The following is a 72,089-nucleotide window of genomic DNA, read 5'->3' as shown; positions in this document are numbered from 1 at the left end:
TGGATTAAAAAAACACTACACAGAGAGGCCCATAAAGATCTTTGCTGAGTTCTCTCCAAGTTTTTACAATGAGATCATATTCTTTCTGTCCATTTGTATTTCTTCATGATTGTCCATTCATTGTTGAACTTAAGCATAAACATAGAGAGTTTTCCCTGGTCATCAGGCCTTTGTTTTTGAAGGCCCCTATGTCACATAAAATGTTAATAAATTTGTTATTTTTTTTCTTTTTAACCTCTCTTTTGTTATAGGGGTTCCAGCCATGTCCCTTGTGATGAGTGAGGAAACGGTATTACTTTTCCTCTCCTAAACTTCGTATGATACATTCACTACTCTACATCATAAATGCTGTATAAGAAATAAGTATAAGATCCTAGGAGACTCAAAGAAGACACTTCATTATTTCTGCCAATAATGAGAGTTTGGGAAAAGATTTGGTGGAGAAGAAGTAATAGTAAGCCTCCATGATGCCAAATTTTGTTGGGCAAAACATTTTACCTCGAGAAACTGAGGCAGCAATCGCAGCAAAAACACAGAGATGAGAAAGTGTATGGTGTGTTTAGAAAATGTTGATGGGTGTTAACGGAGTATAAGATTTTAAGAGAACAACAAATTAATCAGATAATAGATGGAGAGGAAAATTCCATGAGTTGGTACAGCTCAATTTGAGAGAAACTAGATAGCATTTGTTAAAAAGAAAAATTGCATAGACTATAAAAATTGAGTTAATTTCTTGGCATTTATCCTAGTGAGACACTCAAAGGTATACACATGAAGGCTTGTGCAGGAATGTTTATTTCAGTGCTGGTTTTGATGACAAATGACAGGAAAGAACTTACATGTGAATGAATCAATCAATAGTGAGAAATACTATACCAGTTAAAAATAATATCTATCGCCATGTGTCATTATGGAAGGAAATTCAACATGTGTTTTGGAGTAAAAAAATTAAGTTACAGAAAAATATTATAGTATAATATTACTTAGGCTGAAAACATACAATGGTTTAGATTTCCAAGTATATGTGGTACATTTATACATATTAAGTAAATAGAAAATGGACTGGAAGTAAAAATAAACGGGTATCTAAAATACTCAAGATAAAATCTATGGTGGGTGATGAGGGTGGTCAGCAGGGACTGTTGCTTTATTTGCAATTTTTGATATTTAATGTGATGTACATAATATTTTTTTAAGATTCTGAATAGAGATGATTTCTGTAGAATCTTAAACTAAGAAATTTAGCCTTCATTCCAGAGGCAGAAAATAACATAGGTTTTGAAGAAGGATCTTGGTAAAATATACACAAGTATTGTACTTTAGAAATATATTGTGTTTAATACCATTAAGTGACTGTGATTTTTTTGGACAGTTTAACTTTTGAAAGAGTTTTTCTATATTCATTATTATAATACATCTTGCATTGATGTCAATTAAAATAGATGTTTAATTCTTCAGACTCATTAGACAAGCATTTGTTGACCATCATATTTGAAGGTCTGTGCTACTCAGAGAAAACTGGAGAAAAAAAAAAAACGACAGTTTGAGGCACTTCTCTATGCTCCTAAAGAGGTACATGCTCACATTATTTGAATGGAATGGGTGGGCCCTGGGATGAGGTGAAGTAAAATCCTGAGGTAGTCTTTAAAATGTGGTTACATTATTTTACCTGAAGGGACCCACCAGGTTCCTTTAGATATTCATATTAAAATGGAAGGATAAATCCAACTTCAAAAGCCAAATAAAAATAATATTAGGTCATCTATATTTTGCTTGCTTACTTCTACATAGTTAAATTCATAATTATACAATTAGAAATTGTAATTCTACCATTAATTAAAATCATACGAATTTTAAAATACAAGCAATTACTTCCTTCAAAAAATGTCTGTTACACCTGTAAATAATGACCATCTCATGGTTTCAAAATCACCTTGGCTGTTCCTATTTTTTATTGCTGGTTTTAACCAAACTGATATATACATATACATATATATATGTATATATATGTATATATGTGTATATATGTATATATATGTATGTGTATATATGTGTATATATGTATATACATAACCAAACTGATATATATACACATATGTATATATGATATATATATCACATATATGTGTAAATATACATATATTATATGATATATATATCACTTATATGTATATATCATATATTATGATATATACATATATATACGTATATATGTGTATATATGTATATATGTGTATATATGTGTATATATGTATCTATATAACCAAACTGATATATACATATACATATATGTATATATGATATATATATCACATATACGTGTATATACATCATATATTATATGATATATATACGTATATACACGTATACGTGTATATATGTATATATACACACATACACACATATATATGTGTGTATATATATACACACATATGTATGTGTATATATATACACACATAGCCACATATATATGTGTGTGTGTATATATATGTGTGTGTGTGTGTATATATATATATATATATATATATATATATATATATATAAAATGTTGTGACCAATTCCCTTTCGGAACTACAGTCAGCATCAATTGGTAATCAGTAAGTGAGAAAGAGGTCACTCAGAAGAGCTGTTTCAACCACAGATGGAGGAAGAGTGAAAACCTCATTTGATAAGATTCTCAAGGTAATTGAATAATTTACATTTTAAATTGAATTAGATGACTCACTCTTCTAAAACTATTTTTTGGGATCTTGTTGATTTTTGTTTTATTCAATTATATTATTCCTTCTATGAACAAAATAATTTCATGCTTTTAGGAACCACAAAAATTCATAAATGTTCATAATCAAGTGATTACTTTTTACAAGAGCAAAACTCAGGTGCTTTTCCAGACAAATACACAATTAACATAGAAATCTTGTTTTCAAAAAAAATAACAGTAGCAAAAAATGAATATGAATCCAAGAGAAAATAGAGATATAGTAAGAAGGAGTAGAGAGTAGTAGGAATATATTAATTTTTGAAGAATGATGATGGTATCAATAATAAGAGCAGCAGCCACCTTTTATTTAGCACTTACTATATGCCAGTCACATTCACTTGTTTTAATCCTGTGAAGATGATGCTATTTTCGTCTTATTTTAAGGTGAAAGAAACAGAAGATTAGAGAATAGAAGTAATTGGTTGAATGTCACATGTCAAGTAAGAAAAATATGTAAGCTGAGCCATTAATGATTATACTATCCTGCATCTCTCTAATGAAATAAAGAGATAACTGGGCTTTAGTGGATGCTGCAGAATAGGGCTGTCTGGAGAAACAAGATTTCATGCAGCTCTAGATTAAGCAGGCCAAGGACACAGCAACTTTACGGAGACCCGATCACCTTTTACTTTTGTGTTATGAATCTTACCCTTCACTGAATCGTCAAATAATGTCAGGAAATTGTTATTGATTTATATCATTGACTCCGATAAGGAGAGAACATGGTATCCATCATTGTGTGAAATTTCACAAAAGGTTCATTTCAAAATGAAATCTAAAATAATATACAATTACATTTTAATGGGAAGCTCGAAGAAAGTAGAGCAACTTGAAATCAATGGACTACTCAGAAAAAGTGCCACCTTGAGATACTAAAACAGCACAACAGTTGGGGGGAAAAGAAATATTAAAAGAATCTATTTGTGTGAAAAGCTGAACATAGCAAGTGAGCAGGCCAAGTTAAAACAGATTTGAAAAATACTATTAACTCTTTGACCTAAATTTTTCCAATAAACTCTCACAAGAAATAGAGGGAATATTGAAATGTCATTAATTTGCTGTTCTTACAGAGAAAACAGTAAACCTAATTCTTTGCCAGCAGGAAGAGCATATGCCCTACCTAACTAGGGGTGCTTATTTGCTATGAAACCCAAAGCAATCTGTATTCTGTTATACTGTCTACAATTGACATCAAAAGAACCACACTGAATCAGAATTTCATGGCTAAAAGGGAACACAGAGGTCACGTGATTTGATGTCTTTCTTCTTTCCAATATTTGGACTGGATTACACTGTACTGTATAAATATGTTCAGAGCTTAGTCACGTAGAACTGAAAGCTAGACAATGACTAAGGTCACACTTAAATGATTCAGGCTACTAATCTTAAATCCTAGCCTATATCCAAGAAGACAAACTTTAAATATTTGAATATTTAAAAAGCTAGATTAACTATTTGTAGGTAGAAATACTTTTTTCATTTGTCGTCGATAAAAGAACAAAGTAGAACTGTACTTAGCTAGAATCCTCATGTATATTTTCATATCTTTAAAAATACACTCAGAGAAATCAGGTTAAAGCCAGCATAATATTAGCATCTTTTTTTTTCTGCAGAGGATAAGAAATGGGATGGAGAGAGATACAAGAAAGACAAAAGTTGCATCTTCATAAGCAAACAAACTTTAACATTATAAGCAAACAAAATGTTAACATTAGTTAATCCTGAGCTGTATTTAGGTATTTGTTTCTCTCTGTTTTAACTACTAGTTAGAAATATTTAATAGTAAATATATGCAATACTCATGGATTAAATATTACCATGTATGTATCTGTGCAAGTGTATCTATTTTTATATATTGTGTATGTATAAAATCCAGACTGATTCACAGCAGAACATCAATGCAAGTCCACAGTTCCTTATCTAAAGTCTTTGGGGCCAGATGAGTTTTGAAATGTGAATAGCTCAGAGCTGAGAATGGTAACATAACACCGAGAGTGTTTATTACATGACACCCTCTGGGAGATTGGGGGCAGCACTGTTTAATCAAACCTATCATGAAATCAGCTGCCTAAAGGCCTCACAGTGGTTCAGGGCAGCTTGGGTTTTGCCTATAAACTCATTTTTAAAAAGCTTATTGCTTTCCAAACTTAATTTTCTAAATTGCTGATTGGATATTATAGGGCTGTCATGGGCTTCTTGAGAGTGAAATGTGAGGGGATGTTTTTTTCTTATCTTTCTTTTACTCATCTGTAGTTTCCAAAATAAATGTGTGCTGTAGCCAACTCATAGGCAGATTAAGTGGGGAGGCACAGAGGAAAAGTCTTAGCTTCTCTGGGGTGAATTCAATGTGACCGAGGCCTCGAAAGAACTCAGCATTGAGGCTGATTGGAGAGAAAAAGCAACACAAGGTGCTGAGCCACCAGCAGGGAGATGAAGGGAGAGGAAGGAGCAGGGCTGGGTTAGAAACCCTCACACATCCATTGCAGCCAAATCACAGAATCTAACCAAACCACTGCCCATCTACAAACTAGTTAATATGCCCCCAGATAATAAGGGATAGTCTCCATTTGCACTGCAAAGCAAAACCATTACTATATCCAAAAAGGAGAACATTAAAGAGAAAACAAAAATTGCATTCACTGAAACTCTTCAGTAATGCTGATGGGTCCATGAGAGCTTCCAGCTGTAGACAGAAATGGCATGTGTTTCAACTCATATTTCTAAATTACTTACTGCTAGAAAGAACATTCTATTTTCTTCTCAATATGTCAATTAATGACAAACTCTGAACGATCTTCTTGGTGAGTTTCATTCTAACTAAAAGCAAACCGAATGAAAACATTTTTCTATAGAATATAAATGCAGGAGGCAAAAGATCAAATTGTTCTGATTTCATTGCCCTGCTCCTTGCAATGGAGATTGACACCAAAATGATTCCATGACCAGCCTTTGTGTCAAATGCTTCCCAATTAAGAGCTGCTAGTATTCATGATGTCTTTGTCCATTAAATATGAGAATAGAATAAATTGATCTTTGAGAAGGGACGTTGGGGACCTTCACTGAGTAAATAAGCCTTTAATGATCAAGCCTAGAGTTCTGATCAAGCGGGAATTCCCTTTATAAAACAGAGAACACTAAGATTTATTGAGTGTCTACTATTTCCAGACAATATCCAAGGAATAACTACAGCAATAAAAACAGCTGAATTCTGTGTTTGTGCCAGATTTGCTTCCATGTGCTTTACAAGTATACACCATATAATCCTCACAATAACTGTATAAAGTAGAGAACAGTAATTGATTACAGTTGATGCTTATGCCCTAGTCTTCCTGCTTTCATGGGGAGGTGGTTCACTGTAGTAACATTGCTGTTACTTACCCCTCACTCCGTGGGAGGAGGAAGATTTACCTGACTGTGAAGTTAGAAGAGTAACCTGGGGGAGCTCGATTCATCCTCTTCTCCCATTCAACACCCACTATTGGGAGCCAGCCTGTCCTCAGGAGGCATGCACACTGATATTATCTCTGGCTAAAGGTAAGAGACTTCACCTAGAGTATGAGCTCCATATTTCTCCAGCACAGTCAATTGTCCTCTGGGTAGTTCTATTTATTCTAAGATCAAGCATTATTTTAAATAAGTGACTCTACATTCTAAAGCCATCTGCTCCAAAATATGTATTCTCTACCTGTTTAACCTCTATATTTATCTCAATTTGTTCAGAAATGAGGATGAGATGACCTTAAATCCCCAACTATTACCCTCACACCCCACTAATGAAAGAGGCATAGAGGGCTTCGGTAACTTCCCTATAATCATACACTTTTTTGTTTTTGTTTTTTAAGATGGAGTCTCACTCTGTTGCTCAGGCTGCAGTGCAGTGGCGCCATGTCGGCTCACTGCAACTTCCACCTCCCAGGTTCAAGTGCTTCTCCTGCCTCAGCCTCCAGAGTAGCTGGGACTACAAGCACGTGCCACCATGCCCGGCTAATTTTTTGTATTTTTTGTAGAGGTGGGGTTTCACCGTGTTACTCAGGATGGTCTCGATCTCCTGATCTCGTGATCCACCCGCCTCAGCCTCCCAAAGCGCTGGGATTACAGGCATGAGCCACCACCCCCAACCCTTTAACTTGAACCCAAGTTTCCAGAGCCCATGTTCATGGCTGCCATTTTAGCTATATTATCTTTAATATTCAGACTCCCCTGGAGTATTGCTTTTATCATCACTGGTTTTCACACATTAGGAAATTTGATGCACAAAGACAATATTTACACAGTCACTTAGCAACCAATGAGCAGAGCAGAGACTAAAACTCAGACCACTGACTCCAAAACAGTGTGCTTTCCACCATATTCCACTCCATCCAATCTAGATTCCAAAATAGCTCTTTTCAAATGTCATCCAGAAGACTTATATACAGGAAGGTAGAAATTAGAACACCCATTTGACAAGATACAATTGCCTTCTTTTATTATTATATTTTATTAATACATAGTAGTTCTACATATTTATGGGGTGAAAGTGATATTTTGATACATGCATATAATGTGTCACTATCAAATAAAGGTAATTGGGATACCATCTCCTCACACACTTCTCATTTCTTTGTGTTGGGAATGCTCCAAATCTTATCCCCTAAATATTTTGAAATACAGAATAACTTGTTATAATTGCCCTACTGTGCTATCAAACACTACAGCTTATTTCTTCTATCTAACTAACTACATTTTTTAACCATTAACAAACCTCCCTTCCTAACCTCCTCCTCCCCACCTTTCTCAGCCTCTAGTAACCACCATTCTCCTCTCTACCTCCATGAGATCAACTTTTTAGTTCCCACACATGAGTGAGAACCTGCCATATTTGTCCTTCTGTGCCTGGCTTATTTCACTTTGTATAATGTCCTCCAGTTCCCAAAGGTGGATAACATTCTCAATGTTACCAGGCAGCAGAAAGTGAGGCAATAGAATTAAAATATTACAGCCCACGTCAGACTTTTTTTCACTACATCATATAATCCAATGTCTTCACTTAGAAATGATTTTAAGTTGAGAGACCAATGGCTGCGGCCGCAGCTGCGGTGCTGGAATCCTGGCAGGCGGCGCTCCGCGGAAGAGGCGCTCTGCGGCTCGACGGCCGCGGCGGAGGGAGGCTGCACCCCGGGGCCCCGAGGCGGAGTTCGAGTCTGACAGCGGAGTCGTGCTTCGTCGCATCTGGGAGGCTGACTCACTGCAACCTCCCTGCCTGATTCTCCTGCCTCAGCCTGCCGAGTGCCTGCGATTGCAGACGCGCGCCGCCACGCCTGACTGGTTTTCGTATTTTTTTGGTGGAGACGGGGTTTCGATGTGTCGGCCGGGCTGGTCTCCAGCTCCTAACCGCGAGTGATCTGCCAGCCTCAGCCTCCCGAGGTGCCGGGATTGCAGACGGAGTCTCATTAACTCAGTGCTCAATGGCGCCCAGGCTGGAGTGCAGTGGCGTGAACTCGGCTGGCTACAACCACCTCCTAGCCGCCTGCCTTGGCCTCCCTAAGTGCCGAGATTGCAGCCTCTGCCTGGCAGACACCCCGTCTGGGAAGTGAGGAGCATCTCCGCCTGACCGCCCATCGTCTGGGATGTGAGGAGCCCCTCTGCCTGGCTGCCCAGTCTGGAAAGTGAGGAGCGTCTCTGCCCGGCCGCCATCCCATCTAGGAAGTGAGGAGCGCCTCTTCCCAGCCACCATCACATCTGGGAAGTGAGGAGCGTCTCTGCCCGGCCGCCCATCTTCTGAGATGTGGGGAGCACCTCTGCCCTGCCGCCCCGTCTGGGATGTGAGGAGCGTCTCTGCCCGGCCGCCCCATCTGAGAAGTGAGGAGACCCTCTGCCTGGCAACTGCCCCGTCTGAGAAGTGAGGAGCCCCTCCGCCCGGCAGCCACCCCGTCTGAGAAGTGAGGAGCATCCTCCCTCCTCGTCCAGGAGGGAGGTGGGGGGGTCAGCCCCCCGCCCGGCCAGCCGCCCTTTCCGGGAGGTGAGGGGCGCCTCTGCCCGGCCGCCCCTACTGGGAAGTGAGGAGCCCCTCTGCCCGGCCATCCGCTCCATCCGGGAGGGAGGAGCGGGGGTCAGACCCCGCCCAGCCAGCCGCCCCATCCGGGAGGTGAGGGGTGCCTCTGCCCGGCTGCCCCTACTGGGAAGTGAGGAGCCCCTCCGCCCGGCAGCCACCCCGTCTGAGAAGTGAGGAGCGTCCTCCTTCCTCGTCCGGGAGGGAGGTGGGGGGTCAGCCCCCCGCCCGGCCAGCCGCCCTGTCCGGGAGGTGAGGGGCGCCTCTGCCTGGCCGCCCCTACTGGGAAGTGAGGAGCCCCTCTGCCCGGCCAGCCGCTCCGTCCGGGAGGGAGGTGTGGGGGTCAGCCCCCCGCCCGGCCAGCCGCCCCATTCGGGAGTTGAGGGGCGCCTCTGCCCGGCCAGCCGCCCCGTCTGGGAGGGAGGTGGGGTGTCAGCCCCCCACCCGGCCAGCCGCCCCATCCAGTAGGGAGGTGGGGGGGCCAGCCCCCCACCCGGCCAGCCGCCCCGTCCGGGAGGGAGGTGGGGGGATCAGCCCCCCGCCTGGCCAGCCACCCCGTCCGGGAGGTAGGAGGGGGGTCAGCCCCCCGCCCGGCCAGCCGCCCTGTCCGGGAGGTGGGGGGCGCCTCTGCCCAGCCACCCCTACTGGGAAGTGAGGAGCCCCTCTGCCCGGCCAGCCGCCCTGTCCGGGAGGGAGGTGGGGGGTCAGCCCCCCACCCAGCCAGCCGCCCCGTCCGGGAGGTGAGGGGCGCTTCTGCCCGGCCGCCCCTACTGGGAAGTGAGGAGCTCCTCTGCCCGGCCACCACCCCATCTGGGAGGTGTACTCAACAGCTCATTGAGAACGGGCCATGAAGACAATGGCGGTTTTGTGGAATAGAAAGGGGGGAAAGGTGGGGAAAAGATTGAGAAATCGGATGGTTGCCGTGTCTGTGTAGAAAGAGGTAGACATGGGAGACTTTTCATTTTGTTCTGTACTAAGAAAAATTCTTCTGCCTTGGGATCCTGTTGATCTGTGACCTTACCCCCAACCCTGTGCTCTCTGAAACATGTGCTGTATCCACTCAGGGTTGAATGGATTAAGGGCGGTGCAAGATGTGCTTTGTTAAACAGATGATTGAAGGCAGCATGTTCGTTAAGAGTCATCACCACTCCCTAATCTCAAGTACCCAGGGACACAAACACTGCGGAAGGCTGCAGGGTCCTCTGCCTAGGAAAACCAGAGAACTTTGTTCACTTGTTTATCTGCTGACCTTCCCTCCACTATTGTCCTGTGACCCTGCCAAATCCCCCTCTGCGAGAAACACCCAAGAATGATCAATAAAAAATAAAAATAAAAAATAAAAAAATAAAAAATAAAAAATAATAAAAATAAAAAAGAAATGATTTTGAGTTACTCTTCTCTCTGCCATCTTATTCATTTCTTTTCTCCATTTTTGCTACTATTCTACACATGTCTTAAGTGCATAGTCAAAACAACCTCTCTACTCATCACAGATCATGTGTTTGATCTCTGAATGTGTTTGCTTCATTAATGTTGAATAAATTCATGAGCTGCGTGTGTTAGTTTGTTATCTGAAAGGATTAGCATTAAATAAGTGTCTTCTGTTGCATTGTATTAATTTCATATGTGCTCACCTGAAAAGGTATGAGCTATGTGTGTTATATTGTTATCTGAAAGGATTAGCATTAAATAAGTGTCTTCTGTTGAGTTGTATTAATTTCGTATGTGCTTACCTGAAAAGGTAGAGTAGATTCTCCCGCTTCTGCAATGAGATCAATTTTTGCGTGGCTCCACTGAGATTCAGAGAATCTGATTATTTTGCCTTGCTTTTGCAAGTTTCCATCTAGAGACGTTCTTGTAAAAACTGAGAGATTTGAATGTTGAGACAAATGATACCAAAACTGCACTTGTTGAAAACATGTTTTCAATGATATAAATATTCCATTGACCTGTCTCTGGTAGTTTTTCCTATAATTTGAAATATTCCTGACCTCAGGTGATCTGCCTGCCTCGGCCTCCCAAAGTGCTGGGATTACAGGCATGAAACACCGTCTCTACTAATAATACAAAAAAATTAGCCGGGTGTGGTAGTGCATGCGTGTAATCCCAGCTATTCGGAAGGCTGAGGTAGAAGAATCGCTTGAACCCTGAAGGCGGGGAGGTTGCAGTGAGCTGAGATCACGCCATTGCACTCCAGCCTGGGCAACAAGAGCGAGACTCCATCTCAAAAAACAAAACAAAACAACAACAACAAACAACAACAACAACAACAAAATATATATATATATACATATATATAAATATATATATATATGTATATTCCAAACAACTTCTGTGTTAAATATAATCTTCTCAATTCTCCTTTCCGCCAGATGTGTAACCCAGTCATGGGCAGTACCACTGTTTCCATGGAAGTTTCCAGAATCCTTCTCTCTGGCTTCTTACAAATATGAGAGGTACACGTTGAGACTCAACGTTACAAAATCAAGTATTACTATACAAACTTGATGTTTCAAACAAGAAAAACTTTCCTTAAAAATTATTTTCTTAGGTTAATTTTAAAAACTGTAATTAATACTTTATATCAGTTTAGTCTCTGTGGTAGCATTAACAAATAACAGGGAAGCTCACAGGATAATGTTCATCAATAATTGAGCCAAGTAAGACAACATTCTTTGAGGGTAGGGAGGCTTAATCATTTCACTTCCTATTCACCATCAGTAATGACACAATCTAAAGGTTTGATGGCTTAACTACATAGTGAAGAGAATAGAGAGGATTATGCCAGGTGCTGATAGCAGTAGCCCTAACATGAAATTGCGTACTGTTATTGATTCAACCAAAATTTACTGACCACTTTCTAAGTGCCTGGAGCTGTGTGAGGCAAAAATTAATTCCCTCAATGTTGTCTGGATGATTCATTCTGTAAAATATGCCCACAAAACCTCCATTAAAACAAGTTCAGGTACGCTGCAGTCAAATTTTTTTGCTTCTTCTCATTATCATATAACAGGTCCTAAGGCTGTATGTTTTAAAGAAAAACCCAACATTTAAAGATGAGGTCCCACAAAAGTGGAATACTTCTCTTTAGATTCAGTGACATTTTTTCAGGTTCATTATATTTTAAATTCTTTTTTAAAAATGTTTTCCCATTCATCATTGTGCTTTTATACTGATACATGGACAGATACTAGTGTATATATAGGCAAGCCATGTATTTCACTGTTGGGACCCAATTCCAGTGATGAATGTTGACCAAAAAAAATGTTTTAAATGCTTTTTTAAAAAAATTGTGGTAGATAGAGCTCCCTCTCCCCTCTCCCCTCTCCCCTCCACCCTCTCCCCTCTCCCCTCTCCCCTCTCCCCTCTCCCCTCTCCCCTCTCCTCTTTCCATGGTCTCCCTCTGATGCCGAGCCGAAGCTGGACGGTACTGTTGCCATCTCAGCTCACTGCAACCTCCCTGCCCAATTCTCCTGCCTCAGCCTGCCGAGTGCCTGCGATTGCAGGCGCGCGCCGCCACGCCTGACTGGTTTTCGTATTTTTATGGTGGAGATGGGGTTTCAATGTGTTGGCTGGGCTGGTCTCCAGCTCCTAACCGCGAGTGATCCGCCAGCCTCGGCCTCCCGAGGTGCCGGGATTGCAGACGGAGTCTCGTTAACTCAGTGCTCAATGGCGCCCAGGCTGGAGTGCAGTGGCGTGATCTCGGCTCGCTACAACCACCTCCCAGCCGCCTGCCTTGGCCTCCCTAAGTGCCAAGATTGCAGTCTCTGCCTGGCAGCCACCCCGTCTGGGAAGTGAGGAGCGTCTCTGCCTGACCGCCCATCGTCTGGGATGAGAGGAGCCCCTCTGCCTGGCTGCCCAGTCTGGAAAGTGAGGAGCGTCTCTGCCCGGCCGCCATCCCATCTAGGAAGTGAGGAGCGCCTCTTCCTGGCCGCCATCACATCTGGGAAGTGAGGAGCGTCTCTGCCCGGCCGCCCATCGTCTGAGATGTGGGGAGCACCTCTGCCCTGCCGCCCCGTCTGGGATGTGAGGAGCGTCTCTGCCCGGCCGCCCCATCTGAGAAGTGAGGAGACCCTCTGCCTGGCAACCGCCCCGTCTGAGAAGTGAGGAGCCCCTCCACCCAGCAGCCACCCCGTCTGAGAAGTGAGGAGCATCCTCCCTCGTCGTCCGGGAGGGAGGTTGGGGGGTCAGCCCCCCGCCCGGCCAGCCACCCCGTCCGGGAGGTGAGGGGCGCCTCTGCCCGGCCGACCCTACCGGGAAGTGAGGAGCCCCTCTGCCCAGCCAGCCGCCCCGTCCGGGACGGAGGTGGGGGGGTCAGCCCACCGCCCGGCCAGCCGCCCCATCCTGGAGGGAGGTGGGGGGGTCAGCCCCCCGCCCGGCCAGCCGCCCCGTCTGGGAGGGAGGTGGGGGGATCAGCCCCCCGCCTGGCCAGCCGCCCCATCCGGGAGGGAGGTGGGGGGATCAGCCCCCCGCCCGGCCAGCTGCCCTTTCCAGGAGGTGGGGGGCGCCTGTGCCCGGCCGCCCCTGCTGGGAAGTGAGGAGCCCCTCTGCCCGGCCAGCCGCTCTGTCTGGGAGGGAGGTGGGGGGGTCAGCCCCCCGCCCGGCCAGCCGCCCCGTCCGGGAGGGAGGTGGGGGGGTCAGCCCCCCGCCCGGCCAGCCGCCCCGTCCGGGAGGGAGGTGGGGGGGTCAGCCCCCGCCCGGCCAGCCGCCCCGTCCAGGAGGGAGGTGGGGGTGTCAGCCCCCCACCTGGCCAGCTGCCGCGTCCGGGAGGAAGGTGGGGGGATCAGCCCCCCGCCCGGCCAGGCGCCCTGTCCAGGAGGTGAGGGGCGCCTCTGCCCGGCCGCCCCTACCGGGAAGTGAGGAGCCCCTCTGCCCGGCCAGCCGTCCCGTCCGGGAGGGAGGTGGGGGGGTCAGCCCCCCACCGGGCCAGCCACCCCGTCGGGGAAGTGAGGGGCGCCTCTGCCCGGCCGCCCCTACTGGGAAGTGAGGGGCCCCTCTGCCCGGCCAGCTGCCCTGTCTGGGAGGGAGGTGGGGGGTCAGCCCCCCGCCCGGCCAGCCGCCCTGTCCGGGAGGGAGGTGGGGGGGGTCGGCCCCCACCCAGCCAGCCGCCCCGTCCGGGAGGTGAGGGCCGCTTCTGCCCGGCCGCCCCTACTGGGAAGTGAGGAGGTCCTCTGCCCGGCCACCACCCCATCTGGGAGGTGTACTCAACAGCTCATTGAGAAAGGGCCATGAAGACAATGGCGGTTTTGTGGAAAAGAAAGGGGGGAAAGGTGGGGAAAAGATTGAGAAATCGGATGGTTGCCGTGTCTGTGTAGAAAGAGGTAGACATGGGAGACTTTTCATTTTGTTCTGTACTAAGAAAAATTCTTCTGCCTTGGGATCCTGTTGATCTGTGACCTTACACCCAACCCTGTGCTCTCTGAAACATGTGCTGTATCCACTCAGGTTTGAATGGAAAAAAAAAATTGTTCATTTTAAAACACCAAGCATCTATTTGGTACACATTTTTATCAATGTCTACTTAATTGTGACCACCTGATTTAAAAATTCTGATTGTTTATTTCATTTCAGATTTTATTACTGTGCTTACCTTAATTCACACCTTGACAGGTGAGTTAGAAACAAAAATAATGGAAATGTTTAATTAAATTCCATGGAATGAGAGGATTCATGTTTCTCAACTGTGATTACATTTTAGATCCCTGCTGTAAGTTTCACTATGTCCCAAGCTTGTAAATATGCAAAACAGAGCTTTAAACCTAGTTGTACAAGAGATGTGCATGTCCCATCAGAATTTTGAGCTGTCAAACTGTCACTCAGTACATCACCAGTGTGAAGTTATTTTAATAGTGTATTAAGTATAAATGCCAACGGGATCCATAGTCAATGGGATAAGAGCTCAGAACTTATATTTAATTTACTTTTTTATAGAATTTGCATTATGCAGACTTAAATTCTTAAGTTATTAAATACCAAGGAATGTTCCATTATCTTTTGAATTTTTGAGGGTGAAATCACTGAACAAAAGTTATTGATACAGCCCACAAATTTTTTTAATTCATTGTTTTTCCTTTTTACTTTTATTTTAGGTTCGGGGTACATGTGAAGATTTGTTACATCGGCAAACACGTGTCACGGGGACTTGTACAGATTATTTCGTCACGCAGGTACTAAGCATTGTACCCAATAGTTATGTTTTCTGCTCCTCTCCCTCCTCCACCCTCCCCCCTAAAGTAGACCCCCGTGTCTGTTGTTTCCTTCTTTGTGTTCATTGTTTTCATTATTTAGCTCCCAACTTGTAAGTGAGAACGTGCGGTATTTGGTTTCCTTTTCCTGTGTTAGTTTGCTAAGGATAATGGCCTCCAGCTCCATCCATGTTCCCACAAAAGACATGATCTTGTTCTTTTTTTATGGCTGCATATTCCGCAGTACATGTGTACCACTCTTTCTTTATCCAATCTGTCATTGATGGGCATCTAGGTTGATTCCATATCCTTGCTATTGTAAATAGCGCTGCAATGACCATTCACATACATGTGAATGTATCTTTATGATAGAATGATGTCTTTTTTTTTTTTTTTTTTTTTTTTTTTTAGACAGGGTTTCACTCCAGTTGTTCAGGCTGGAGTGCAGTGGCATGATCACGGCTCACTGCAGCCTCAAACTCCTGAGCTCAGGTAATTCTCCCACCTCAGCCTTCTCAGTAATTGGGACTACAGGCTTGCACCACCACACCCAGCTAATTTTTTTTTTAAATTTTTAGTAGAGATGAGGTTTCACCATGTTACCCAGACTGGTCTTAAACTCCTGGACTCAAGCACTCCACCCACCTCAGCTGCCCAAAGTACTGGGATTACAGGCGTGAGCCACTGCACCTGACCTACAGTAGAAAAATTTCTAGTACTGTAGGTATATGTACCCACTAAGGGGATTGCTGGGTGGAACAGTAGCTCTGCTTTTAGCTCTTTGCGGAGTTGCCATACTGCTTTCTGCAATGGTTGAACTAATCTACACTCCTATCAACAGCGTATAAGCATACTTTTTTCTCCACAACCTTGCCGGCATGTTATTTTTTGACATTTTAATAATGGCCATTCTGACTGGTGTGAGATGATATCTCATTGTGGTTTTGATTTGAATTTCTCTAATGATCAATTTTAAGTTATTGATACAAGCTGTGACTTCACATAAGTAGTACTCAAGTATGGAAACTCTGTGCCTCTCAACCTGGTACAAGCCAGTAGCAGAACACTAAACCTTAAACTCCAAATCATGAAACGTGTCATAAATTCCTCACAGAACTTATTATAGTAATTTGTATTTTCTAAGTATTCAGTTAATTGCATTAAAAAAAAGAAGAAAGAAATGAGAAGACTGTCAGTAAATGCTTGTAAACATTCAGAAATATATATAGAGAAAGTAACAGAGAGAGAGAGAGAGGAAAGAGAGGAAGAAAGATAATCTATTCTATGTCACAAAAAATGTATAAGGCATTACAGGTCCTTAGGGACCTTTGAGTCTTTTGGAGGAAGAGTGGCAAAAGAAAATGAACATTTAATTATAATGAGCATAACTACAAAATTGTGAAAATAGTGTGGCTGTTAAATTTAAATTAATTAAAATTAAACAAAGTGAAAAATTCATTTTCTCAGTTATGGTTTTGTTTTTGTTTTTGTTGTTGTTGTTCTTGAGACAGAGTTTCACTCTGTTGCCCAGGCTGGAGTGCAGTGGCGTGATCACGGCTCACTGCAGCCTCCACTTCCTGGGTTCAAGTGATTCTCCTGCCTCAGCCTCCAGAGTAGCTGGGACTACAGGCACGTGCCACCACACCCAGCTAATTTTTGTATTTTAAGTAGCGATGGGGTTTTACCATGTTGGCCAGGATGATCTCGATCTCCTGACCTTGTGATCCGCCTGCCTCAGCCTCCCAAAGTGCTGGGATTACAGGCCAGAGCCACTGTGACCGGCCTCTCAGTTGTTTTAAATGCTCAGTAGCTCTATGTAGCTAGTAGCTACTATACTTAACATAGGGAACATTGTCCATCATCCCAGAATGTTGCATGAAACAGGTCTGCAAAGCATGTAAGTGAAAATTACACCAAACATTCAAATTTTATTTACTACTTGATCATTTTTAAAGGAAATTTTCTTGATGCATGCCTGCTTCATTCCAAACAAGTTAAGTAAAATGTTAATAAAAAGGGCTTGCTTTTATTTTTATTGGGTCTCCACTAAGGCAGATTTTATATATAGTATGACTATTCAAGACTTTGAATCACTGCATTCAAGAGAATTTCATGTGGTTAAAAAAGTTTCCAACAAACAGTTCTTTCTGAATATTGAAGATAAAAATGGAAGCTCCAATTATTTCATTTTTAATTGTATCCTTATGATTTAAAATTATTTCTATTTTTAAAAAATATATATGTATACATTAAATCATATATTTTACTACCAAAGGAAAGAACATCTGGTGATTTACACCAGTTACTGCATATGGATGAGTACCTAAGCTGGAGAGGGGTGATAGTCTTAGTTCCATTGGCTCTCGTGTCTGTACAGTGCCTCTAGGACCTTGGGCTCTCTGATACTTCAGTCCGGGACACCCAAGATCATGATTCAGAGGTTCAAAATGAATTCTTCCTTATTTTTCTGTTTTCTTTCTTTCTTTTTTTTTAATTTTGATCATCTCCTGTTGAAACCCTCCTCTTCAAATTTTCTGCCAATTTTCTCAACTTCCCTATGGACTTTGTTCTAATTCCTTCTCAATCTCAGAGCTCCTTGGTCAGATCTTCATGGCCATTCTCGATTTTACTCCAAACCCTCAGCCACCTCTGCCTTCTCTGCTTCACATCAGACCCTTTATGCCTTCCTCAGTCTGCTTATTGCCACACTTGCTGCACCTTCATAAGATCTAGAATACGAAGATACAGAAGGACAAGAATAGCCAAAAAAGCAAAATAAATAAATGGGAGAAAAGAAAAAAAACAAGCTAAGATATCTATAGCTCCTAAAAATTCAGCTGGGAATAAGTATATATTGAAAGAGGGGCTCATTCATCACATACATAAACACACAGACACACACACACATCCCTCACCATTACCATAGTGATTTTTATGGCTCCTAGTCAGTTATGCTTTTTCCTGGGCATTCTTTTCCTGAACAAGCTTACGTTGAGGTTTAGAATCTTCAATAAAACAGAATCTGTTTTTCCCATTTAAATGATTAATCTTTATGTGCTTTGATATACAGATTGGAGAGAGCACCTGCTCGCCCTTTCCTCTGTAGACTGTTGCTTCCTCTAGAATCCATCAGCTATTCTAACATTGATCTTTGGATTAAACACAATGACCAGGGAATAGAGCACAACTGCACCATTGCAGGACATGATCCAAAATTACTTTTTTTCTAAATTGTTCTTTGACTCCAGCTCATTGTCCTACTTTGGGGACATTGTAAGACATGGCCTTTTAAAACTCTTTGAGAGAGATTTGTAGAGTGTTATTATTATACTGGACTCACCCTCTTGTAGTTTGCAGCATTTTACACTGAATTCTGTCAGTATCCCCCACTAAACAACATTTTGTTAGAGCAAGCATGTGTTTAGGTTGTTGTCATTATATTCCCTGCATCGAGGACTGTGATCAACACACAGTAGATAAGCAATATGTATGTGTTGAATCGTAGGTATAATGTTTACTTTGGTAATATAGCAAGCACTCGGGAGAAGTCTCAGAAGAACTATTTTCAGTTTTGTTTATTTCTCTTTACTTCCTTGAATCTGAACCACATGTGGCCCTCTCTGCATTGGCAGACTCAAATGTGTAGGCTGGCCCTCATAAACTTTACTTTGGGACCCAACCTATCTCTGGTTTCAACTACCTTTGTCCTGACTTTCTCATTCATATTTGTAAAACAATCTATGAATTATCTTTTACTGAAGGAATATTAATGTACTTGCAAAACAAGTTGGAGAACTAAAAACAAAAGAAAGATCAATAGATGAACATACAAACTAACTTTGAAAGCAAAAGCTTCATATTATCCATCTTCCTGTATTTAATTGTGAAGTCCTAAAAGTAAGAGATTATGTTACTTACACAGTAACTCAAATATGAAAACTCAGAACATATTAGTACCCACATTAATCCCCTTCATACTTTACATTTCCTAGTTAATTGTAAACAGTAGCAGCATTTCAACAGCAGTAAGATAGAATAGCTTTGGGCTCCCTCGTGTTCTGTTTGTCCTATCTTGTATTTCAAAGAAAAATGCCAATTTTCCACTAGTGGCTGAAAGGACTTTTGAAGCATAAATTAAAGTCCGCATCTTGAACAATGATTAGCTGCAAGAACAATTGTCCATGCTGATGGCACGTGTTGGCCACATATAAAGTACAAGGTAATCCATGCAAAATGGCCCTAAAATCGTGCTGTTAGAAATGGCAACTCACGAGAAAGCTCAAGTTGCTTTAAATTCCTTTCAAAAAAAGAAAAAAATCTTAACTGTATTAGTCTGCTAGGATTATGTAGGAAAAGAAAAACCATATAATTTCTGAAAATGAAGGCTTTAATCATATCAAAGTACCCCACACTGGTTATCTCACTGCTTGACTCTACTACCTTATAATGAAGAACATTGGTTCCATGAAAGCACTATTATTAATACGTTCCAATTCAGAGGATTGGCTAGATTTTCCAGTTACCCAAGAAGGTAAGAATTTGTTTTGTTTGCTTATTCTGTAACTTTTATGTAAGAAAATATCGACCGGGTGCGGTGGCTCACGCCTGTAATCCCAGCACTTTGGGAGGCCAAGGCGGGTGAATCACGAGGTCAGGAGATCGAGACCATCCTGGCTAACATGGTGAAACCCCGACTCTACTAAAAATACAAAAAAATAGCCAGGAGTGGTGGTGGGCACCTGTAGTCCCAGCTACTCAGGAGGCTGAGGCAAGAGATTGCAGTGAGCCCAGATTGCGCCACTGCACTCCAGCCTGGGCGACAGAGTGAGACTCTGTCTCAGGAAAAAAAAAAAAAAAAGAAGAAGAAGAAAGAAAGAAAAAGAAAATATCACATATTGCCACAAACTTATTTAAAAAATTCATATTATAGTCTTAGAAAAATCCTGAGAACCTTAGCTATGTGTATCTCAGACTATCAATAACATTCTCCTACAGTCTACTCCTACTTCCTAAACTGGAAAGCATTACAAAGTAACTCAAATATCCTTCCTGCTCACTCAAAGACTCCTAAAATTCAAGCACATAGAGAAAAGCGTGAAAAACAAATATCTATTCTGGCAGTCTGCAGTGGTGCCTTGAAACAGTCTCAGTTTTTCAAAAACCAAGGCAAACCATTAAGTCCGTATCCATAGCCTTTAGAGATCGAAGCCTTGGTTTTGAAATAAACTACCAAGCACCCAAAATGTCCATGACAGCATTTTCACTGAGACCCCACCTAAATAACACCCCAACCCCAACTAAGTTACCAATTTAAGCAAAAATTAAGTGTCCTCAAGTGGAAACAATGATAAACTGAAACTCAATCCCAGTGACCACAAATCAATGGCTATCGGGAAGCATACAATGATGGGAAAGGTAGATTACATTTTAAAATCATATACATGCATATGATTTCTCAGTGACTCTAGGTGAGTCATAGGAATTTCTAATACACTCTTAATATCTTCAAATTTCTGTAAAGCAGGCAGAATTAACACATCATATTCCTTTACATTCAATTTTTTCTATATATCTAACATTTGTGATCTCATCACTTTAATGTATGACCTTGAATTAAATCTAAGTTAGCTTGTACTTTCAAAGAAGAAGTGCTTCTGGAGTTTCCCCTCAAAAAAAAAAAAACACTCTATATCTATCTTTCTCTTTTTCTGTCTATCTTATAGGATTTAATTAAAATAAAGAGGTGGGAATGGGTAAAAGGCATTTGGATAAAATGGAAATGGAGACCAGGCATTTGCTTTAATTCTTATTCTCACAAAGAAATGGGAAGAAAAAAAACAAAAGAATGGAAAAGAAAGTATCTTTAGGACTTTAAAAGAAAGTATCTATGGACACCACTATTAAGAACTCAGGGCACTCCCACTTAGACTTATACCAAACTGAAAGTATAATTAGGTTTATACCTCGGAATAATATGTCATTTATCACCAGGAATGCCCAAGTAAACTGCTCTAACACTACACTTATAGGCAATGAATTTACTGTGTGGCACTATTGATCTCTTCATTATTTTCTGATAAGTAAAGACGAAAAAATTAGCTGAAATCCTAAGGGCCGAGAGGCATGTTGGAGCTCTCAAAAGGACTGAAAATAAGACAAGCTGAATACAGACCTCTGATTTAGGTGTTACTTTTATGGAAAGCAAAGGAATTATGTTTACTGAATTAACATTATATTTGGTACATTTATACCAATGTTTGGTACAAACATTGTTTACCTACTATGTACCAAATATTTTGCCAGGTGCTTTATTTAATCACATTTTAATCCTTGACATTATTCCATATAATCGTGTATGCTTCCAATGTAAACGCTGACATTTAATCCATACAATCATGTATGTTTCTAGTGTAGACACTGAGTCTCAAAAGGAATATACAATTTGTCTGAGCCACAGTTAGAAAGTGGCAAAAGAGACTTGAACCAAGTCTAACTAGTCCATCCTCTCTAATATGCTGCTGAAATAAAATGGGTATTTCACTCCTTAGTTTGTGTTTGCCTGGCACCAGAGGACTCATTTAAAAAACTCAAATTTCAGTAAATATAATCATTTCCATTTGTCTTTCTTTCAACAAACACTTATTTAACTGACTTTATTTTTCTCAATGTACACTGTTGGCCAAAAATTTTGGCAACAAAATTTTAGCTTAGATTATTTAGCAGCTTTAGATTATTGAAATGACTGTGTGAAAGGAATATAAAATAACAGAAAGCTTTAATAGCCCTCAAAAGAATGGTGCCAGTTATGTGTTACAAATGGTCTTCTAGAAGGACATAGCATTTTGTGTTGAAATAGCGCATGTAAATCTCTTAATTCATTATTAAAGTGCTAGTAAAACATGGCGGGCATTTACTAGCAGAGTAACCCAAGCTCAGCGATTTACAACCACAGAATGGCCAGTGGAAATTCAGAACAGTTGATTACCTGACATGGGGTAGAGGCAGTGAGCAATTTTGTAAGAACAGGACTTCCAAGCTTGGCCACCCCGAGGGAGCGCTGTGCCTCCAAATAAATAAACGATCCTGCAAAAACAAAGGGAAAGTCATACGGATGCAAGTTCTCTTACACACTTAGCTGTTCTTTGCTCCACAATCTTATCCTTGCACATGCTAAACTATCAATTAGATAAAGAAAAGTACATTTTTTACATATTTACTATTATGGTTTGTAGATAACAAATAGCATTTATACCGGTATAACATTAAATACCTAAAATAACATTTAATCAATTAAAACAAGCTCTTGATCCAAATCACCTAAACAAACATTTCTGTTGGCTTCATTTATGTCATAGAGTTTGACATCAAATTAAATGAAGCTTCTAAGCTGACAATTAGATATTCAACACGCCCTTATGAAATACCCACAAGAGCTTTATTTTTTAGTTTCTTCACAAAGTACCGAAGGATATGAGCTTATGGAATGAATTTTAGTTTCTCCCCAGTCTTACGTGTTTGACATTGTTGTCTGTGCTAGAGGGGATCAAAGCTTAATTAAAGATCTAATCTGAACATTAACAAAATCACCACTTTTAGATTTTAACTACGACGGATGTGCTCATGGCAAATGTGCAGGGGATAACATCTCTCAGCAGCTTAAAAGATCACAGGTTCAGAGCTGCTGTCTGGGGTAGTTTCATTGAATATTGAAGACTTACAAGGAAGGCTATACCCAACAATGTCAAGGTCTGATACTGCCCTTTGATAATCACAGTGATAGGCAATTTGGAAAACCAACTATTTTCATTGGAAAATACCGTATTCAGAGAGTGATTTTCCTAGATACAAGTCAATGCCGACTGCACACAAAGGAAAGGATTTAGAATTAGAATGTATTATTTTATAGACTCCATCACATGTTTAACCAAACAACCAAGGATGTGAGTCAGCAGTGTCATCTTTGAGTGGGAAAAATAGAACCCAGTTTATATTGTTTTTAAATCTCAAAACCTACTTGGAAAGATAAAGTTTACTGTCCCCAAATTCCAAATTACAGGTAATGGAAACAGTGCATGCGAGCAAGTTCATTAAATTCTCTATGCTTCACCTAAAAAGGAAAAGAATGGGAAAAGTTGATTTTGAAAAATTCTTCCACCTAAAAATGCTCAGGTTTAGGTAAAATTCAAATGAATATTTTTAAAAAGATGATCAAAATTCTAAAAACAAATGAACCGATATTCAAAGACCTTACTCCTCCAGTCATTCAAAAGAATATACACAATTTCAAACAAGCTGGTTAATGAAGGTGAGAACATGTACACATTAAGACGCCAAAATCTAAATGAAGCAAAAGGCCTGAATAAATCGTTTAAACAACAAAAGTAACTGAAAAAGTAATGAAAAGAAAATCTAGAGAGAAATGTATGGTCCCAAATCTGAGTTAAATTTAATTTTCTTTTCTTTTTTTTTTTTCCTGAGACAGGGTCTGGCTCTGTCATCTAGGCTAGAGTGCAGTAGCATGATTGTGGCTCACTGCTGCCTGGAACTGCTCACTGCTGCCATTGATTTGGAAGCTAAATGTTATCCTATGATAATTTTAACCAAATATTTATAAAGTTGACAATATTGCGTTAAAATTAATATGTGCAGGTAAGGGGTATAGAGAGTCTAAACTCTGACCACAGGCCCAGGGACTTCTAGGAACACGTCCCTTGATTTATCTTCCTATCAGCCTGCTCTAAACAATGAGCCAAGTTAGAGAAATGTGGAATTTACCAGTTTTATTCCTGGTCATGGCAAGGAGTTTACTTCTGGTAATCAGAATTGTTTATTGTAAAACTCTTACACACCCACATACCCCAGAGTGGCTATGTGACCAGCACAGTATAAAAATTAAAGGACAGAGTGAATAGTCTCCCTGGGTTAAAGTGTTCACATCTGGCTCGACCTCACCTTCTGCAAAACAGGTACCTTGTTAATGCACTGGCCTAGAAGTAACACCTTACATGTCTTAAGAACGTTAGAGGCCAGTCTCTATAACTTTCACAAATGCAAAAGTTATAAACAAGCATTACCATATAGAATAAAGAAATGAATAATAAATAAAATTACTCCAGTTAGGTTTGGTTCAGGAGTGCAAGAGGGGTTTAATATTTAAAAAATCAATTTACCTTATAGACAAAAAAGATAATCTGACAATCATACCGTAATAGATGCTGAAAAATACTGAAAACTTTCAACATACATTCAATTTCTTAATTTTTTTAAAAAGCACACTCTTGAATAGAAGGGAACATTTTTATCTGATAAAGAATACAATTTTTCAGTAAGCATGGCACTTAAGGTTCAACTATTGACAGCTTTTCCTCTGAGAGAGAAATAAGACAAGTCTAGCAGCTACCACCAGTTCTATTCAACACATTCTAGAAATTCTGTCCAGTACATAAAACAACAAAAGGAAGATAGAACTGTTAATATTTAGAAAAAAGGAAATAAAATTGCCATTATTTGCAGACAAAATAACTGTGATCCTAGAAAATAAAAGATATATGTATAAGTTCCTAGCTATGATAAATAAAATTAGCAAGGCCACTGGATACAAGGTCAATATTTTCTATAAAAATGCATTTCTATATGTCAGCAATAATCAAAATCAGAAGTTCTTTAAAAGTAACACAAAAACCTAGGAAAATACTAGCAAAAGATTTTCAAAATCTCTACCCCGAAAGCTGTAAAATATTACTTAGTAAAATTAAAGAACCCAAATAAATTGAGACATTGGAAACATTTGAAAAAAAATTTTTCAGTGAAATGCAAATAAATATTACATATGAGAAATCATTGTACACCCATTAATTGGAAATTTTTATAGAGAATTATAATGCCTCTTGCTGGTAGGAAAATAGGAAAAAGTAGTCCCATTTTGTCACTAAAAATTGAAGTACTAAAGTTTTAGGGTAAATGAATCTATAAATGTTTATTGAAAATATAAATATATATCTTGCTTAAAAAATATAGAAGTCTCACTCCTAGTTATTATCTATTGCATAAAATCGAAAGTATCCTACAGGAGGAAATGTGTACAAGAATAAATTTGAAACATCGTCATGATATTGATGTCACTGGATAGGGGAATAGCTAGATACATTATGGTATATCCAAATCAAATAAATTTAGCTAAATAAACAAACATGAATCCAGTATCACAGACTGGATTTTATCTTCTGTCTTAAACGAGCAAAAGAAAAATATTAGAAAAAAAGCATATTTAGCATGGACTGTCAAATATAGGACAATGGGAATGTAAGATAGTGATAGATCACAGGATAGTGATCTCTGAGAGAGGGGAAACAAATGAGTTAAGTCCTGTAATTCCCACAGCTTACTGCCTAGACAGAGTTTCCAGGTGCCTGTGCAGAGGGGAAACACAGGAGTGTGGTAGTCTCCTCAAGTTGAAACAGATAGAGTCGGTGCTTTGGGGAGACCCACATGGGTAGAATTCATAAGACAGAGTGCCAGCTGCCCCTTTCAGGTACTGGAGCTTTGAAAAGACAGCAAGCTCCCGAGATCTGCAGACAACCCCCCCTAAATTGCCATGTAAGGACCGATCGTGTGCATGGATTGGAGAAAACTACCTGAGTCTGGGGGTAAAAACACCTGAAATGTATAGCTGGAACATTTCCCGAAGGTCACAGAAAGTCAGGAATGGTAGAGTTCTCTCACCAACCAGAGTGCAAAAAAAACAAAAACAAAAACAAAAACAGACATAGGCATTGGATAGAGAACTCAAACCAAATAAACACTTATGTCCAGACAAAAACACGTATGCAAATTTAATGGTGTTTTTACTCATATTTGACAATATTTGGAAACAATCTAAGTGTCCTTCAGCTGGTTAGTGGATAAATGAAGTGTGGCTCATCCACACAATGGACCCAACTATTCAGCAGTGAAAAAGGAAGGAATTGTGGCTGAAGCCAGCGACATGGATGAGTCTCAAGTCCTTTATGCTAATTGAAAGAAGGCAGAATCAAAATGCTACATATGATATGATTCAATTTTCAAGACATTCTGGAACAGGCATACACTAGGGCTAGAAATCAGATCATTGGTGTCAGTGGTGGGAGGTGGGAGAATTATTGAGTACATAATGGCACAGAACAATGTGTTGGGCAGGAATAGAATTGTTTCATATCTTCATTTTTGTGATGGTTACACAATTGTGTATGTATGTCAGAACTCAGTGAACTGTACACTAAAATGGTTGAATTTTACATTTAACCAATACTTTATCACAAAAAATGAAAAAAAATAGATAGTATTTGATGACTTGGAGCAACTGCCATAAGCTATCTATAGTAAGAAGATAGGGACAATAGTTACAAGATAATATATTTCTTAAAAAACAAACAATCACAGAAACACATATAATTTTGAATATGTATGTATCTACTATATATATATCTGTGTGTGACTATATGAACATAGATAAAAGTGGAACATAATTAACATGAGTTGCCTATTTCGATGGACATTTAACAGAGTAGGAATAGGAAGGTAGAAACGAAGCAAAAAAGGCAGGAAGGAAATTCGAGGCTTAATTACACACATACACACCAAAACTACATAGTATCAACATATCCAGCCTGGTCAACACGGTGAAACCTCTGGCTCTACTAAAAATACAAACACAAAAAACCAGCTGGGCGTGGTGGTGTGCACCTGTAGTCCCAGCTACTTGGGAGGAAAAGGCAGGAGAATTACTTGAACCTGGGAGGTGGAGTTTGCAGTGAGCATGGATCACACCACTGCACTCCAGCCTGAGCAACTAAGTGAGACTCTGTCTCAGCTAGTTATAGATAGATAGATAGATAGATAGATAGATAGATAGATAGATAGATAGACAGATAGACAGATTTAAAAGCTGCAATCTATATGTTTAAGGCTCTAAGAACAAAATGAACCAGAACTCCACTTTCTTAGATATCGGAACTATTAGGCTGCCTCTGACTCTACCAGAAATTTCCATTTCACTTTCCTTTCCCTTCCTGGTCCTTTTTCATTTTTTTTAATTCTCCTCCTCACTTGCAATTTAAAACCACTACTGATTCTCTTTAAAGTTTGATCATGGCAATCATGGGTAAAGAGATGTTGACTCCGTGATCCAGATATATATATATATTTTTTAATTGGCCCTTTCTAAAATGAGAAAGACTGCGTTTTTGTCCCTCACACTCTGGGTGAGACCAGCTGCCCCTAGTTTTATCAGTCATATTGTTATCTTTCACTATTCTTCAACTCACCGGAAAAGAATGGGTCTTTCAACATCTAACACAGGGGCTCTATTAGAATCTTTTTAATGCAAATCATAGTTATGTAGTAATTATAAGATGGCAAAAGACTAAAGGTGAATAACAAACATATTTTCTAATTGTCTTATCTGGTGTTTTTCCTAGTCTTCTTATTAGAATGGACAACAAATATCTATTAATGTTTATGGAGCTCTTACTACATGGAAAAACCTTCACAGGTGTTATTTCATTTAATCCTCATGACAACTCCACAGGGAAGCTACTTTTCTTTTCTCTATTTTCTATCTAATAAAACTGAAGCACCCTAATATTTAGACATGGGTGCAGTGTCAACATCGTGTCGGAACCCTGGGCAGCCCGTGCTCTTCCCTAACTGGTTATGGTATGCTCACATCAGACCACCATGACACACTGCCCGCACAGCTTCCCTTTGAGAACCACTGCCCTGGCTTAGGCCTTCATCATCTCTCACTGATATTTCTTCAGCACATCCATGTTTTTTTGACTCCAGCCTTTCACCCTCTCCATTCTTCTCATCTCAGACAGAACAGCCCTTTAGAGTAAATTTGATTGGTCACATGCTTTAACATGACTACCTGGGTCACCATCATCCTGCAGACACATTTCCAATTCCTCAGCACTCTCTAGAGTCCCCTTCCTTCCTCTCCTGTTTCATCAGTTCTCTTCTCCCTGTCCAATCACACACGTCTTTCATCCCTAACTACTCCCATCTTTCTGCCTTCTTTGGGGATTCTTCCCTCCAATTAGGACATGATCCCTCCCACCTCTCTTTGGTTCCGTCTTCTCTCAGTAATTCCTTACTTCTGGCTTCCTGACTACTTTTCATTTCCCTTCAGTGCTCAGTTCAGGAGTCATCTCCTTCAACAAGGCATCTCGAATCCATCTGAATCACCTTCCATCCCTCTTAAAGCATCCTTCATAACCGATTGCAATTCCTTGCTTATCTAATTAAGCTACCAGACTGAGACCACCTCAAAGGCAGGGATCGTGGCATCCATCTTTGTGCATCCAGGTATCGTCTATGCTATGTATTTAATAATTGGCTTGAACAGAGAAAAAGAAGTAAAATATTATATGAGTTTAGAGAAAATGTGTTGTTAATACATAGTTCCAATGATTTATAGTCCCCTTTCTATTTTAAACTTTAAACTTAACTTTGTCTGCTACAAAATGTTAAAGAAATGAGTCATGGCACAAAAGCAAAAATTAAGAACTTACCACACTGTTAAACAATTAACTAGGTTTATGGCTGTAGCCAACAGATGGATGGTTGAATTTTCCCACCCCATCCCCTAGCACCCTCACCCACTACCACCAACCCCAATTTCCAATGGCTGTAATTAAAAATATGATCAATACTTATTTTTGGTATAATTCTTTGGAAGTCTGAAAGAAGAAACAAATAGGATAATGTTCAATGAGGTTGAAAGATGATCTATAGTACAAGTACAGTTGTGCTATTGTAAGGTTTGCCAGGTGTGGTGGCTCCCTCTTGTAATCCCAGCACTTTTGGGAGGCTGAGGTGAGAGGATTGCTTGAGGCCAGGAGTTTGAGATCAACCTGGGCAACATGGCGAGACACTCTTTACTTAAAACATATACATTTAAAAAGTAAAGTTAACACGATGCTAACGTGTATGGGGAATGACATCCGATGATAAATGTGAACAAAACAAAAGAGAAAAGAGAACAAACCCTTTCTGTTTTATTGGAGTTTCACAGACACTTATTGGAGTACCACAGGTAGTTATGGTTCCTCTATTTTAAGATGATATGTAAACACTGGAATGATGGTTAAAAATATATATGTGGAAGAATAAGACTGTTTATGATAAAGAAGCCCGAAGACTGATTAAATTGCATTCAAGTATTTGCAAATTTATTTCACAGATAGTGCTAAATCTCTGTTCTCAGTTCCCAGAAACAAGATTAGATTATTTTTCTTCCTGTTTTGAAAAAATTGGATTGCTCTAAAAAGAAGGCAAGCCTACTGTACTTGATTCTGGGCAACTTGAGAAAATGATCAGAAAACTTTTCCACCTCTTTATGCCTTTAACCCAACTTATAAAAATTGCAACAACAAACATGTTGGTGATTAAAACAATGCTCCTTTCAGGGAACTCAATTACCCGCCAATTATTAACTTGGTCAGGAGGTTTTAAAGCAAGACAAACCAGAGTTCCATGTGTACAGTCTACAGAATAGAAATGAAAATACACAGTATCATCATTCCACAACATGCAAGAAAGAAAACTATTTTTTTTAAAGAGGAAAATGTCCTACCATGATTTATGTTTGCTGTGTGATCAGCTGCAGGAAAGTGGTGCTCTCCATTATTCAATCCTTTCATCAGCTTCCAGTGTGAATCTTCTGTGAGAAATGGCTCCCAACCGCAGAAACCCGACTCAAAGTCACAGGCGAGATGCTTTGCTGTTACACGTAGAAGAGAAAACAGGTGAGGAGAAATGAAGAGCATGCAGGCAAACACTGCTCTACGCTAGCTAATCATCTTAGGAGGCCTGCAAAATTATTCTGCTTGGTAGTGAATATTCTCTAATGATCGGAATAGCTTTCCTTTATCTAGTCACACACAATATCTCAGGTGCTGTGTGAGGCATGACCCTTCCACATGCTTCCATCTGTAAGTCTGGTACATTTCATTCTGGCTGGCCATCTCCATTTTATTTAATGATGCAAGGTGGAACTCCGAAGCTTTTCAGGGAGTAACTAATTTGCTTGCCCAGTATAAACCTGCTGAGATGGTAGTTTAAATGAAAAAAATCCACTGGGAAGGGGGAAGTTTAAATTAATTCTGGACACACAAATAACTTGAGGTCAGCATCTCAGTATGCATTTTATTATTCTATCCTAACACTTTCTCAAAAAAAAAATACCTAGCCATTTTGGAATTGCAGGTAAATTAGATATTCGGAACTGAGCTGGTGTTATCTTTTGTCTTTTATTTATTTATTTTTTTTAAGGCAGAGTCTCGCTCTGAGGCCCAGGCTGGAGTGCAGTGGTGCAATCTTGGCTCACTGCAAGCTCCACCTCCCGGGTTCACGCCATTCTCCTGCCTCAGCCTCCCGAGTAGCTGGGACTACAGGCGCCCACCACAACGCCTGGCTAATTTTTTATATTTTTAGTAGAGATGGGGTTTCACTGTGTTAGCAAGGATGGTCTCGATCTCCTGACCTCGTGATCCACCCGCCTCAGCCTCCCAAAATGCTGGGATTACAGGCGTGAGCCACCGCACCCGGCCCAACATTTTTTTTTACATGAAATACATTTGGAGACAATATCACAGTAAAAATTAATGCATCATACAAGATCCTTGGTTTAAATTTCTTTCATTTGACTATTATACCAACGTCCCCTGTGAAGGTACACAATTCATATTAGCATTTAAAATTGTTTTTAAAGTCCTATAATTTAAAAAACCCCTTTTTCATGGAATTTCCTGAACTATTTTGATTTGAAGATATATCTATCATGCCAACTTTTTTGGAACACAGTGAAGTAGATTCTATATATATTTTTTTCCTATATGAGTTATTGAAATTTTATATATAAATACAAATGTGTATTTTATTGTGGTAAAATATACATGACATAAATGTAACATTTTAACAATTTTTAATGTAAGCTTCTATGGTATTAGGTACATTCCCATTGTTGTACAACCATTACCACCATCCATCTCCAGAACTTTTTCATTCCCAAACTGAATCTCCACCCCCATTAAGCAATACTTTCCATCTCCCCTCCCCTCAAACCCTGGCAACCACCATTTTACTATCTGTCTCTATGAGTTTGCCTACTTTAGGTACTTCATATAACTGGGACCAAACAATACGTGTCCTTTTGTCTCTGGCTTATTTCAAGGTTCATCCATGTTGTAGCGTGTGTCTGAAAATTAGATCTATTTCATGTATAAACTGTTCAGGGATCCAATGTGTATCTTTGGACATGTTTGGCATGTTGTATTTTAATTATTTTGATAGAGATTTTTAAAACATATTGCATATATATGTATTAATTTTTTAAGCTTTATTGATGTATAAGTGACAAAATTGTAACTAAGGTACGCAATGTAATGTTTTGATATACATATACATAGAGAAAGGATTACCACAGTAAAGCTAATTAGCATCATTTCATCATATAGTTACCTTTTGTGTGTGTGATCAGAACATTTCAGATCTACTCTCAGCAAATTTCAAGTATACAATACAGTGTTATTAACTATAGTCACCAGGCTGTACACTAGACTCCCAGAACTTATTTATCTTATAAGTGAAAATTTGTATCTTTTGACCAACACCTCCCCATTTCGGCCAGGCCTCAGCCCTGGACAACTGCCATTCTACTCTCTGTTTCTACAAATTCAACTTTTTTAGGTTCCATGTATAAGTGAGATCGTGCAGTATTTGTCTTTCTCTGTCTGGGTTATTTCATTTTGCATAATCCCCTCCAGGCTCATCATTGTCACAAATAGCAAGTTTTTTCTTCATTATTGCTGAATAATATTTCACTGTGAACACATATACATTTTATACACACACACACACACACACACACACACCCCACTTGTTTGATCCATTCTCAGAGACTTCAGTTGTTTTGGCTGGATATTTTGAAAAATGCTGCAATGAACATGAGGGTGCAGATATATTTTAATCTTAACTGCCCTCATTTAATACAGGATTATGTTAATAAACATCAAAAATCTATTGTTTGGTTTTAGAGAAATTTTACTCAGAGTTCATCAGTTAAAGTAATATTTTAAGATCATGACAAAGCTTTCTCTTGCATATTTAACCACTACAGCATATGAGCAGACAAGAAAGAATTTCATTGTGCAGCTGGGAAAAATTCTGGATCATGAAAAGTAAAATATTTTATGAATCCTCCAGAAGTTAATCAGCTCTCTGTGAAATAAGAAAGAAAGCTATGTATGGGAAATGAATGGGGAATATTTCATTTAATGAGAATATATTAGATTCTAACAGGATTATATTATAAATATTGTGTTAATATACATTACAAATACACATTATAAATATTTTATTAATATTGATGCTCTTAAGGACTAGCAAAGTAAAGAGAGTTTTTGCTTCTACCCTGAGAGAACTCTGACTTGTTTGCCTTTAGTTTTTCTCAATTTTTTTAGATGCCATCTGTTTCTTCCCCTAGCTGTCTTCCTTCCTGAAGCCTCTTTGGTACAGTGGTTCTCAAAGTTTCATATGCAGACAAATCACCTGGGACCTTGTTCCATGTAGCTTTTGGTTCCATAAGGCTGGGCCAGGGCCTGAGGTTCTGCATTTCCACTAAGTTCCCAGGTAATGCTGATGCTCTGGTCCATGGAGTCTGCTGTTGCAGCAAAACCCACTGGCCATTTTTATTAACTGATTTTGAAAAGCCACCGGTCTGGAGGCTATGTTATGCCATATATTAAAATAATACCTAAAAGTAAGAGCAACTTGATAATGAGAGAAGACCTGAGTGAGTCTGCCTTTGGGGAAAAGCACACTGGCTGTGGAATACCAAATGACAATCCTCACGAGTTCATATTTACTCATTCTCCAGAATTTGGTAAGTATTCCTGGTGCTATTCAAACTGCCTGCACAAGCTATACCCTCCTAGAGATTCATTCTAAAGTGCAATAAAAAAATATATAAAGATATTTTTTCTTGTGCTTCATGAACATGGAAGAATCGTTTATGAAAAAAACTTGATATTACAAATTCAAATTTGTAAAACACAAATGTTTTCGTATGTGTAAAATGTTTCAATATGGTTTTAAATTTCAAAGGAAAGCCTCTTTTATTTTGTAAGAATATACATATGCACGTGTCTATATGCAAAAATATATTAAATACTTTAGTGCAGCAAATAGTGTAAATTTATATCAATTCTAATAATCCAAATCTATATAATTTCACAGCATAAATAATTGTATATATATTTACATGAAACACTCATTTTGGTATCAAAATACATGAATACACATATATACTGTATGCAATATGGCTACATTTTTATGACATATTCCCTATATCAAGTCAATCTCAATCATGCAAACATGACAGGTTTTCTTTGGACAAATGAGGTTACACTATTTAAAAACTTAAAAGACTAATAACACTGTTTTTGTTGAGAAACACAATTACCCATTCCTGCATTCACCCAAAGAAAATAGCAGAATATGGCATCAAGAGCTACTGAACTGGAAAAATGTCATATACATAATCAATGAAACTTCAATAAATGAGAAAATATGTCAAAAATCAAATGCTAAACAATTTTTTAAAGGTGAACATAAAGTATGATTTACTACGGGGAAAATAATGGAGGGGAAAAAGCTAAGCTTCCAAATATACAAGTGCCCAGGTGCAGTGGCTCATGTCTGTAATCCCAGCACTTTGGGAGGCTGAGGCCGGTGGATCACCTGAGATCAGGAGTTCAAGACCAGCCTGGCCAACGTGATGAAACCTGTCACTACTAAAAATACAAAAATTATCTGGGTGTGGTGGCACATGCTTGTAATCCCAGCTACTCTGGAGGCCGAGACAGGAGAATCACTTGAACCCGGGAAGTGGAGATTGTAGTGAGCCGAGATCATGCCATTGCACTCCAGCCTGGGTGACAGAGCAAGACTCTGTCTCAAAAAAAAAAAATTATATACGTGGAAAGAAAGGAAATATATTTTCCTTCAGTTATTGACATTAAGAATTATAGAAACTGTTAGAAAGAAATATTTCCCCAACAGAAATGAGGCAAATTGTCTGTAAAAAATTTAAATAAAACATAGAAAGAAACTTCACATACATTGGAGTAAATAAATTGCTCTTACATCGCTTGTTTTGAACAAAAGAAGAGAGCAGCCCAAAAGCTCCGTTGAGCTCACACTGGTTAGCCGATTACTTGGTTTAAAGCTAGGAGTCTGAAGTATTAACTGGATTGCTGTTGATGAACATGGCAGAAGGGGATTTTAGCCTTACTTTCTCATCTCCTCTATCCTGTGTCCCTCCGCATTGCTCTTAATAAAATCCAAGCTTCCCAAGAGAAACCAATTATACAGAGCTTTTCACTTAAAAGGTGGCATTTATCTTATTACAATATTTTCACCTCTGCTCAAGAAAACATCTCACTAAAATAAGACACTGCAGTAAAATAAACGTCAAATTTTTAATATCTTTTAAAAACCACCTGTTTGTGATACAGAAATTGGATTCATATCCTTGGAATTCATGTTTTCTAAAGAGACACAGGGATCTCAGTTGCTAAGTTACCTCATATGAGAATCATCCTGTGGATTGTAAATTAAATTATATTTTTGTTGAACTATGACTATGCTTGAATAGCAATGGGATCTCTTGTCATCACTTCTATCAAAGACTCTTCAGAAAAGGCCTGAAAGAAAGGTGTTGAGGCACTTTGGCCCTCCCAAACGCCAGTCATGGCTGAAGTGATTTCTTTTTTTTTTTTTTTTTTTTCAGACGGAGTCTCACACTGTTGCCTGGGCTGGAGTGCAATGGCATGATCTCAGCTCACGGCAACCTCCACCTCCCATGTTCAGGCAGTTCTCCTACCTCAGCCTCCCAAGTAGCTGTGATTACAGGTGCCCACCACCACGCCTGGCTAATTTTTTGTATTTTTAGTAGAGACGGGGGTTTCACTATGTTGGCCAGGCTGGTCTTGAACTCCTGACCTCGTGATCTGCCTGCCTCGGCCTCCCAGAGTGCTGCGATTACAGGTGTGAGCCATTGCACCCGGTTGGCTGAAGTGTTTTCTAGGCAAGTAAGAGGAGAGCGGCCCTTCCTCCAGGGCAGCCATGATGGCTGAAGTGATTTCTACAATCATGGTAGCTGCCCTGGAGGAAGGGCCACCCTCCTCCTACTCATCCCTCCCAGCTACAGCTTCCAAGATCATTGACTAGAGAGGAAAAATGCATACACAATAAAAGTTAGCAACCCATAATATATGCCTCCAAGGCAAAGGTACAAAAAGTTTCCTTCTACCACCCATCTTCTCTTTAATCAAAGCACACATATTCACACACCCAGCCAACAATAATCACAACTATTCATTTGTAGAATAAATTGAGAGATGTTGCAGACTTTGCAACAAGCACCAAAACATTAAGTTAAAATAGAGATACCTGAAGGCATAGTACTAATAGTTTCAGAGCAATAATGCATATTTATCACATTTCATACATATGACTTACCTTTGCCTTGATAGAAACAAAGACTGTTTTAAATCCAACTAACAGTCTTGAATTAGAGCATGTAAACTAGTAAGCCATTCACTCACTTACAGCAAGTTGCTGGGTCTTCATCACTCTCATCGGAGCAGTCCTGCCGAGAGTCACAGACAGATTCTTTGGCGATGCACTGGCCACTAGTGCAAGGGAATTCGTCTGCAGAGCAAAGCTTTCTGGATTGGGTCTGTCCACAGGCATAGACCCAGAGGTGATCAAGGGCAATAAAACTTCTCTGGCTCTAAAGAGTCCCTTCAAAAATAATCTTTAGGAAGAAAAAGATTAATTTATGAGTTTGCAATCTCCTTAATAAGACAAAAAACTAAAGAAGGTTGATAAAGACAAAGTAGTTATTGAGAAAAAGTGTTTAAAGCAACCAAGGCAATATATAACAAAGTTCCTGTTTGATAAGCTCAACCCATGCTCATACGACTGATGTAACAAACCTGCACGTTGTGCACATGTGCCCCAAAAATTAAAGTATTAAAAAAAAAAAAACTGATGGAAACATTTGCTCCACTAAAGGCTCAGAGAAACCTCCCAGGATCAGGCAAAACACAAGCATCCCACTTAACTATCAAAAATGTCCCTGACTGCAAACTTGTTACTTGGTCATCATCTTTACAGCTCTCTTTCTTTCATTTTCAAGGAAAATAAGAAGTATTGTCATTACTTATAGAACAAGAGCTGTAACTGCATCTGACTTATTTTTTAACTAGTGAAATTAGTATTTGAATACATGAAGAAAAATATCAGGCAAACGGAAACAGACACAATATAGGAATAAAAAAAGTAAGGGAATAAACATAAAACTCTATTCAACTTACCTAAAAGAGTAACTTCTTTAATGAGAAAAGAAGTGTCAATTAAAGTAAATAAATTTTGTTGTCACCAATTGAATTGTTAGCTTTTCTGGAGATAAGCAATATTAGCAAATGAAACAACCACACATTGCTGGTCAAGTGTAAGAAAATGTCAAAGTATTAGCATTCCTTGAGTTTCTACCAAGAGCAATTATTACTTAACACCAAAAGTGCAGAAGTATAAATAGCTGACTGTATCACAGATAACTAATTATTTGCTGTCCAGAACATTAGCCATGAGCTACAGAGGACTATTTCAATTCAAATTAATGAAAATAAAATAAAATTTAGTTCCCTCAGTCATGGTAGCCATATTTCAATTGTTCAATAGCCTCATGTGATGAGTGGCTACCATACTGGACATCAGATATAAAGCATTTCCATTAGGCAGAAAGTTCTATTAAACAGCACTAAATGTGGTTAAAATTCCAGCCAGATACTAAGAATTAAAATTGACTTCCTTCAGTTTCATCCAGCTTAAAGTTTCTGAATAGATTTTCTTTTCAAAACACGAGGGATAGCTCAGGTGCAGTGACTCACACCTGTAATCCCAGCACTTTGTGAGGCCAAGGAGGTGGATCACTTGAGGTCAGGAATTCGAGACCAGCCTGGCCAATATGATAAAACCCATCTCTACTAAAAATACAAAAAATTAGCTGGGCATGGTGGCACATGCCTGTAGTCTCAGCTGCTTGGGAGGCTAACGCAAGAGAATTGCTTGAGACCAGGAGGTGGAAGCTGCAGTGAGACAAAATCCCATCACAGCACTCCAGCCTGGGTGACAGAGGAAGACTCCATTTCAAACAAACAAAATACGAGGGATATATATTTGTTTGTTCATTAATAATTACTTAAGGTCAGATTTTCAGTTTGCAAATATGTCTAATAATTTGGTTTAGAAAATAATATTAAATTTAAACCATATCCAACAATAAGAAAACTTTGTATGCTGCTACATACTTTTCCCATAATGAATATCATACATGTAAAAATTATTAATGTATAGCTGTATATTTTCATACCAGCAAGAGATCAGAAATGCAGAAATGATATCAATTTGAGGTTCAAAAATTGATGGTTTTAAACTTAGATCTCAAAGGCCTATAATTATTGAACAGCTAATTACATTACATATCCACTTGAGAACCTGGAATAACTCTCAAATTCATTTTCTTTACATTTTACTTTGTTTTATCTTTGAGTTAAAACAAAATTTAATCTTCAGTTTATAAAAAAAGAAACTTGTTTATTACCTGAGAAGTTATAAAAACAGATATCAGCCTATGAAAATTAAATAGTGTCAAAATGTTAATAGGCTGTGATAGGATGTATGAATGGAATATCACTATAAAGAAATGAAATTGGCTTCATAACCCACACATATAATCAGTATCATCATTTTATACTCACACTCCAGCATAAATAAACTTACGCATTCCGTATATCATGTTGGTGCAAAAATAATTGAGGTTTTGGCCATTAAAAGCAATGGCAAAAGCCACAATGGCAAAAGCTGCAATTACATTTGCACCAACCTAATACAACACAAAATATCAATTTAACTTTTTAAGAGACAGCATTCCTATTGAGCCTATGTATGTTTCATATGTTTCTTGGTGTACATAGAGCTTTCCATGTGTTATAAAGATATGAATTATTGCATTCAAAACATTTGTCTATACTCTACTAAGTTTCAATACCAGTTCACTATTTACCTACTTCATAATGCAATTTGTTTCCCTGGGGCAAAGCATGGTGCTGGGGAGCAAGAAAGGAAGGCTGTGGAGAATGAGGAAGCTGTGAACAAGAGTGGATACACTCTATTTCCCCCGCCATGGGAAATTTGGTCTCAGAAGGAAAAGGTACAATTTAAAAAGTAAGCAATCACTCTCCCCAAATATACAAGCACGCATCCCTAACTTAAATGCTAATTTAACTTTAGCAGTGCATGATCAATTTATTGCTGCAAAGCTAAAACTTAAACCATGATAAAAAAATACTTTTTTTTTCTTTCATACCTTAAATGTCTTCAGATCTTCTGGTATTAACACATCTGCTTTCACCCATTGGCTGTGAGTTGATATGTTGTATGTCCAAAATATTTCTTCTTCCTTTGATTTGAAGAGAAAGACATCACTCATTACCCATATTCTAATCTTCACATTTACATAAATGCTCTTTTAATTACATTGTAGTAGGTATTACCTTACATGTATGATATAAAGTACTAGGAAATCTAAAGTCTTGGTAGTCAAATTGAAAAAGCTGAATATCATTAAAAAATAAGAAAATGAAGCATGTTTATGTAGTAAAGCTGCTTTTTGTAGATAAACAGTATTAGGATGGAACAAAAATTTGGATGAAATCTTTTTAAAAAACAGTACTGCATTTCAAAAATAAAATTCTAAATAACAGTTAATAAGATCAGCAATTTAAATGTTGATCTCAATAACATTATTACACTTTGTAATATTGCCATGATACTAGAAAAGAAAAAGATTACAGGCAAACAATATAAAGGTTAAAAATGTTGTCAGATGCATTTTCTGCACAATTTCAATTTATACTAAATATTTTTTCCTGTGGAAACATTTGGTCCAAGTTCCAAACAATACAGTTACATTCTGAAAATTATATTCTTAATTTGGTCATTCTATCAAAGGCCTATTTACATCTTTTAGAGAAATCTATGTTATGTACCTGTACAATGATCATTTTTCAGATTGCAAAATCTATGTAAAATTGTTACTACATGCTATGAGTGTAGTAACAAGCCTTTACTGCATTCAAAACATGTATTGAATGTAAGAAGCTCAATAAAAGTCTATGGTGAAACTCCATCTCTACTAAAAACACAAAAATTAGCCAGGCGTGGTGGTGGGTGCCTGTAATCCCAGCTACTCAGGAGGCTGAGGCAGGAGAATAACTTGAACCTGGGAGGCGCAGGTTGCAGTGAGCCAAGATGCCACCACTACATTCCAGCCTGGGCAACAGAGCATGAATCCGTCTCAAAAAAACTAAATAAAATAAAAAAGTCTATAAGGTACTCAAAATTTTGTCTACGGCATGTATGGCATTGGTCTTTATGATTTATGTTGATGCTTTTATGCTCTGAAATCTTATTTTTATTTACATTTTATTAGATATTCAAATTCACATTTCTTCCCAAAAATAGACCAAATTGTTCATAATGTTTACGTATAGAATGCATGAATTTTTAGGTAACAATATGGTAAAAATGTGAAGATTGACATAATTATGTCTCAGGTTGAGCTCTGAGCCTGGCTCTGTCCCACTTTCTAGCATGAGATAGAAAACGGCCCTGAAAGGCAACATCTTGTTTTAATCCAAATGATAAGTGATATCAATATTTGTGTCCTCACTCAGCCTCACATATTTTATGCATGCCCAAGATTTTCTAAAAATGAATCTACTTTCAACTTAGTCCTGCACCCTCAGGTGCCTACTCCAAATTTCCAAGACCTAAATATTTCAGAAGATAGTCTAAATCCATTACAATTTGCTTCATTACTTATTCATATCAACTGTGAAGATTTCCACAAGACAATGAAGCACATGGGGTGGACATATTTTCGGCTGATAGCTTTCATGGCGGATCAGGATGAACTGGAGTTATAAAAAGTTGAGACAAGCAACTAATTTTTCTTCTGCTTATTTCTTACACAACTTCAGTTATTTAGCATCAAAACACTTACACCCTACACAGATTCTTTTAGTGACACCTCTTGGCAAATTGCATTCACCACTTTCCCCCGTTTTCATTTTATGAAAATAATTTAGGGCTATTGTGCTCTTTTTTCACAGTGACTAATTGATTCCCCTCTGCTCCCCCTGAAGATGGGTGCACTTACATTTTTGAAAAGTGAGCAGTGTTCTTTCCAAACTTAAATAATTTTTCGTAAGCCAAGTTCATAGTACACAGTGAATGAGATCTATATTTTTCTATACATTTTCCAGTCTGATGGCACTAGCAATGTTTTGTAAAAAGAATTTATTCTTAGTGAAATCAGGTTTCATTTTATTTCTGTTCTTACTCTTCCACTTTCTAGTTACTTTTCACAGGTGTTAATGTAAAAAAGAAATCTCCAACTCAGCAAAGCTTTTCAAATGATGTTCTACTTTTATCTTAAAATCAGTAAATAATTTTTTTAAAAATATAACTTTGCTCCGCCAGTCCAGGATCAATAATGCCGATTTACCTTTCAAGAAAAATATTTAACATATTTATTAACACTCTATCTCTTAGAGATGCCAGTCTATGCTTTTGTCTTCCAGTGAAGAAATCAAGGGTACCAAAGTCAATGTTGTTGAGTTTCACTACTTTTGATCGCATCTAGGAATAAGACCATGTAATTTGGTAAAGAATTACAAGAAATTTGGTTGTAAAGAAAAATTACATGTAAATTTCTTGGTAAATAATTACATGGAAACCCTACACAGAACAAAAGTAGTCTGTTGCTATGAGTATTATTTTATAGATCATGGACGCAGATCTAACCCAAGAATGGTTAGATGGTACAAACTAGAATTGCTACACACTTGAGCTGATTCTAAAGAGTGAACTCTTTATTTAACAACTTGCCTTCACCTGAGTTTTTCACTTCTCAAGTTCTAATGTCCTCTGGAAATAAAGAAAACAACCTTCAGCATTCTTGCTAGATATTTCTTGGCTTACCTCCTCACATTTATAGAGTAATAGATGTTCGCAACATACAACAGCATTCTGTTCATGGAAAGATGTAAATCATCATTTTCATCAAGAGCTACTTTTTTAAATGATAGGTTTGTTTGGAGTCATTTTAAGTGTGTGATAAAACATTGTCTTGGGACTTAAATGTACTTTGATGCAGATTTTGCATCAGTGAGTAACATATGTATAGAGGATAGCAAATAGTGTCAGAAAAGACAGGACACCTCACAGGATACTAACAAATCAAACATCAGTCAACAATCTCTAAGATGTACATTCATTTGGTTCTGGTTAATACACTAGATCATTTCCCTATGATTAACTTCTTTTCTTATAATATGAGAGACAGAATCTTGATAACTGTATTACTGATTAATAGAGTTAATGATGTGTGGTATCTAACGTCATTTTTATATGATGTAACACTTGAAGCCAATTTGTTTTCACTCTTTTCTTGTATGGTTCTAAAGCCACCAGAAGAATGGCATGGCTCATTTTCAGTAATTCCAATCTATATACATTCATAATTACATACATACTAAATACACACATTCATAACTACATAATACATATACACATTCATAATTACATACACAGTACATACTCACATTCATAATTAAATACACAATTCCATTCTACATGCATTGAAACTTTTAAAATACATCACTCATTTTCAGAGCAGATTAAAATAATCCTCAGGATTAGACCATAATATAATACAAATTTCCACTTAAATTTAGGCTAAAAATTCATTCAATTTTCATGAAATAATTAATTATCTGCCATCTGAAAAGCATTACCATAGGCCCACATATATAATTTAACCATTTTAACTATAATTTAAACTCATCGAAATTATTCAAGAATTTCTCTACTATGCCTTTATTGAAGAAGGAGTTGGAAATTATAGAATGTTGTAGATTGCATGGAGGCTTGCTGGGATTGGTTCAAACAGCACAGGTGACAGCAACTGAAATATTGAGGCATGAATGGTGGAACATACATGGATACAGTTAAATTTTTTCTCTCTTCCTTTTTGGTAAAATTGATCCCACGTATATGGACAGTTTGTAATGCTGCAGGAAGGATAGGGAGATGTTGTCCCCTTTTCTTCCTCCCCCCACACCTTACCAAATGGAGTGAAATATATTAAATAGATTGCAGGGCAGTGACTACAAAGTACTATTGCAAAAAACACAAAAACATAACAAGTTCCAGAATGCCAGGAAAATTAAATCTCATTCAATTAAAAAAGAATTTATATACATATGTATATTACTTTATATATCTATATGTGTGTATATGGATGTGTGGGGAGATATATATATATATAATCACATCCACATATCTACAGATATGTGATATATATATGACATCCATATTTATCTATCTATATATTTATATCTATATTGATGTGTAGAGATATATATCTATAGATATCTCACATACATATAGATGTAATTATGTGAATCATATAAATCTGGATACATAAAATAATAAATATATTATTTGTTATATATTATATTACATATAATTATACATTATATATTATTTATTATGAATATATTTATTCATCTCCAGTTTCTGGCAGATAGTTCCCAAAAACCTGTTAATTTCCTAATCAGTAGGGATGTTAATAGAATCTTATGGGACTCATCACCAGAAAGATCAAGCTATGATTAGAAGCTTGGAACTTTCAGCTCCACCTCTTTGGGGAAGAAGAGAGGGGCTGGAGATTGAGCTAATAAATGATCATACCTATGTGACAAATCCTCTATACAAATTCCTGAAGTACAGGTTTCAGAGAGCTTCTAGATTGCTGAACGCATTTTGGTTCCTAGAGGGTGCACACCCGGGAATGCATGGAAGAGAAGCACCACCCCTCTTCCCACATACTTTGCCCTATTCATCTCTTCCATATGGTTGTTCATCTACATTTTTAATAATAAATGGGTAACATGAGTAAAGTGTTTTCCTGAATTCTGTGAGCCATCCTAGCAAATTATCAAACCTAAAAAGGGGGTCATGGGAACTCCAATTTATAGCTGGTAGGTAAGAGGCACAATAGGAAGCTTGTGATTGACATCTGAAGTAGGGGTAGTCTTGTGGGCCTGAGACCTCAACCTGTGGAATCTGTACTATCTTCACGTAGCAGTGTCAGAATTGAGGCAAATCAAAGGACACTCAGTTGGTGTCCACTAGAGAACTGAATTGCTGTGTTGGAAAAAAAACATGCATCTGGTGTCAGAAGTGAGATATTGGGAGTGCTGAGTGCGTAAGAGTAGAGAAAGCAGGGTGTTTTCCTATACTATGGAATCACCTGTCAGTTTGTTTTTATCTGTTATACTAATTGGAGTACTCACCCAGCTTTACACTTTAGAACTCATTGAGCATATCGGACAAGGAGAGAGAAGAAGAATGGACTCACTCTACGCAGTGTGCCATTGTTCAATATTTAATCAATAATTACCAGTGTTAAAAATTATGTCTACTGCTACCCAAACAAGTAAATTTTAACCATTATATTTATAGTTCTAATGATATATAGATGTAATGTCCAAAACAGATCACATCAGAGCTTCAATACAGAGCTCACAATACAGAATCTCAGCTATCCCATTTTTATTAGATCTATAGTGTCTTTAATATACTTCCATGAATTTTGAAAACTTTATGAAATAATATTGGGCAAGTTATCACATTAACTTTTGTACATGAGGGTGTCCCCTATCCTAGTTTCTTAATCATTCTTTTTAAAAGTACACCAAATAAAGTCAAGTTAAAGAATAAATCCTATGCGCAACTGAGAAATCGAAACACAAGTTGCCAAGAGTTAGAAACTTCATTGATTCGATGAATTTGAAATAAATGCAACTTTCTTCTTACCTTATTATTATACAGTCTTACTCTCAGGACACTGCTTTCCATTGCATAATAGAATTGAAGATGACAGCTCTTGCCCAGGCAATGACACACAGAGCTATTTAGGTAAGCCCTGCTGTCTAAATGGTTAAGAGTGAAAGCATGCTTAGCCCCTACCCATACATAATAACCTGAAAGATAAAAGAAAAAAGAAGCAATTTAGGAAAACATTAGCTTCTTTCTGTCTGACTAAAACTATCACATTTCTGAAGTTTTCTAAACCAGACTTAAAACACAAATATTTTACTTAAAAGGACAGAGTGTTTTCAAATGATTACATCAACTACAAATAACAGGTTTTCATTTTTATATATCATTTCCAATATGTAGAGAAATCTCCTAATTTCTATAATCAAAATTTGATAACACCCTTTTGTAAAAATTCAAGATTCCTGTAAAAGAAACCTACATATACAAATTGCTATACCACCAAATTATTGTCATTTTCTTTTAAATATCACAATTCAATCCTTTTTTAATCAAGAATTTCTCTTCATCCTTCCCAGAATTCTTGCCCCTCTGGATGATTTTTTGATTTACTTTTTGTAGAAAATCCTTTATAGTTTTAGGAAATACAACTTAAAATGTCTTCTTTCTTACCAAGCCACATAGAGGCATGAGATATCTACAGTCTTTTTAAACGTCAACTATGGATTTTGTTTTACATAAAGATATTGTATATAATTTTTTCCCAATCTGATATTTAAAACCAGTTGGAGCTGTTCTTGAACTTAATAACAATGACAACACAGATTTATAAAGAGATTTCTATAATTTTACAACTTCATTTTCAAAAATAAAGTCTGAAATGCTTCTTCATGCTACTGAAACTGCTGCACATCTCTGACATTTATTTAAAAAGAAGTCTCTAAGGAAACCCAAATACAACAAGAAAGACAAAAACAAGAACATGAGACCAAATTTTAGCCTCACATATTTACAGCTACAGCAAATACTAAGCATAATATGATCCTTAACTGGATAAACGTAATGTAAAAGTTTACACTATTTACATTAATGTCTTTTGCACAGTAAATCACGTCTGACTTTCAACAAAAAATTACAAGGCACCTGCAAGGCAAAAAGCAGTTTGAAAAGAGTAATTCTAAAAAGTAAAGTCTATTAATCTTTTTAAAAATAGTCTGTACACTATTCACAATAGCAAAGACATGGAATCAACCCAAATGCCCATCAATGATAGACTGGATAAAGGAAATGTGGTACATATACACCATGGAATACTATGCATCCATAAAAAGGAATGAGATCATGTCCTTTGCAGGAGCATGGATGGGGCTGGAAGCCATTATCCTGAGCAAACTAATGCTGGAACAGAAAGCCAAGCACCACATGTTCTCACTTATATGTGGGAGCTGAACAACTTGAACACAGACACAGGGAAGGGGAACAACACACACTGGGGCCTGTTGAGGGGTGAGGGGAGGGAGATCATTGGGATAAATAGCTAATGCACGCTGGTCTTAATACCTAGATAACGGGTTGACAGGTGCAGCCAACCACCACAGCACATGTTTACTTATGTAACAAACCTGCACATCCTGCACATGTAGCCTGGAACTTAAATAAAATAAATAACCATAATAATAATATTACTGCTACCCCCCAAAAATAAAAAAATAAAAAATAATAATCTGCACAGTAAAATATATAAATATAATGCTAAAGACAGCAAAAACGAATTACATTTATACATTGTACAAAAAAGAAATTAAATTTCATGCAATTCTAATACATTCTATTAAAAACATATTAAGATACACTAGGAAATAAATAAGAAAATATTAGCAAGTATACACTTAAAACAAAAATAAATTAAGACTTGAAATTAAATGCCCAATAGGCAGAATATAACCTAGACTGGCCATAGTGTCAAAGAGAAAATTCATGTACCAGAAGCCCTGAAATGTAACTCAAAATAGAGTAAATTATATAGAAAATAAAAAGGAGGAATCAGGTTATGGAGTGTGAACATTAGTTGTGTTTAATAGAAACTCAAGATGAAAAGATTAGAGGGAGTAAGAGAAAATTACTTGAATAGAATAACATAATTTCTGCAAGTGATGGTATATGTGCATTCTGAGCATTAAAAATTAAACATATACTCATTCCTGCACTCATCATACTGAAATTTTCAAATAACAAAGATAAAGAAACATTTTTAAAATCAGCATTAAACTAAAAACCATTACATGCACTCAGACTTCTCCGTCACTACAGCACATATCAGGAGCTAAAGAGGGAAAATCACCCTGTACTTAGAAATTAAAAAAAAATTCTAAAATTGTATGACCAGATAAATTATTATTTCGAAGTGAGAACAATTTTAAAACATTTTAAGTTTACAGGTACTATGGGAGCTCATCACCACAGATCTTTTCTAAACAAAAGAAAAATTGATTAAAGAGTCAACCTTTGCAAGGGGATAAGGGAACCAAGAAGGAAAGCATAAAATCTAAAAAACAATGGTGAGTAAGAAAAATAATGAAATATATAAACTTACTAATTACAAGTATCATAACAAGATATTGACTTTAAAACTCTTTAAAATGTTCAGCTGTAACTCAGGACCAAAAAATAATTAAATGATAGTTTGGTCTTTCTCATGTTCAAGAAGGCAGAAATACTAGAGCACTTTAGGTTTTGTTAAAGAAATTTCATATAAAGAATATACCCTAAAATTAAGAATAGTCATAACAATAAGATATATAAATTAAAGCTTCCAGATCAGTGAAAAAAATAAAAATAAAAATGTAACAATACTCACCCCTCCAAGAAAAGGAAGAAAGAAAAAAAGCAAAAAGAATAAAAGTAAACAGAAAATACAAATTAATATGTTAGCAAGAGGAAGAAACACATTGACAACAGAGCAGTGTTGAAAGAAAGAGAGAAAGAAAGAAAGAAGGAAGGAAGGAAGCATGGATGGAAGGAAGGAAGGAAGGAAGGAAGGAAAGAAAGAAAGAAAGAAAGAAAAAGAAAGAAAGAAAGAAAAAAGAAAGAAAGAAAGAGAAAGAAAGAAAGAAAGAAAGAAAGAAAGAAAGAGAAAGAAAGAAAGAAAGAAAGAAAGAAGAAAGAAAGAAAGAAAGGGAGAAAGAAAGAGCTGGCTGACTTGGCTGGGCATGATGGCTCACACCTGTAATCTCAGCACTTCAGGAGGCTAAGGTGGGTGGATCACTTGAGGTCAGGAGTTTGATACCAGTCTGGCCAACATGGTGAATTCCTGTCTCTACTAAAAATTCAAAAATTAGCCAGGCATGGTAGCACATGCCTGTAGTCCCAGCTACTTGGGAGGCTGAGACAGGAGAATCACTTGAACCCAGGAGGCGGGGGTTGCAGTGAGCTGAGATCTCACCACTGCATTCCAGCCTCGGTGACAGAGTGAGACTCTGTCTCAAAAAAAAAAAAAGCCTTTTAATACTTTTTGTTCACACGATAATAAATCCTGAAAGAAATAATAAAACTTAAAAAATATTGTTAACCTAGTATAATTCTTGTTTTACACTGTTGGAAACATAATTGTTATTTTCACCTTCAGCTCCTATGGCAGAATGTATTTTCAATAAAATATACTCAGTATATTCACCAAGGCCTCCTATGTAATGTCTTATAACTAGTCACCATAAAGCAGAATTCTGAAAGTAATACATAAAAGATATTATTTTTTTTCTACCTTCATCATCACCTCCTTGATCCTGCTGAGGTGTGGATTCGAATGCAGGGATCTCTCTCCCTTTTGTGCGCATCCAGGAAATTTGGCCAGCAGATGCTTCTGACGTCCACTCACACATGTCAAATTCAAACCCACAGGCCTGACACACTAAACGGGAGAAAAAGATCTTGGTGGACTATTAGTCTGCTAGAGTGGCTGCTTAACCAAGTTATGTGTTGTAATCAACCAAAAGGCTTATATAGACGCATACAAATCAGCACACACTAATTTATATCTGGAAGTTGGGATTCAATAAGCCTTAGAGTGTACCAGCAACTCCATTTTGCAAAAATTTCTCAGTTGATCCACATGTACAATATCCTCTCAAATGTGACCCATTGCCATAAAAAAGGAGATTCCTAGTTTTTGTTGTATGTGTCACCACTTCAGTCACAATATGTTTTAATTTTTTTAAGAGACAGGGTCTTGTTCTGCCACCCAGGCCAAATGCAGTGTTGCAATCATAGCCCACTGTAGCCTCAAACTCCTGGGCTCAAGCAATCTTCCAGCCTCAGCCTCCCAAGTAGCTAGGACCACAGGTGCATGCCACCATGCTCAGGTAATTCTTTTTTTTTTTTTTGGTAGAGATGACATCTTGCTATATTGCCCAGGCTAATTTTGAGCTCTTGGCCTCAAGCAATCCTCTCATCCCGGCCTCCCAAAGTGCTGGGATTACAGGCATGAGCCACCATACCCAGTCAACAATTTTTAAAATGGCTTTATATTTTACCTTACCTACTTTATGGGATTAGATTAGTTAGTTTAAATTATTTACTATTCATAATCACACTGAAATTTTATAGAAGAAACATTGCATATCATTCCACAATGGCTTTAGTTTGTTTCACAAAATGACATCGCCTTAAATTGATGTATTTAGTATAAACCACCACAGCCTCCCAATAACACTCCAGCTAAAACTAGGACATTAATGGCAACAAAGGTTGGCGTGTGCACTTTCCTGTGAGTGGTCTCTGAGTCTCACATATTGCATATATACCAGAAAAGTGAATATCTCAATTTAACACTTACATCTCAACTCTTCATCTGTAGCATCAAATCTGCAGAGATCTGTATCTGGATGACATAGCTCCCGCTCAGCATTCAATGCTTCTTGACACAGTAAAATTCCATCTGTTAAATTTAAAGATTGGCAAGAAGTGAAATGCAGGTGCAACTGGAAAGACTCAAGTATTTTGCTTTAATGTTAATATTCATTCTACAAAGCACTCTGTAACCAATTTCTCTTTATGGTATCATCACCCTTTAGGTAACCCTATCTCTCTCTCTCTCTCTCTCTCTCACACACACACGCACACCACTCAAATAGAGACAGAGAAAAACAGAAAAAAACAACTATGCCAATGTTTCAGAATTTTAATCATATCTCCATAATGACAGGCAAGCCCCAAAGCCAATCCTTCATAGGAGTAAAAAAATTGCCCTAATGTTGGAACTCAGAGTCTACTATTTGAAGGACAGTTGTACATGTGTCCAATATAATATATGGTGCCCCTTAAACGTGGAAGGTGGATCTTCCCTGGAACTGCTTTCTCTGGAGCCTTCCCAAATTGTGCCTGTTGGCCGGCCATGGTGGCTCACACCTGTAATCCCAGCCGTGGGCTGGCTTTTGGGAGGCCAAGGAGGGTGGATCACCTGAGGTCAGGAGTTCAAGATGAGCCTGGCCAACATGGTGAAACCCCGTCTCTATTAAAAATACAAAAATTATCTGGGTGTGGTGGCATGCATCCATAATCCCAGCTACTAGGGAGGCTGAGGCAGGAGAATTGCTTGAATCTGGGAGGTGGAGGTTGCAGTGAGCAAAGGTCACGCCACTTCACTCCACCCTGGGTGACAGAGCGAGACTCCATCTCAAAAAAAAAATTGTGCCTGTGTTTTTGTTTTCTTTTCCCCAAGCCCCCCAACATAAGACTTGAAGGTAGACTAGGAGTCCTTTCTGCCCATACCACTTGCAGACAACTCTCCCTCTGACCTTCCTAAATACCCAAGCTTTGACTCTCATGTCAAATGGCACCCCTCACTGTTCCAGCTTGTTACAATCACCTACAGACACTGTAGGTGAGCCCTGAGGATGTCTTGCCCCTCAACCCCTGAAGATTCTAGCTCTGAGCTCACTGTCATTCTCTGTCATGTAAATATTCACCTTTATTTGCTTCTCAGTTTCCTGATCTCTTATTGATGACTTTGAAGGAGAACTTTGATGAAAAACAACCTTTGCCACCACTCTTCAAAAGAAGTATTACCATTACTAATGATGATAACGTTTCCTTGTCTTCATTTCAAGTGGTCCACTCACCAACCATCATCCCTATCTGTCCAGCTCACTTCTTTTCATATCTCTACTCTAACAATATTTCAGCTGCGCCAGCTTCTACAAGCCCAGGATCCTAAATTATTTTCAGTTATTTCCCTCACCTATCTTGTCTTCATTTCCTTTATTAGAGATGTCAGACAAGCAATCACTCCCTGGCCATGCTCATACTTCTCCATACTCTCATGGCAAAAACTCTATAAAATAAATCCCTTCACTTACTCTAGCCTGTATCTGTGCAGCTGAATGAGTGAAGAAATCATGCAGATTTCACTTTGTCCACAATCATGCAGATTGAAATGACTTCGTATTCATGACTACTCACTCCATTGGCATCAGGGTGACCCTCATTCTTTCCTTTTCTGCATTCCTAGACAACTATTCAAAGCTTTCTATTCCCTCTTTTAACTTCCAGCTCTTCCTTCCCTATTGTCATTCTCAGCTCACCACCTTGCTTCACATTTCATTGGGAAAATGAGAGAAATCAGAAGAAAACTTTACTAGTCGCATCATCAATCTCACTGGCCAGCTGTCCACACGCTTTGCCCCCTGTAGGAGTGGGTCAACTCTCCATGCCCTTCTCTGGATGACGTCTTCCATTTAGACAGAAATTTCATCTCTGCTCGGCTATTTAAGGAATCATGCTGCCAATTTCCTCTCCTCTTATTTACAACGATGTGTTCTCTTTCTCTACAAGATCATTTCCTTCAGGACCTAAATGGCCAAAACTTCATCCATCTTAGAAAAACATTCTCCTGATCCGACAACCTTCTCCAACTAACTTCTCAAAGTTCTGCCTATTCTCACACTGACTCAAACACCAGTTCTTTCCCCTCCTATTCTCTCTTGAATCTATGTAAATAACAGTTTTTTAAATTGAGATAAACTTCACAAAACATATCATTAACCATTTCCATTTTATCTATTTTAAAGTGTACAAGTAGGCTGGGCACAGTGGCTCACAACTGTAATCCCAGCACTTGGGAGGCCGAGGCAGGTGGATCACTTGAGTTCAGGAGTTCGAAACCAGCCTGGCCAACATGGTGAAACCCCATCTCTACTAAAAATACAAAAATTAGCAAGGCATGGTGGCACACGCGTGTAATCCCAGCTAGGAAATCTGAGGCAGGAGAATTGCTTGAACCCAGGAGGCGGAGGTTGCAGTGAGCCGAGATCGCACCACTGCACTTTAGCCTGGGCAACAGAGTGAGAGTCCAACTCAAAAAAAAAAAAAAAAAAGGCCGGGCACAGTGGCTCATGCCTGTAATCCCAGCATTTTGGGAGGCTGAGGCAGATGGATCACCTGAGGTCAGGAGTTCAAGATCAGCCTGGCCAACATGGCGAAACTCCGTCTCTACTAAAAATACAAAAATTAGCCAGGTGTGGTGTTGCATGCCTGTAGTCCCAGCTACTCAGGAGGCTGAGACAGGAGAATCAATTGAACCCAGGAGGCAGGGTTGCAGTGAACTGAGATCGTGCCACTGCACTCCAGCTTGGGCAACAAGAGCGAAACTCTGCTTCTACAACTACAACAAAAAAGTGTACAAGTCAGTGGCTTTTATGAAATTTGAAATGTTGTGCAATCATCAAACTACCTAATTCCAAGACATTTTCATCACTTGTACCCATCAGTCACTTCACCATTCTCTCTTCTCCCCCCTACCCTGGCAGCCACTACATCTGCTTTCTATCTCTATGGATTTGCCGACTCTGATATTTCACATAAATGGAATCATGCAGGCTGTAGCCTTTGTGCTTGGTTCCTTTCACTCAGCAAAATGTTTTTGAGATTCATCCATGTTGTAGCATGGATCAGTATTTTATTCCTTATTTGTTTGTTTGTTTTTTCATCACCTTTACCACTCCCCTGAAACTGCATATATCAAGATTGACCTCTATATTGCTAAATCTCATATTTAATTTTTTTCATCAACATATTTGACATATCAGTAATATTGGACGGAGCTGATCCTTCCCTTTTTCTTGAAATATTTTCTTCACCAGGCTTTTGCATAAAACTCTTTTCTGGTTTTCTGATTGTGTTACCACCTATTTTTTTCTCAGTCTCTCTTGTGGTTTTCCCTCATCTGCTCAACATGAGACTGCCTGGAAGCTCAGTCCCTCCATCTCTTCTCCTCTCTACACACCCACAACCTTGTTAATATCACCTAGTAACATGCTATTAAACCCTTTCCTAAATGCTGGGGACTCATAAAATTATACCTCAGGCCCAAAATTTTTGTGGACTCCAACTCTACACTCCAGCAGTATCCTGATACTGACTTAAGCCTCTTCCCTCGGGTCACAGAAATAGGTCTAAATCTTGAAACCACCTTTGCAAAAGTATGACTGAGACAGTGAAAGAGATCTAATTTAATCGACTCCATCTTGCTTCTAACTTCCAAGCTGTCCTTGCTCATTCCTGGGTGGAGACTGGACTAACTTTGGGAGGAACTTAGTTTATAGTTTAAACAAGGACGGTAACAGCCCTTTCCCAAAGCAGACCTCTTTCTTGTCTGGGGACTAGATTGCCTTTGTAGGACTAACATTAGCCACAAGAATAGAAATTATAGTTTAGGAGTCATGCAGCTGGAGGCTACAAGATTCTGACCCTCCCTAAACTGCTTCTAAGATCAGTGCTTGACATATTTCACAGAACCTGCACTTGATGGATCAACTGGCACCATCCAGGTCAATAAATTGGCTCATCTGATCTTGTGGCCTCAACCCAGGAACCGACTGAGCACAAGAAGACAGCTCTGACTTCCTATGATTTCATCTCTGACCAGTCAGCACTCCTGGCTCACTGGCTTCCCCCCACCCACCAAGTTATCCTTAAAAACTCTGATCCCTGAATGCTCAACGAGACTGATTTGCGTGATAATATAACTCCAGTCTCCCACATAGCCGGCTCTGGATGAATTACTCTTTCTCTATTGCAATTCCCATCTTGATGAATTGGCTCTGCCCAGGCAGCTGGCAAGGTGAACCCCTTGGGCGGTTACTATCTCAATAAACTTCTGATTTTTCTCAACGTAAACTTTCTCTTCCCACAGCCTTTCTTATCCCAGTTAATGAAACTCCATCCTTCTAGTTAAGGCGAGAAATTTGGGGTCTTCCAAGACTCATCTCTTTCTCTCTCTCTCACCAAACATGCAATCCATCAGCAAATTTCTGCATTATCAATAAACCACATCCAGAATCCAACTACATCTTACGACCTCCACTACTACTACCAACTCTGGCTCAGGAAACATCATCTCTTTCCTGATCATCTTAGTAACTTCTTAATTTGTCTTTCTGTCCTTGTCCCTGCTCCACTATAATCTTGAGGGTCAGATCATGTCTCCTCTGCTTAAAGCCCTTCCATGGGTTTTCATCCTACATGAAGTAAACATCAATGCCTTACTATGACCTTCCTCATATAAACCAAAGCCTCTTTCCTCAAGGCCTCTGCATTATAGCTGGATATATAAATAAAAAAATTAAATCCTAAGCCCCCAACCATCTGAATGGACTCCTCCTCTCATCTACAGACATTCCGAAGTTAACCTGTAAAACTAGTTCAGGCCATGATGGGAAAGTGAAGCCAGACATGCCTCATTATACCCTCCTCCCTTTTGCAATTACTGGTAGAACAAACTAAGTATGATAAGAAACATCTACAGTCTATTTTCTCTGAAGCTTGCTATCTGGAGGCTTCATCTACATGGTAAAACCTTGGTCTCTACGAGCTCTTACTGTAACCTAGACATTACTTTCTATTGATTCCAGGTCTTCAGATAATAACTCAACCAATGGTCAACCAGAAAATCTATGAATCTACCTATGACCTGGAAGCCCTCTCTTCCAGTTGTTCTGCCTTTCTAAACTCAACCAATGTACATCTTGCATTCATTGACTGATATTTTATGTCTCCCCAAATTGTGTAAAACCAACTTGTAGCCCAACTACCTTGGGCACCTGTTCTCAGGATCTCCTGAGGACTGTGTCATGAGCCATTGATCACTCAAGTTTGGCTCAGAATAAATCTCTTTTAATATTTTACAGAGCTTGACTCTTTTTGTCAACATATGTAATATTCACATGGCTTATTTCCTCTATTGTTTGGCTATTTTTCTCAGATTATATGTTTTAATGTGACCATACTGACTATTTAAACATCACCATCTCATCCTCATTTCTAGAACTTCTTATCACAGTTTTTTGTTTTACTGTTCTCCATAGCAAATATCACCACTTGACATAAACTATATTTTTTATTTATTTGCTTAGTATCATTTTTCTCCCTGACTAAATTGTAAGCTTGGTGAACGCAATGATTACTCTTTGCTTTTTCACTGCTATCACACGACTATCTAAAAAACGTATTGGCATAATAGGTGCTCAATGTATACTCATTTGATAAATGAATAAATGGCCTAAGAACAACCTGATGAAAAATTTTAAAACATTGTAGACTCAATATACATCATGTTCACTTTTATTTGTGATAAAACTGAAGCAATTGGTTATGGAAATGATTTATGAATGCATCCACAATCTGGTTTCTCATAATGGGAGTTTACAAATGATGAATATGCAAATCCTCTTGAATGTAAGATGCACTGAAAACAAAGCTGCATATGCAATTAAGGGAATGTTGGCAATAAATGAAGCTAAGATTGCACAATAACGATTACCATGAAACAATTAAAACTGTAATTTTTGTAGATTCATATAATAGCTACAAATCTTCTGTCCCTAGAGCTACATAACTAAATATTGGCCATAGTTCAGTTAAATGTTGCATATTATCTCTAATTCATCACTATTTACACAAGACAAAAAAAACCCAGAAGCACTATAAACAAAAATAGCAAAACAGTTGAGTACAAATTGCATGGAATTAAAAACGTAGCTTTGGTCAAAAGTATTACATTTCTTTCACCAGTGTCTATCACTTTAACTACCTTTGGCCTGAAAACTGGAATTTACAACCATAAAACCAGTGGTATATGAGTAAGTATTTTGGCCTGGTATGCATAAATTGTCAATTAATAAATCTGGACAGCTATTTTTATTTTAGTGCATTCAATCCCAGAGCTCAAAGTTATTAAAGATGTCAGTTATTTATACTCATATTAATTCTCCCTTCTTCCCTCTCTCCTCTCACTCTTTCTTTCTTTCTTTCTTTCTTTCTTTCTTTCTTTCTTTCTTTTTTTTTTTTGAGACAGAGTCTCACTCTGTTGCCCAGGCTGGAGTGCAGTGGCACAATCTCGGCTCACTGCAACCTCTGCCTCTCAGGTTCAAGCGATTCTCCTGCCTCAGCCTCCCCAGTAGCTGGGACTACAGGGGCCTACGACCACGCCTGGCTAATTTTTGTATTTTTAGTAGAGATAGGGTTTTGTCATGTTGGCCAGGTTGAGGCTGGTCTCGAACTCCTGACCTCAGGTGATCTGCCCACCTCAGCCTCCCAAAGTGCTGAGATTACAGGTGTGAGCCACTGTGCCCAACTCTCTTTCTCTTATTCTTACATTGTACCACAATCTGGCAGTACAATATTATTTTAGGGGTTTTCAAATCCTCCATCAATGATACATGATTAGTGGAATAAGGCTTTGCCAACCATTTCAAGGTGTCTGTACCACTGAAGTCACATGTCTAGGGCCTGCCATCCTTCCAATCTTATCTTGCACAAACAGATTAAATGAAATTGTCTGGACTCTCTCAGAGGGTAGAAAATGAAGTCCAAGTCTCAAGGCCATTGTGGTAAAAGTTATAATTGACACCCAGTTTTTACTCCAGAGGTTTTAGACAATGTGTCAGTTATCCTTATTGGTAGTGGATTTCAAGGAAGGAACAGTTACTGTCTCTTAAAAGAGAACTGGAAGCTACTAAAATAAAAAAGGTCCTTAGTTATTTAACTGGATAATATATATGCATCATTCAGATTCTAATAAAGGGATGATTGGTATATTTGAGGGCTTTACAAATGAGACTTAGGCAAAGTCCTGAAAAACCAATCTAAAAATATTCACAGAATATTCAAAATATTCTGATTGTGAGCCACAGCATGAAATCGTTATACAAAATTATAATCAGCTGTTTCTTTAAGAATCAGTGTTATTCAAGAATCAGTGATTAAACATGTTCTTATTTAATCACAATAGCAAGGCTTGATTTTTTTTTCATACTAGCTACTTTGGTAAAATCTAAAGTGATCCTCTTTTCAATAAATGTACAATAAAATTTGATATCTTGGAAGGGGCAGAGGTTAGAACGGTATTGTTTGAAAATCTGAAAATAGGCTAAACAATTTCTTTCATATTAAAAATTAGTTTTATTGTCCAATTTGCAAAGTGTTCAGAAACTGTGAACATACCTAATACTAAGCAGTTTTATAAATAAAATAGCTTATATGTATTTTTTTCTTTTTTATTTTGTTTGAGATGGGATCTCACCCTGTCACCCAGGCTGGAGTGCAGTGCCGTGATCTCAGCTCACTGCAACCTCTGCCTCCTGGGTTCAAGCGATTCTCCCATCTCAGCCTCCCCAGTAGCTGGGATTACAGGCATGTGCCACCACACCTGGCTAATTTTTATATTTTTAGTAGATACAGGGTTTCACCATGTTGCCCGGGTTGGTCTCGAACTCCTGACTTCATGATATATTTTTAGAGTAAAGAGAAATATATATGGTAAAATAATAGTTTCATTTTCATAAATAACGGTATAATAAATAAGCCATATATTATAAACTTCCTCATCTCAGAATTTTTCAACTTTAAAAGTTGGTCATTTCATTTTCAAATTTATTTATAAATTTACATATGGTAAAGTTCCTATTTTCCAGTATTCAGCTCTATGAGTTGTTTTTTACTTTTTAAAAAAAGTTTTTATTTTAACTTCGGGGTACATATGTGGGTTTGTTATATAGGTAAATTCGTGTCATGGGGGTCTGTTATACAGATTATTTGGTCACCCAGAATATAGACCTCCTCTTGGGTGTCTCTAGACACCTCCTCTCCAAGAAGAGGGAGCACGTGGGAAAGTCCCAGCGTCAGTCAGGAGGCAGAGGAAGAGGAGTGAAATGTGGGTAAGAAACTTTCTTCTGGTTTCTAGGAGAAGAAGCAGGGGAGGCAGGGTAAGCAAGCCTAGGACTGGCTAGTTTTAATGATGTCAGCAGGACCTAGAACACAGAAGCTGCTTCTAGTTGTCTGGAACTTGGTTATTATGGGTTAAATCATGCCTCCCAAAATTCCTATGTTGAAGTGTTAACCCAAAGTACTACTGAAAGTGACTGTATTGGAAATACAGCCTTTATAGAGCTAACTAAGGTAAAATGAGGTAACCAGGGTGGCCCTAATCCAATATGGCTGGTGTACTTAAACTAGAGTTTAGGTCATAGTCAGGTTTGGAATGACCATGTGAAGACACAGGGAGAAAACAGCCATCTATAAGCCAAGAAGAAAGGACACAAAACTCAATCAATCCTGCTGACATTTTGAACTTGGATGTCTGGCCTCAATAATCAAGAAAAAATAAATTTCTATTGTTTGAGTAACACAGTCCGAGGTACTTTGTTATGGCAGCCATAAAAGACTAATATACTAGACCTGCGGTGTGTAGGGCAGGTGCATAGTGGCCCACGTATGTGAAAAGAAGTCTTTTTAGGAAATCTAAATATCATTTTTTTTTTCCAGGACAGAGTCTTTTTTTGTCACCCAGGCTGGAGTGCAGTGGTGCCATCTCAGCTCACTGCAACCTCCACCACCCAGGTTCAACCCTCTGGAGTAGCTGGGATTACAGTGGCACGCCCTCATGCCAGGCTAATTTTTGTGTTTTTAGTAGAGATGGGGTTTCACCATGTTGGCAAGGCTGGTCTTGAACTCCTGACCTCAAGTGATCTGTCCACCTCAGCCTCCTAAACAATCATTTCTATAAACCAAAAAGACTTACCACAAGACGACTATGTTACAACTTAAGTCCACTCATTTTCTTTAAGTCCACTCATTTCTAAATAAAATATTTCTGTTATAATATGGCAAAAGTACCTGTATGTCTATTAAAATATGAGAAATGCTTGGCCCAGATTAATTCTTCTTCAATAAAGCCTCATTATATAGTTTGAGGACTTAGCTTCATTTTTCATACTAAAACAAAAACCTAGAAATAATATAACATGCTTAGCACAAATGTAAGTACTGTTAAAAACATCTTCCCTTGATATTTTATTTAAATCTGCTTTTTTATGGAATAGAGCACATGTATCTCACAAGGAAGAAGAAATAACCCAAAATCTCAAATATTTGGCATTTGAATAACTGCACATGTTCTTTGTTCAATCATTTGGTCACTCTATATTTATTAAGTGCTTGTTCTGTTCTAGGGTCCACAAATGAATTAGACAGGGTAGGAACTAAGCCTCAAGGCACTTAGAATTTAGTCATGGAGATAAATCAATACACGTGTGTCTGCGTGTGTGTGTCTGTGTGTGTGTGTGTGTGTAGGGGGTGGTAGTGGCAATGTGGAGGGATAGTCTATAAGGGAAAATTCCCTGCACAAGAAACCTCAACTCACAAGAAATTTTTGCTAAGAAACCTAAGCATAAATGGTGGAAGGACATATCAAACACAAAGAAAAGAAGAAAGAAAGAAAGAAAGAAAGAAAGAAAGAAAGAAAGAAAGAAAGAAAAGGAAGGAACAAAGAAGGCAGAAGGGAGAAGAAGGAAGAAAAAGGAAAGGAGAGGAAGAAGGCAAGGGAGGTGGAGGAAGGAGGGAGGAGAAATGTAGGAGGAGGACAAAGGGGAGAGGAATGGGGAGAAAAGAGGGAAGAGAAGGTGGAGAGGATAGGGAGAGGATGAAGGAGAGGAAAAATGAGAAGAAGAAGAAAAAGAAAAGTCATGGAATGAGGTTTTCGGGCAGAGGAAAAGAGGTTTGCATAATACCCAAGAATTAGAGGACACTGTGTTGCTGAACTCACAAGTAATTTGTTTTGACCAGAGTACGGGATTTTTGGGGGAAATGTGAAGGAGGACATTAGACTACTGAAAAAGAACAGTATAGTGAGGAGCTAATATCATGATAAAATATTTGAATTCTGTCCTGGAGGCAGTAAGACTTATTGATGGATCTATGAGAAGTGGATACCTGGCCATAGGTGTCTGTTACAAAGTATAATCTGTTGGAAGTAGATTGTTGAGTAGAATACATTAAAATTGGAAGAAAAAAAATATCCCATAGGGGGAAAAAATGTGGGATGGAACTAAGTCAGTGTTGGATAAATAGTAGTAATAAAGAAGAGGGGAAAATTTAGAAATAGGTAGGACATTCCCTCCATAATATTTTTAAGCCAAATTGATATAAAGGTGAAAAAAAGAGAAGAATATGTAAAAATTACTCTTAACTTTTTGAGTGAGAAAAATCAACTGCCAATGACTAAAACAGGGAATGAATGAGAAGGGAAAAGATTTTGAAAGAAAGTTGGAGTTTACTTCTAAACATTGTTGATTTCCAGTTTCTGTAGCAAATATATTTGATTATTCCACTAATAAATCTGTTCTCATTCCTTACCTCTATTCCAAAGGTTAAAAGCTAAATATTCAGTTTTGTTAGCCTGCCTAGCAAAAAAAGTTACCCAGATAAAATAGTCAAGCCAATGATTCGGCCTAAAATATTGCCCCATCTTATTTCTACCATCTTCCTGCACAAAATAAACATGGAAATATCTACACCGCTATCGGTATAAACGTGGAAATATCTACAAGGCTGTCTCTATAATCGTGGAAATATATAGACCGCTATCTCTATAAACGTGGAAATATCTACACCACTGTCTCTATAAACTTGGCAATATCTACAACGCTATCAGTATAAACGTGGAAATATCTACACCGCTGCCTCTATAAACGTGGAAATATCTACACCGCTATCTATATAAACTTGGAAATATGTACACTGCTGTCCCTATAAACGTGGAAATATCTACACCGCAATCTGTATAAACATGAAAATATCTACACCGCTGTCTCTATAAACGTGGAAATATCTACACTGCTATGTGTATAAATGTGGAAATATCTACATCGCTATCTGCATAAACATGGAAACAGCTACACCGCTATCTGTATAAACGTGGAAATATCTACACCGCTATCTGTATAAACATGGAAATATCTACACCGCTATCTCTATAAACGTGGCAATATCTACACCGCTATATCTATAAACATGGAAATAACTACACCGCTATCTGTATAAATGTGGAAATACCTACACCGCTATCTGTGTAAACATGGAAATATCTACACCGCTATCTCTATAAACATGGAAATATCTACACCGCTATCTGTATAAACATGGAAATATCTACACCGCTATCTGTGTAAACATGGAAATATCTACACCGCTATCTCTATAAACATGGAAATATCTACACCGTTATCTGTATAAACATGGAAATATCTACACCGCTATCTGTATAAACATGGAAATATCTACACAGCTATCTGTATAAACGTGGAAATATCTACACCACTATCTGTATACAAATGGAAATATCTACACCACTATCTCTATAAACGTGGAAATATCTACACCGCTATCTCTATAAACATGAAAATATCTACACGGCTATCTGAATAAACATGGAAATATCTACACTGCTATCTATATAAATATGGAAATATCTACACCGCTATCTGAATAAACATGGAAATATCTACACCGCTATCTGCATAAACATGGAAATATCTACACGGCTGTCTCTATAAAAGTTGAAAAAGCTACACCGCTATCTGTATAAACGTGGAAATATCTACACCGCAATCTCTATAAACATGGAAATACCCACACCACTATCTGTATAAAAGTGGAAATATCTACACCGCTATCACTATAAACGTGGCAATATCTACAAAGCTATCTCTTCAAACATGGAAATATCTACACCGCTATCTGTATAAACATGGAAATATGTACACCGCTATCTCTATAAACGTGGCAATATCTACACCGCTATATCTATAAACATGGAAATAACTACACCGCTATCTGTATAAATGTGGAAATATCTACACCGCTATCTGTGTAAACATGGAAATATCTACACCGCTATCTCTATAAACATGGAAATATCTACACCGTTATCTGTATAAACATGGAAATATCTACACCGCTATCTGTATAAACATGGAAATATCTACACAGCTATCTGTATAAACGTGGAAATATCTACACCACTATCTGTATACAAATGGAAATATCTACACCACTATCTCTATAAACGTGGAAATATCTACACCGCTATCTCTATAAACATGAAAATATCTACACGGCTATCTGAATAAACATGGAAATATCTACACCGCTATCTGTATAAATATGGAAATATCTACACCGCTATCTGAATAAACATGGAAATATCTACACCGCTATCTGCATAAACATGGAAATATCTAAACGGCTGTCTCTATAAAAGTTGAAAAAGCTACACCGCTATCTGTATAAACGTGGAAATATCTACACCGCAATCTCTATAAACATGGAAATACCCACACCACTATCTGTATAAAAGTGGAAATATCTACACCGCTATCTCTATAAACGTGGCAATATCTACAAAGCTATCTCTTCAAACATGGAAATATCTACACCGCTATCTGTATAAATGTGGAAATATCTACAAAGCAACCTCTACAAAGGTGGAAATAACTTCACCGCTATCTGCACAAACGTGGAAATATCTACACACCTATCTGTATAAACGTGGAAACAGCTACACCGCTACCTCTATAAACGTGGAAATGTCTACACCCCTAACTGTATAAACATGGAAATATCTACACCGCCATCTCTATAAACATGGAAATATCTACACCGCTATCTCTATAAACTTGGAAATAGCTACACCGCTATCTTTATAAACTTGGAAATATCTACACCGCCATCTGTGTAAACATGGAAATATCTACACCACTATCTGTATAAACATGGAAATAACTACACCGCTATATGCATAAAGATGGAAATATCTACACCGCTATCTCCATAAACATGGAAATATCTACACCGGTATATGTATAAACATGGAAATATCTCCAATGCTATCAGTATAAACATGGAAATATCTACACCGCTACCTGAATAAACATGGAAATATCTACACTGCTATCTCTATAAACATGGAAATATCTACACGGCTATATGTATAAACGTGGAAATATCTACACCGCCATCTCTATTAAACATGGAAATACCTACACCGCCATCTGTATAAACATGGAAATATCTACACCGCCATTTATATAAACATGGAAATAACTACACCGCTATCTCTATAAACATTGAAACATCTATACCTCTATCTGCATAAACATGGAAATATCTACACCGGTATCCCTATAAACATGGAAATATCTACACTGCTATCTAAATAAACATGGAAATATCTACACCGCTATATGAAAACATGGAAATATCTGCACTGCTATCTCTAAAAACATGGAAATATCTACACCGCCATCTGTATAAACATGAAAATATCTACACAGTCATCAGAATAAAAATGGAAATATCTACACCGCCATCTCTATAAACATGGAAACATCTACACGGTTACATGTATAAACGTGGAAATATCTACACCGCCACCTCTATAAACATGGAAATACCTACACCGCCATCTGTATAAACATGGAAATATCTACACCGCTATATGTATGAACGTCAAAATATCTACACCACTATCTGTACAAACATGGAAATATCTACATTGCTACCTGTATAAAAATGGAAATATCTACACTGCTATCTGTATAAACATGGAAATATCTACACTGCTATATGTATAAACATGGAAATATCTACACCGCTATCTGTATAAACATGGAGATATGTACACCGATATCTGTGTAAACATGGAAATATCTACACTGCTGTCTGTGTAAATATGGAAATAACTACTCCACTATCTGTATAAACATGGCAATATCTATACCGCTATCTGTGTAAACATGGAAATATCTACACCGCTATCCCTATAAACATGGAAGTACCTGGACCGATTTCTGAATAACCATGGAAATATCTACACCGCTATCTCAATAAACAGGGAAATATCAACACCGCTATCTGTATAAACATGGAAATAAATACACCGCCATCTGTATAAACATGGAAATATCTACACCGCCATCTCTATAAACATGGAAATATCTACACCGCGATCTCTATAAACATGGAAATATCTACACCGCCATGTCTAAAAACATGGAAATATCCACACTGCCATCTCTATAAACCTGGAAATATCTACACCGCTATCTGTATAAACATGGAAATATCTACACCGCTATCTGTATAAACATGGAAATATCTACACAGCTATCTGTAAAAACATGGAATTATCTACACCGCTATCTCTATAAACGTGGAAATAACTACACCGCTATCTGTATACACAGGGAAATATCTACAGCGCTATCTCTATAAATATGGAAATACCTACACAGCTATCTCTATAAACGTGGAAAAGTCTACACCGTTATCTGTATAAACATGGAAACATCTACAACGCCATCTCTATAAACATGGAAATATCTACACCGCTATCTCTATAAACTTGGAAATATCTACACCGCTATCTGTATTCGCATGGAAATATGTACAACGGTATCTCTACAAACATGGAAATATCTACACAGCTATCTCTATAAACATGAAAATATCTACACCGCTATCTCTATAAACATGGAAATATCTACACCGCTACCTGAAGAAAGATGGAAATATCTATACCGCAATCTGTATAAACTTGGAAATATCTACACCGCTATCTCTATAAACATGGAAATATCTACATCGCAAACTGTATAAACATGGAAATACCTACACCGCTATCTGTATAAACATGGAAATATCTACACCGCCTTCTGCATAAACATGGAAATATCTACACTGCTATCTGTATAAACATGAATATCTACACTGCTATATGTATAAACATGGAAATAACTACACCGCTATCTCCACAAACATAGAAATATCTACACCATTATCTGTATAAACATGGAAATATCTCTACCGCGGTCAGTATAAACATGGAAATATCTACAACGCTACCTGTATAAATATGAAAATATCTACACAGCCATCTCTATAAACATGGAAATATCAACAAGCTATCTATATAAACACGGAAATATCTACACTGCTATCTGAATAAACAAGGAAATATATACACCGCTATCTGTGTAAACATGGAAATATCTACACCGCTATCTCTATAAACATGGAAATATCTACACTGTTGTCTGTATAAACATGGAAATATCAACACCGATTTCTGTATAAACAGGGAAATATCTACACCGCTATCTGTATAAACGTGGAAATATCTAAACCGCTATGTGTATACACATGGAAATATGTACACCGCTATCTGTATAAAACATGGAAATATCTACACCGCTATCTCTATAAACATGAAAATATCTACACCGCTATCTGTATAAACATGGAAATATCTACACCGCTATGTGTATTAACATGGAAATATCTACACCGCTCTCTGTATAAACATGGAAATATCTACACCGCCATCTCTATAAACTTGGAAATATCTACACCGGTATCTCTAGAAACATGTTAACATCTACACCGCAACCTGAAGATGGAAATATCTACACCGCTATCTGTATAAACGTGGAAATATCTACACCGCTACCTGTATAAACATGGAAATATCTACACCGCTATCTGTATAAACATGGAAATACCTACACCGATATCTGTATAAACGTGGAAATATCTACACCGCCAACTCTATAAACATGGAAATATCTAAACGGCTATATGTATAAACGTGGAAATATCTACACCGCAATCTCTATAAAACATGGAAATAACTACACCGCCATCTGTATAAACATTGAAATTACACCACCATCTATATAAACATAGAAATAACTACACTGCTGTCTGTATAAACATGGAAATATCTATACCTCTATCTGTATAAACATGGAAAAATCCACAGCGCTATATGTATGAATGTCAAAATATCTACACCACTATCTGTATAAATGTGGAAATATCTACACTGCTATATGAATAAACATGGAAATATCTACACCGCTATCTTTATAAACATGGAAATATCTACACCGCTATCCCTATAAACATGGAAATATCTACACCGCTATCTGAATAAACATGGAATTATCTATACCTCTATCTGCATAAACATGGAAAAATCTACACCGCTATATGTATGAACGTTGAAATATCTACACCAATATCTGTATAAACGTGGAAATATCTACACCACTATCTGAATAAACATGGAAATATCTACACTGCTATCTGTATAAACATGGAAATATCTACACCGCTATCCCTATAAACATGGAAATATCTACACCGCTATCTGAATAAACATGGAAATATCTACATCGCTATCTGTATAAACAGGGAAATTTCTACAGCGCTATCTCTAAAAGTATGGAAATATCTACACCGCCATCTGTATAAACATGGAAATATCTACTCAGTCATCTGAATAGAAATGGAAATATCTACACCGCCATCTCTATAAATATGGAAATATCTACACGGTTATATGTATAAACATGGAAATATCTACACCGCCACCTCTATAAAAATGGAAATACCTACACCGCCATCTGTATAAACATGGAAAAATCTACACCACTATATGTATGAACGTCAAAATATCTACACTGCTATCTGAATAAATGTGGAAATATCTACACCGCTATCTGAATAAACATGGAAGTATCTACACCTCTATCTATATAAACGTGGAAATATCTACACCGCTATCTGTATAAACATGGAAATATATACAACGCTATCTCTGTAAACATGGTAATATCTGCAATGCTATCTGAATAAACATGGAAATATCTACACCGCTATCTCTATAAACATGGAAATATCTACACCGTTATCTCTAAAATCATTGAAATATCTACACCGCCATCTGTATAAACATGGAAATATCTACACAGTCTTCTGTATAAAAATGGAAATATCTACACCACCGTCTGTATAAACATGGGAATATCTACACCACCATGTGTAAAAACTCGGAAATATCAACTCCGCCATCTGTATAAACATGGAAACATATACACTGACATCTGTATAAACATGGAAATAACTACAGAGCCCTGTGTATAAACATGGAAATGTATACACCGCTATCTGTATGAACATGGAAATATCTACACCGCTATCTGTATAAATATGGAAACACCTATACCGGTATGTCAATAAACATGGAAATATCTACACTGCTATCTTTGCAAACATGGAAATATCTACACTGCTATCTGTATAAACATGGAAATATGTACACCGCTATCTTTATAAACATGGAAACACCTACACAGGTATCTCAATAAACATGGAAATATCTACACCGCTATCTCTATAAACGTAGAAATATCTCTACCGCTATCTGTATAAACCTAGAAATGTCTTCACCGCTATTTGTATAAACATGGAAATATCTACACTTCTATCTCTATAAACATGGAAATATCTGCACCACTATCTGTATAAACATGGAAATACCCACACCGGTATCTGTATAAACATGGAAATATCTACACTGCCATCTGTATAAACTTGGAAATATCTACACCGCCACCTGAATAAACATGGAAATATCTACACCACTATCTCTATAAACATGGAAATAGCTAAAACGCCATCTGTATAAACAAGGAAATACCTACACCGCCATCTCTGTAAACATGGAAATATCTACACCGCTACCTGTATAAACATGGAAACATCTGTAACGCTATCTGTATAAACATGGAAATACCTACACCGCCATAAGTAAAAACATGGAAATATCTACAACAACAACTGTATAAACATGGAAATATCCCCACCGCCATCTGTATAAACTTGGAAATATCTACACCGCCATTAGAATAAACATGGAAATATCTACACAGCCATCTGCATGAACATGAAAATATCTACACCGCTATCTCTATATCCATGGAAATATCTACACTGCTATCTGTCTGAACATGGAAATATCTACGACGCTATCTGTATAAACATGGAAATATCTACACCGCTATCTGTAGAAACACGGAAACACCTACACAGGTATCTCAATAAACATGGAAATATGTACACCACGATCTGTATAAACATGGAAATATCTACATAGCAATCTATATAAACGTGGAAATATCTCCACCCCTATCTGTATAAACCTGGAAACATCTTTACAGCTATCTGTATAAACATGGAAATATCTACACCGCTATCCCCTTAAATATGGAAATACCTACCCTGCTATGTGTAGAAACGTGCAAATATCTACACAAATCTCTATATAAACATGGAACTATATACACCGCTATCTTCATAAACAGGGAAATACCTTCACCGTCATCTGTATATAAATGGAAATATCTACACTGCTATCTTTATAAACATGGAAATATCTACACCACCATCTGTATAAACATGGAAATATCTACACCACTATCTGTGTAAACATGGAAATATCCACACCACTATCTGTATAGACATGGAAATATCTACACTGCTATCTGTATAAACAACTAAATATCTACACTGCTATACCTGAAAACATGGAAATATCTACACCGCCATCTGAATAAACATGGAAATATCTACAGTGCCAACTGCACGAACATGAAAATATCTACACCGCTATCTGTATAAACATGGAAGTATCTACACCGCTATCTCTATATACTTGCAAATATCTACACAGCTATCTGTGCAAACATGGAAATATCTACACCGCTATCTGTATAAACATGGAAATATGTACACCGCTATCTGTATAAACATGGAAACACCTACACAGCTATCTCAATAAACATGGAAATACCTACACCGCTATCTCTATAAACGTAGAAATATCTCTACCGCTATCTGTATAAACCTGGAAATGTCTTCAGCGCTATTTGTATAAACATGGAAATATCTACACCTCTATCTCTATAAACATGGAAATATCTGCACCACTATCTGTATAAACATGGGAATACCCACACCGATATCTGTATAAATATGGAAATATCTACACTGCCATCTGTATAAACTTGGACATATCTACACGGCCACCTGAATAAACATGGAAATATCTACACCACTATCTCTATAAACATGGAAATATCTACAACGCCATCTGTATAAACAAGGAAATACCTACACCGCCATCTCGGTAAACATGGAAATATCTACACCGCTACCTGTATAAACATGGAAACATCTGTAACGCTATCTGTATAAACATGGACATATCTACAGCACTATCTCTATAAACATGGAAAAATCTACACCGCAGTGTGTAGAAACGTGGAAATATCCACACTGCCATCTCTATGAACATGGAAATATGTACACTGCTATCTGTATAAACATGGTAATATCTACACAACCATCTGCATACACATGGAAATATCTACACCACTATCTGTATAAACATGGAAATATCTCCACCGCCATCCGTATAAACATGGAAATATCAACACAGCTCTCTGTATAAACATGGAAATATCAACGCTACTATCTCTGAAACATGGAAATATCTACACCGCAATCTCTGAAAACATAGAAATATCTACACCGCTGTGTCTGTGAAGACGGAAATATCTACAACGCCATCTGAATAAACACAGAAATATCTACACAGTCATCTGTATCAATATGGAAATATCTACACCACTATCTTTATAAACAAAGAAATGTCCACACCGCCATCTGTGGAAACATGGAATTATCTACAGCGCTGTCTCTATAAACATGGAAATATGTACATAGCTATGACTACAAACCTGGAAATACCGACACCGCTGTCTGTATTAACGTGGAAATATCTACACCGCTATCTCTATAAACATGGAAATACCTACACCGCTATCTGTATAAACATGGAAATATCTACACCGCCATCTGTATAAACATGGAAATATCTACACTGCCATCTGTATAAACATGGAAATAAGTACACCGCCATCTGTATAAACATGGAAATACCTACACCACCATCTGTAGAAACATGGAAATATCTGCATCACTATTTATATAAAGATGGAAATATCTACACCGCTATTTGCATAAACATGGAAATATCTACACCATCATCTGTATAAACCTGGAAATATCTACAAGGCCATCTTTATAAACATGTAAATATCTACACTGCAATCTGAATAAACATGGAAATATCTACACCAATATCTGTAAACATGGAAATATCTACAAAGCCATCTGTTTAAACATGGAAATACCTACATCACCATCTGTACAATCATGGAAATACCTACACCGCCCTCGGTAGAAACATGGAAATATCTGCACAACTATCTATATAAACATGGAAATATCTACACCGCTATCTGTATAAACATGGAAATATCTGCACCGCCATCTGTATAAACATGGAAATATCTACAATGCCATCTGTATGAACATGGAAATATCTAAACCGCTGTCTGTATAAACATGGAAATATATACATCACCATCTGAATAAACATGGAAACATCAACAGCGCCAACTGCACGAACATGAAAATATCTACACCGCTATCTGCATAAACATGGAAATATCTACACTGCTATCTCTATATACTTGGAAATATCTACACAGCTATCTGTGCAAACATGGAAATATCTACACCGCTATCTGTATAAACATGGAAATATGTACACCGCTATCTTTATAAACATGGAAACACCTACACAGGTATCTCAATAAACATGGAAATATCTACACCGCTATCTCTATAAACGTAGAAATATCTCTACCGCTATCTCTATAAACCTGGAAATGTCTTCACCGCTATTTGTATAAACATGTAAATATCTACACATCTATCTCCATAAACATGGAAATATCTGCATCACTATCTGTATAAACATGGAAATACCCACACCGGTATCTGTATAAACATGGAAATATCTACACTGCCATCTGTATAAACGTGGAAATATGTACACCGCCACCTGAATAAACAAGGAAATATCTACACCACTATCTCTATAAACGTGGAAATATCTACAACGCCATCTGTATAAACAAGGAAATACCTACACCGTCATCTCTGTAAACATGGAAATATCTACACCGCTACCTGTATAAACATGGAAACATCTGTAACGCTATCTGTATAAACATGGAAATATCTACACCGCCATAAGTAAAAACATGGAAATATCTACAACAACATCTGTATAAACATGGAAATATCTCCACCGCCATCTGTATAAACATGGAAATACCTACACCGCCATCTGAATAAACATGGAAATATCTACACAGCCATCTGCATGAACATGAAAATATCTACACCGCTATCTCTATATCCATGGAAATATCTACACTGCTATCTGTCTGAACATGGAAATATCTACAATGCTATCTGTATAAACATGGAAATATCTACACTGCTATCTGTAGAAACACGGAAACACCTACACAGGTATCTCAATAAACATGGAAATATGTACACCACGATCTGTATAAACATGGAAATATCTACATAGCAATCTATATAAACGTGGAAATATCTCCACCGCTATCTGTATAAACCTGGAAATATCTTTACAGCTATGTGTATAAACATGGAAATATCTACACCGCTATCCCCATAAATATGGAAATATCTACCCTGCTATGTGTAGAGACGTGAAAATATCTACACAAATCTCTATATAAACATGGAAATATCTACACCGCTATCTTCATAAACAGGGAAATATCTTCACCGTCATCTGTATATAAATGGAAATATCTACACTGCTGTCTTTATAAACATGGAAATATCTACACCGGCATCTGTATAAACATGGAAATATCTACACCACTATCTGTGTAAACATGGAAATATCCACACCGCTATCTGTATAAACATGGAAATATCTACACTGCTATCTGTATAAACATCTAAATATCTACACTGCTATACCTGAAAACATGGAAATATCTACACCGCCATCTGAATAAACATGGAAATATATACAGCGCCAACTGCACGAACATGAAAATATCTACACCGCTATCTGTATAAAAATGGAAATATCTACACCGCTATCTCTATATACTTGGAAATATCTACACAGCTATCTGTGCAAACATGGAAATATTTACACCGCTATCTGTATAAACATGGAAATATGTACACCGCTATCTTTATAAACATGGAAACACCTACACAGCTATCTCAATAAACATGGAAATATCTACACCGCTATCTCTATAAACGTAGAAATATCTCTACCGCTATCTGTATAAACCTGGAAATGTCTTCAGCGCTATTTGTATAAACATGGAAATATCTACACCTCTATCTCTATAAACATGGAAATATCTGCACCAGTATCTGTATAAACATGGGAATACCCACACCGGTATCTGTATAAACATGGAAATATCTACACTGCCATCTGTATAAACTTGGAAATATCTACACCGCCACCTGAATAAACATGGAAATATCTACACCACTATCTCTATAAACATGGAAATATCTACAACGCCATCTGTATAAACAAGGAAATACCTACACCCCCATCTCTGTAAACATGGAAATATCTACACCGCTACCTGTATAAACATGGAAACATCTGTAACGCTATCTGTATAAACATGGACATATCTACACCACTATCTCTATAAACATGGAAAAATCTACACCGCAGTGTTTATAAACGTGGAAATATCCACACTGCCATCTCTATAAACATGGAAATATCTACACTGCTATCTGTATAAACATGGTAATATCTACACAACCATCTGCATACACATGGAAATATCTACACCACTATCTGTATAAACATGGAAATATCTCCACCGCCATCCATATAAACATGGAAATATCAACACAGCTCTCTGTATAAACATGGAAATATCAACGCTACTATCTCTGAAACATGGAAATATCTACACCGCAA

At 37.9% G+C, this 72,089-nt stretch overlaps 1 protein-coding gene across 3 annotated transcripts; it reads right to left on the bottom strand.

Annotated features, from left to right (window-relative positions):
* Positions 1-17,318: 17,318 nt before the first annotated feature.
* On the bottom strand, positions 17,319-38,546 carry LOC129394905 (MAM and LDL-receptor class A domain-containing protein 1-like). Of its 3 annotated transcripts, XR_010111831.1 has the most exons (5): positions 38,454-38,546; positions 35,630-35,837; positions 29,592-29,738; positions 21,963-22,060; positions 17,319-17,706 (listed from the first exon to the last, which is right to left on the bottom strand). XR_010111831.1 is itself a non-coding variant. In XM_063603455.1 (3 exons), the coding sequence occupies exons 1-3, from the start codon at positions 29,782-29,784 to the stop codon at positions 17,698-17,700; spliced, it is 300 nt and encodes a 99-aa protein (XP_063459525.1). In that variant the 5' UTR covers positions 29,785-29,963; the 3' UTR covers positions 17,319-17,697. The 3 variants fall into 3 exon arrangements, 1 of the variants encoding a protein (XP_063459525.1); XR_008622294.2 differs by lacking the exon at positions 38,454-38,546 and having other exon boundaries at positions 35,630-36,337; XM_063603455.1 differs by lacking the exons at positions 35,630-35,837; positions 38,454-38,546 and having other exon boundaries at positions 29,592-29,963.
* Between the last annotated feature and the right edge of the window lie 33,543 nt (positions 38,547-72,089).

This window comes from Pan paniscus, chromosome 23 (genome assembly GCF_029289425.2).
Source record: "Pan paniscus chromosome 23, NHGRI_mPanPan1-v2.0_pri, whole genome shotgun sequence".
NCBI classification, from domain to species: Eukaryota; Metazoa; Chordata; class Mammalia; order Primates; family Hominidae; genus Pan; species Pan paniscus.
Note: the sequence above shows the minus strand (reverse complement) of the source record. Positions and strands in the feature narration are given on the sequence as shown.

Excerpts from the sequence above, each read along its gene's own strand:
- LOC129394905 (XM_063603455.1), bottom strand. The coding sequence starts at position 29,784 with ATGCTCTTCATTTCTCCTCACCTGTTTTCTCTTCTACGTGTAACAGCA. Across the intron at positions 22,061-29,591 it reads CACAGCAAACATAAATCATG|GATCGTTTATTTATTTGGAG; the intron begins GTAGGACATTTT and ends TTGTTTTTGCAG.